The following is a 72089-nucleotide window of genomic DNA, read 5'->3' on the forward strand; positions in this document are numbered from 1 at the left end:
GACATAAATTTGGTATTTTAGTAAAACATATATCCATTTTGGCAAGAATCACCACAATTCCATGTTTTCTTACAAAGCAAAAACCTAATGTTCATGGGACCTAAGAAGAGTAGATGCCTACAAGTATATGAAGGTGTGTTACATAATTTTGGTTGGAAATATGCAAAAGGATTGCCTTTTAAATGCCAAACAATGCAACTAAAGGCAGGAAAAATTGTCAAATCCCTCAAAATTGATTTTAAAAAGAAACCACCTCCAAAGTAAGGAGAGGTTACTACTGGAGTATCAATAGGCATTTTGTCATAGTCTTAGGCAGCTTCTCCTTTCTTTCTCATTGACACACAAAGTCATGGTGTGTCTAACAATCGATGATGGTACCATAGCTTCAATAAGGCACAATACTTTGCCTGGGTCAGTGAGAAGGGGACCTTCTCATCAATGCACACCCAGCTGTATGCGAAAGGCTATTTGTGAAGGCAGTTTATCAAGTCTCTTTAGTTCTTCCTGGAGGTGTGCTCAGGCCAACCTTCAAGCCGAGCTCCTGCCAGAAAGCAAGAATCCCTGAGTGGGCTTACCTGCCTCTTTTACCCAGGTATGTCTGCTAAAACTCAAGCAGAACTGTAAGATTATAAAAACTATCTTTAGCAAGCCATAACATCTGAATCTAACATCTTGGCCTGGGTACTATTGCATGTTATACCACCAGTGCCATTGCCCATTGTTACATAATAAGGACCACTACCAAGCACAGTCACTTTGCAATTGTGCAGTGGTGACCAATCTGTGGACATAAGCAGTTGGCTATTTACAATGTCACAATGCCAGAAAGCTGGTGAGCACAACACGTCTGGCCAGGGCCTCCTACACTATGTCAAGCTGTTATCTTGAACCTAACACATGTGAAATAAATACCCTATTTAAATAAAATTATTTGAATCTACTTCTTGACTTACATAGTCAAGATCTCCAATTCAACTCTCACATTCAGGATGCCTATATATATATAGGAACCTTATAATTCCAAAATACTGGAATTTTTGGTAACCCAGGACTATCTCATAGCTGAGAAGAGGGATTTATTTTCTGCCATCTCTGCTTCTTCCCCTCACTACATCACAGTTAAAGGATCCAGAGGCCGGCTCTTCAAAAGAGGAAAAAGCGTTAGAGTCGGGGGTGGGAATGACCAAGCAGGCATTCATTTTCCTTCAGTGCCACCATTCCAGCTCATTCAGCTTTTTCACCAATCCCTAAAACTGCTTCTGTCCTGGATTCTGAGAATGGGCTCTGGGAATTGACTGGTTTCTTAAAGTGTGGGGCTCAGGGTCCAAGACTCTCTTCAGGCTCAGCAAACAGATCCATCCATCTCCCCTGCCCCAGAGAGACACTTTCGGCACTCTCATTGCTTTGTGGAGGGGACAGTGGTGTCACAAGATGATATAGCATGAGAAATAAAATACCTACATCCCCAGTGGCTCCCAAAGCCACTATGCTCCATCCTCTCCCAGGGCTACAGGTCAACCTCCCCTGAAGCATGTCCTGCCACCAAAGCCATACCCCTCAAGTGGTACCACCCCATATGTTTGTATTTCTAATGTTACCAAAAAAATGCCAGGATCAACTGAAACATTTTTGCAGTGGTGTGATTTACTCTGGTGCAGTGGATGTGGGACTGGGTTTTCTCCCATACCAACAGAGGAATATAGGCTATCCTATCTCCAATGTCCTTTCCAATGGAAACAGGTTCCCATCTGCATATTATTCTCCAACTGAGCTTCCCTATGTCCAAATGTCACAGTCTTGGCAAGCCAGCTGTTTTCAGATTCAAGGGAAAGCTCATGGCCATTAAACTAGCCACACATAGAAAGATCAGATGATAAGTGCCCAGGTCTCCCCAGTCCAAATCCCCAGGGAAATTCCCTCTAAATGACAATGTAGCTGGCATGGAGTAGCCACTCTGGCACCTTCTCTGTCCTTTGCTATACTCGGGCTCAGCCACTAGCTCTGTCCTCGAGCCGTCTTCACCGTTACATGCAAACTATGGTGGCCCCTTCTCTCTGTTCACGTTTCATCAGAAGTCACTGCACACCCTTTGAAGAAGCATGAAGCTAACGGAGCAGACCTAGAAACTTGAGTATGTGCCACAGGAGCAAATGTAGCTACCCCCTCAGTGGAACCTGAGTCAGACAGCTCTGCACACCTGCCCAACATAGGGAGGAAAGAAACCGCACCAACATGTAGGAATGCCATTGGGCCTGCTGGGCTTGTGCCTGTCCACACCCACTCCATTTGCCATCCAGGGGCATCTCCTGTGTCACTAGCACGTCTCTCCTCGGCCTCCCCATGGATCGTGTCTCTTCCACTCCTGCACACTGTAGTAAGGGTTTCCTGGGCCCCTCTGCCCTGTGTGAATGGAGCACAGCATCACCCAAACCCCTGAGCAGCCCTACCTCTCCCTTCCACTGCCCTCATATGTAGACCTGGTGAGACGAAAACCCTAGAACAAAGGCAGGATGCAGAAAACAGAAGGTGTCTTGGTTCCCACCCTGGTGCACCTGCTCCAGGGTCCCTCACACCTGCCCTCCACACCTTTACCCCCACCGTGTCTGCCCCACAGTAGACTCGTCAATGAAGCCCCTGCCAAGTCGTCAGGAGCTGCCCAACCCCAGAGCAGGTGCCCAGCCCTGAAATGAATAAGGAGGCTGGTACAGAAATGCTGTGGTTGGGAGTGTCTGAGGGGTGTTCTCAATACAAGATAAAGCAGACTAATATGAACCGTGCTCTGCGAACTGGTGTTTATTCTATCCAAACTTACTCTTGTTTCCCTCCTTCTCAGCAGGGTTCCCCAGACCTTCATGAGATCTTGCTGTGGCCCAGCTACCTGCCAGGTAGAGCACGTCTCAGGGTTCTGAGCCCCCCAGCAACTGAAGCAAACACAGCCAAGGCCTGTCACCAAGCCACCTCTGTCTAGCAACAACCATCCCCCTTCCTCCCCCCAATTCTATAGAAGACCTGTTTTCTTGGTATGAGAAAACAATCTTTTCTGGGATTTTTAAAAAAATATATTTAATTCTATGTGAGCAATTCTAGAGTTCCAAACAAATGCAGTACATGTACTAGAGAGTATTTTAAAGAACAAGCAAGTATGTATTGTAAATCAGTTTCTCAGTTTCAAAGCATTTCAGTTCTTCTGATGATATCTAATGGCTGGATGCTTCTGCAGTGCATGGACATTGCTATAGTACACTTCCTCGAGGAAATCTTCATGTCTTTGGGTTTCAGACACAGGACCAGTCTATGAGGAGACAGTTACAAACTCTTCAGTATTGTGTTTGGTTTGCGGAAAGAGAAAGATTATACAATAGTTCCTTCCCCCTTACCCACAGTTTCAGTTAGCAATAGTCAACAGTGGTCTAAAAATACTAAGATATTTTAAAAGATAGAGACAGACCACATTCACGTAACTTTTGTTATAACATATTGTTATATTTGTTCTAATTTATTATTGTTGTTCATCTCTTAATTGCACCTAATTTATAAATTAAGCTTCATCATAGGTAAATGTATATGTATAGCAAAAATCATAGTATATATAGGGTTTGGTACTACCTGTGACTTTAGACATCCATGGGGGTCTTGGAACGTATCCCCCAGGATAAGGGAGGAGCACTGTACTTATAGTCATGTTTCTTTGCCATGAAAAATAATGGGCTCTGCTTTGCTATGCTTTATCTTTTATATATTGCTGCTTGTACCTAGAAAACATCATCTCTGATGGAGTGGCTGGCACTCACTGGGGATGTACTGTGTACCACGAAGTGCTATGAAACTACAGAGAAGGAAGGAGAGACAATCCGGATGGAGTTGGGGGATGGGTGTGCAAACCACTGGCAAGAGTGAAAAGCAGCATGGAATCAGTGCCGTTACAGAGATTCCAGCAAGGAGCACCCTGAAATGGGCCATTAAGTCAATCTTTTTGAATATATACACAGACTACAAACTACGTGGAGAAGGCAGCATTTGTGCTGAATTTTAAAAGATTCGTGGATCTTTTATCAACGCAAAGCGTGTCAAGGGTTCTTCAGTTGGAGAGAATACTGTAAACAAAGTCATAGAGGTGTGAAAACCCATGACTTATTTATAAAACACTGAGTAATCAGTTAGTTGTAGCACGGTTCCTCAACCTTTAGTATTTATTAAGAATCTCACAGGGGCAGGGGTGGCTTGCTTAAAATGCAGATTATCTGGCATGATCACCAGGTGTTCTGATTCCGCCAGTCTGGGATAGAATGAATTCTGTAAGCATCATAGATGATTCTGAGGCAAGTGGTCCAAGACCACACTAGGAGAAACCCTGCAATGGGGCACGGGCCACCTGGAAGGAAACTATGGCAGACGAGGCAGAAAGATAGCATGGGGCCAGGTCTTGGAGACTGCTTCAGGGGCTCTGCAAAGTCCAAACTATCTTCACAGTAAAACTAATAAGTTGTTTGTCTTTTCATCTTTTATTTTCTCATGAATGTACAGAGTTGTTTTCTAGAGGCTACATCACAAATGATATCACAACAGATTGAATGGAGAAGCAAATAGAAGAATCCAGCTGTTTTCTACGAAGCTAGACATTAAGAAAATTTACAGAAATGCAAAACAGTTCCACTGTCCTTATTACACTTCTTTGGTTTGGAAAATATAGGGTTTTTTTTTTATTTATAAAAGTTTATTTATATTAATATGTTATATAATATTATTTATATTAATATGTAATGGCTTATTATTTTTAAATGAATAGTTTTAAAATTCTTAGATTTAATTTTTAATACAATAAATAATGTGGATATAACTCTATTTAAAAAAAAAAATCTTGGAGTTCTCAATAATTTGTAGGAAAGTAAAGGGGTCCTGAAACTGGAAAGTTGGAGAACTACTCCTCTAGAAAAACATCTATATTTTAAATGAATTTCTAGGATGTTCTAATGCACAAATTTGAGAACTTTGTGTCTGTATCTCTCTTACTAATAGGATATACCTCTTATGGTTTCTACATTTCTAAAAGAAAACCAAGAAGACAAAATTTGTCTCAATTTTCCAGTTCCTGCACCTGTTTCCTCTATACCTTTAAGCAAATGAGAAGAAAAGGAAAAGAATATGACCACACTGACCCTATAGCGACTGTAATTTGTATCCTTTTCCAAGCAGGGGTGTCCTGGAGCCAACCCAATTCAATCTTGCTTACTCTTCCAATCAATAGCTCCATGTTCAAATAAAATATAAAACTATTAAGTTACTGTTAGTCAATAATATCTAGTTACTATTTCTATAGTAAATCCCCAAGCATATGGATTCTTCTAAAAAGTGTACTTTTAAAAGAGTCTGGAACATTTTAAACCTTTCAAGCAGAATGAAACCATTTAAAAACATAGATATGACTCCCTATTGCTGATAGAATAAAGACCAACCCCCTTAGCATGGCATCCAAGACTCTACATAACTTGGCCCCATCCTATCTTTCTGCCTCTTTCTGCCTCTGGGGATCTCTAGAACATACTTTGATTCTAGATTCCATTGTTCTGAAATGGGATATGGGCACCTGAGGCACAGCCAGGCTTGAGAACCAGTAGATGATACACATTTGAAGTCCTGAAATGCCAAGAGTTGTAAAAATCCAGAATAACTAGGAAGGTGTCCAGGAACTCTAAATCTGTTTAGGACCAGAAGACAGAACCAAAATTCAGTTAAACAGCAATTATGAGTAGTTAAGGATGAACGAGGGAAATGCCAGAAAGTACCTAAAAATTGCTTTTTCTAAATTTTGCTCTAGAATAGTTCACAACACTGACTATGCATCCAAAAGACCATTTTTAAAACAATGAGAAACCTTGTTTTAAATTATAACTATTCAGGCCCTATTTCAAAGGTTCTGAGTTCCACTGGGCAGGGGGTTGCTGAACAAAGATATTTTTAAACAGCTTCACAAATGATTCTGATGTACTACCAGGATTAGGAACCTCTGCTATAGATCATATATTTATGTTTTATACATAATAAAAATATATTCCAATTGTATTAAAGTGACATTAATTTTTATTTGTACACAGTAGTGAAATGAATGAAAACCTCTTAGAATTTTGATCTATGCTGAAAGATGTCTGGCTTTTAAAAATCATGTGCCCATAATCTAAGTATTACAGGCATAGTACCTACAGGGAAAAATATGGGCTTGTTCATACACACTATTTTTTAAAGCCTAACTATAAATTAAAGGCATGGAAAATGCTACTGCTATTCATAAAACAAATAATGGATTCCCTGTTTCCATAATAAACATTTAAGGGAGTTTGTTCCTAATGGAAACTCATTGTTGCTGTAAAGATCTTGGGGAAGAAAAAAGTACCTTCATATATAATCTACATTGGGGATGCAAATTGTAGAGAAACACACACCAAAGGATTTGCATTTAATCAAATCTAGAGCAGGTCATTTCAGAAGCGTCACTACCGTGTACAGAAGGCTCTCCCACAGGACCAGGCTGAGCTTTCTAGGAGACCAGGGTCCCTTACCAGGGAGTGGACGCCATTTGCCAGAAATCCCACACTGCATTTAAGAAGGAAATTCAACAGAACCAGCCAGGATGGAAAGTGGTAAGTCAATGCCGATTGTTACAATAAAGAAAAAAACTTTAATAATCCTAATGTTTATTTATGACATTACAAAGTCACAACAGAAAACAAAGTTAAAAAAAGAAATATCACTAACTCTAGCTAGAACATATAAAAATATAAAAACACACACCAGAGAACTCTTGGTAATATTTTCATACTTCTAGTTACATTTAATTACTAATTATTAGATTTTGTTTTGCTTCATAGAGTAGGCATTTATTCTGAAAGATCGACTAAATTGAACATCATTTTCATAAAATGAGGACTCAAATATCAGAGCATTCTTTTCCAGTATAGTGAAATTTGATGTTAAATGTAACAACTTTCGGTAAGTCCTCAATTATAAAGTACGGAAGAAGAATGCAATTTGTATAGAACTTGAAGTATCTTTTATTCCTGCACCTTACTTTAGGATCTTAAGGCTAACAATGAAGATATTCCAATTGTATATGAAGAACTTGAGCTGTTATTTCGTGTACTCAAACTATGTAGAGCTCTTTCCCACTTTGTTCATCCCAATGATACAAATGTCATGTTAGTGTCAATACAGAATAAAACCAACCTGTTCGGGAACAAATTTAAATTTGAAAACATTAGCATTTTAAATGTTAATAAATGATGACAGAAGGAATATTTCAAAAATGGCTTGTAAAGTACCATGAAAGAAAAATTTAATTTTTAAAAATGCCACAGCTCCTCAAAGTCTGATCTCAAATCTAACAAGGCAGTGAGAGCCAGAAGAGCACCTATCTTCTGCGATATGCAATTGGTTATTGGTAGCAGTGCCATTTGGAGTTTTTTAAGATACATTTAATTGTGTATATTTCATGTTTACAACATGATGTTATGGAATACATACACTATACACTATAGTAAAATGGTTACTGTAGTGAAGCAGATTAACCTATTTATCATCTCACATAGTTACTTTTTTGTGACAAGAGCAGCTAAAATCTACTTATTTAACAAAAATCCCTAATACAAAGCAATTTTATTACCTGTAGTCCTCATGTTTACCGTATATCTCTCAATTTGTTTATCCTACATATCTGCTACTTTGGACCTAACTCTCATTTCCACCTCCACCCCACCCCCACCTATGGTAACCACTTTTTTATTCTTTAGCTATATATATTTGGTTTGTTTGGTTTTTTTAAAAGAATCCACGTATCAGTTAGATCATGCAATATTTTTCTTTCTGTGTCTGGCTTATTTCACTTAGCATAATGTCCTCCAGGTCCATCCAAGTTGTGGCGAATGCCAGGGTCTCCTTCTTTTTAAGACTGAATTATATTCACACACACACACACACACACACACACACACACACACACGCACAAGGGGTGTCCAGAAAGTATACAGCCATTGTTGATATAATGAGAATGGTTATCCATGGATGGATACTTTCTGGACAATCCTCGTCTATATGTATATAGACACATACATACCACATTTTCTTTATCCATTCATCTGTTGACAACTGGTTGCTTAGGTTGTTTCCATACCTTGGTTATTGTGAATAATGCTGCAATGAACACGGAAGTGCAGATGTCTTTACAAGGTAGTGATTACAACTTTGGATGTTGGGTCCAGCTATGAGGCTTAAAGGTGGGAAGAAATGGTAGATTGGGAGGGGATTGTGGGTATCTACAGTGTGGACAAACCAAACTTCAACACAATCCTAATATGTGAACTGATTTGATCTTGCATCTTTAAAAGTTTTAGTCTTTGTTTCAAATTTAAGATTTTATAAATAGTATTATCATTTTCTGCTCAATAACTAATATTTTGAACATTTCAAGATTAGTCGATGAACTTGGAGACTGTATGTTGTCTTTCCTTTGTATTCTCCTGGAGATTGCCCACCATAAAACTAATAAGATATCATCTCCCCAGATCAGAAGTAGAACCATTAACGCTGAGCTTCTAGTGGGTGTAGGGCTAATACCATTTGTTCCTGGGTGGTCATCTGCCTTCTTCTCTGTGAGGGGACTGTGATCCTCAGCGAGACAGGCTGAGCTGGAATAGGGGGATGAGGAGAGAGAACCACAGCACCAGGGCTAGCACTGGCGCCAGACCGTGGCCCAACACACTGTTACTAGACTGTCTGGAGCCTGATTCTTGGCCCTTCCCTGGCAGGCAGAGAATGGAATGCCGTCCACCAACGACTCATCATTCGGAATTTTTATTCTGCTTGAGTGACAGTGTGCCGACACTCCAGTGGTAGGGGGGACTATGATTCAGAGAGACGTCATCTACTATCTTAATCGTGCCATCGTGCAGTCACATAACTCAGAACGTAATTTTGTCTTTTCTAAAGTTATGGGATAGTTTTGGGTTTTACTTTTCTTGTTTTCTTTTCTTTTTTGTTTTGTTTTGAACTCTCTCCTTATTCCCTAAAGTCGCAAGCACCTGCTTAGAAACTCTAAAGAATTTAAAAGCAAGAAAAAGTATTTGAGAGAATGTCATCAAAAATAGTAAAATAAGAAGGTGCTTAGAGTGCTGTAAGAGTATTTGATATTTAAAAACAGTTTAGCCACTTATGTGCACATAAGGAAGTAAAACTTAAGGGAAATCAAGTAGGTAGAAGGGGGGTAGAGGAGGTGGGTAGTCATACCTAAGGGATACAATGCACACTAACTGGGTGAAGGGCACACTTATAATTTTGCCTCAAACTATACAAAAGCAAATTATGTAACCAAAACATGTGTATCCCTGAAAATTCTGAAATTAAAAAAAAAGAAAAGAAAATCAGATTGTAATTGATGAGATATCATTGAAATTCTACACCATTGGGAGAATATCTTCTGTCCCCCAGCTGGTGATCAGCCCATGCCCTGAAGCACAAGGATTGATAGCCCCATAATTTTGTCACTCCTGGGGTGACTGCAGATGTTCTCATTTGTGTAAAGGGCTTGATTATCCTCTGAAACTTACTATTCACCCAAATGATGCTCATTAGCAATGAGTTGAGCAAATTTAAAATGCAGTAGCAGCTTTTCTACTTTTTAAAAAAAGATAAAAATGTTTCTCACCGAAAAATATATATATATAATAAAAAATAAGAACAGTTTAGGAATCACCTGTGTTTTAAATATAAAATCAATTTCCAATATAAGAGTTTGATTTGATGGAGAAAATTTTTAATTTTGAAAAACAATTTTAAAGCGACAGCACCATTAAATTTACCATGGACCAAGTTCTTCATCAAAGTGAAGGAGAATACAGAGGTGATGTGACTGAGATAATTTGTTGCCTATAGATAATCACAATCCTACAGTGCAAAAAAAAAAAAAAAATTCCAAATACTAAAGGATAAATTGATGCCTATTGATAAACCTTCTTGTGCTTTCTCTGGGAAGCACATGTCTTTGTTTTCTCAACAACTGATCTGAATGCAAGTTTGTATCTACAGTATTTGAATAAAAACTCTTAAGCTCTCCTGGGTTTTGCAGGTGTAGATTCTTCAAATAGACATAATGCACAGAGAAAAAAAATGGTTTGGAGTAGGAATACTGGTAACATTATTAAACCCTAAATATCACTCCTCTCCCAAAAAAAAGAGGGTAGGGTAAGTTAAGCAGCATTCAGACTTCTCAAAAACATGAAGGATATACCAGGTGATACTTTAAGGAATTTGCAGCAGATTTCATTACTTTGTCAAAATTCATTTTAATTCCCCTTTTATGCTATTGCAAAATGTCAATATTCGTGTGTACCCTGCTTGAGAGTGTGGCTCATAACACTACTCTGGTTTCTTACCAGCCAGGCTCCCAGGAAGCCCCAGAGAAAGCGTTTCACCCTCACCTCTTAGGAAACTGCTCTTTCCCACTTTCTAAAGATCTTCACCTTCCCAAACCCTGTGGTCTTTCTCACCTTCATTTTCCTCAACTTCTCTAAAGCACTTTATTTACTCCACAAGTAGTATCTATTGAGCACCTACTAGGTGCCAGATACTTGACACCACTGATTATTCCTTTTTCTCTACACTCCCTCTTTTCTTTCATTCTCTGATGCTACTGTTCTGGTACATTCCTACATTTCTGGCCTCACCTCCCTTCATCCCTCCCACCTGAGGCCCTTCCCTGGCCCCTTCCTTCCCCTGCATCAGAACTGTCGCATTTCCCAAAGCTAAGCGCTTGGATTTTATTCTTCTCTTGCTACAAAGTCTTCCTTGGAGAACATTATTTTCATAGCTTTAATTACCATAATTTTAAAGATGTTTCCTGGATGTACAGTTCTTACCCAGGTCCAGGTTGTCATCCTGTCTATAAGATATTTTTATTTTTATTTTTATTTTATTATGGTACCACAACCTCTAGGTCACATATTCAAAACCAATTCTTCTTTCCCCATCAAAACCAATTCTTTTCCCTGCCTTCTTGATTTCTCTTACTAATCATGGTATTTTTTTTTTTGGTGTGTGTATATGCATGTGTGGATTTTCCTTTGAAAAACCTCTTAAATCTGCCCTTTTCTTGTCATTTTCACTATTTCTAGCTAGCCTCTATTTACCATTTCCCACCCTTTCTGCTTCTTCATCCTCAGCCCATTCTGGGATCTACCTTCAATTGAATTTTCCCCCAAAATATGATAAAAGTCATAATACTCTTCTGTTCAAAAAATTGAGTTGTTTCCAACATCTACAATGTAAAGTATAAATTTTTACAGCAAGATTTTTAAGACCTTCAAGACTTCCATTATTCTCAACCACAAAAAAATAAATGCTTTCAACAAATATTTACTGAAAGCCTACTATGTGCCAAGCATTGGCACTTGGGATGTAGCAGTGAGTCAAAACATATAAAGACCTCAGCACTTACAGAGTGTACATTCTAGCAGGGAGCAAACAGACAGACAATAAACAATAGACCTACTCAATCAGAAAATTATACAGGGCATTATAAAGTGACAATTGCTACATAGAAAAAGCAGAACAGAGTAAGGGGATCAGGAATGTTTTATAGGAAGGATGCAATTCAAAATATGTTCTCATTGAGAAGAAAATATTTGAACCAAAACTTGAAGGAGACAAAGCTATTTAGCTGCGTGGATAATTGAAGTGACACAGAAACGTGACTCCCAATGCTGGGAGCCACTTGACATCCAAGTGGGTCCTTGGCCTTGCATAAGAAAGAATTCAGGAGCAAGCCAACAGTTTAAAGTGAAGGCCAGTATTATTTAGAAAGTACAGAAAATCTATTCCACAGAGTATAAGCTAGTTCTCCCCACAGAGGAGAACCGGCCCCATAGTTCCTTTAGCCCCTGTATTTAAGCAATGGCTTAACCATAGGCTAAACAAGGGGAGGAATATTCATATTATTTCTTGGAAAGGAGTGATGTTTTCCTAGAACTAGGGAGACACCCTCCTTTTGACTAAATATGGTCAAACAGGAAGTGTCATGGCATCAGGTGCATGATGGGAGTGGGAGGTTTCCTTAGACACTTTTACGGTATTGAAGTGTATAAAGAAGCTGTAAGGTCAAGAGGGGGTCAATATCTCCAAGATCTTGGTTCTTACAGGATGGAATTTGTCCTGCCTCCATCTTGTTTTGATCAGGGTAGTCTGACACTTCGTTTTGAGACTTCCTGACTCTGCTAAACAATGTTTGCTAAATTAAGCAATGCCTGTAGCAATCCCCAAAGGCAGTGCCCAAAGCAGTGCCTGCCAGTTCCCTGTCCCGGGGGAAGAATATTCTGGATAGTAGAGATAGTCAATGCAAAAATTCTAAGGCAGAAGTGCATCTCAGAAACTGAGTGCAGTGAGGAAGGGGGTGAGTCTCAGGGCATGAGAACAGACCTATCAGGGAACAGGTCATGTAGAGCCATCGTAAGGACTGGCTCTTACTCTGAGTTAAATGGTGAATGATTATAGGGTTTAGAGCAGAGCAATGGCACAATTGAACTTTCTTTTTTAAAGGATTACTATGGCTTCTGAGATATTAAACTGGGGTAGGAGTGAAGAGTGGAAGCCATTAGACCAGTTAGAAGGCTTCCTTCTAATCAATGAGAGAGGGGACAATGGATTGAACCTGGATATTAGCAGTGGAGGTGAAGCAAAGTCAGCAGACCTGGGATCTATTTTGTAGGCTGCACCATCAGGAATGCTTATAGGATGGGTTGTGAGGGGTGAGACAGAGAGGAGTCTACAGCTTTGGGACTGAGTTGCTATCGACTGAGATAAGGAAGGTTTCAGGTAAAGCAAATATGGAAAGGAAGAATGGAGTTCAGATTTGGACATGTGAAGTTGAGATGTCTACTGCACATCCACGTGTAGGTGGATATCAAAGTCTAAAGTCCAGGTCTGCACTGAGGACATCCATTTGAAATTTATCCACAGAGAGATGGCATTTAAACCTAGTAACTCCAATGACATGGGTTCCTTACCCCTTGTACACATGCATTGCTCCTTCCTGCCTCTTGGTGTTTGCTCATGCCTGCTGTCTGCAAGGGCGTTCTCCCTCCTCCTAACCTACCCACATGCTTCTGAGTCCAGCCTAACTCCCCTCCCTTCCCACAAAACGTTCATCAACAACCCAAAGTGTACTCTTCCCCCTCCCCTACTCTTTTCACACGAGAATGTCTTATTTCTCTCACTAAACCAGGATCTCTTTGAGGACATCTGCTGTATGTTCTAAACTTATTTTGCATCCCCTGTAGCATATAGCCCCATGCTTTGCACTAAGTCAGTGCCAACTAGTACATAAGACTGCTTGTTTTATGACAAAACTTCAGAAGTTTTGATCTGGGTATTTGCCATCTCATGAACTTTATTCTCTATTAATCACCATGTGGTTATTTGTTAAACTTATTTAGAATAGGTATATTTCCCCTAGGCTTCTTGGCATACACATAAAGCATAAATTGCTAATTCAGATTACAATCATCAATTAAAAAGCCCTTCAAAAAGAAGTGAAGCCAAGACTGTCTGCAAACACAAAAAGGATCCAGCCTGGACCTCTTCAACTACCACCTCCTCCTGCTTCACAGAGCTGTCCCAGTCCATATCCACCATCAATCAGTCAGATGTTCCCCCTTGCCCAGTTAGGACTGCAAAGATTAGAGTTGTCAGCCCTCTTCCAAAGGAACCTTATACAGGCAGGCCTTACTCACACGTGTGTCAGCGGTTCTCAAACTTCAGAGAACATCAGAATCACTTGGAGGGCTGCCACTCCCCACCCCCACCCAGGGTTTCTGATTCAGTACCTTTGGGGCAGAGCCTGAGAATATGCATTCCTAGCAAGTTCCTAGCCAATGCTGATCCTGCTGGGCCACAGATCACACTTGGAGAATCCTGGTGTATATTCTTACTTTTGCTTGACTATCTGCCTGGTCCTGATGTTTAGTGTCTGAGTTACTCTCCCACTCCAGGCTGCTCGATGTGCACTAGAGCTACCTACATCACTGGCCATGTCACCTCGACCCCACACCCATCCCCACCTTTCTTTGTTCCAGTCTCAAACTTTGAGAGTCAATTTGTACCTCTGACCCCAATTTCTTTCTTCCTCTTCAAGACCTCCTTCCACCATTCTCTCCCTCTTTCTAAACCTTCTGTCCTTCACTGTGTCCTGTTCAAACATCCTCAACTCCTTCCCACTCATGAATACATAGATATAAAAACATAAGCAAACCTCTCCTTGAAACTAAATTCTCTCCAGCTATCATCTAATCTCTTGTTTCCCTTTCTCATTCAAAAATCAAGAAGATGTAGTCTCACTTCCCTGTCTGCACCTCCTCCCTTGACATTATTATCTGGCTTCTAGCCACCCCGCCTCACTTCCAAATTGCTCTTGCTAAGGTCAACACCAACCACCGAATTGAAAGCCATGAATGCTCTCCTGTCCTTATCTTCCTGGACTGTTCAGCTGCATCTGATACTTTTTCTTGCTTTCTTGAAATCTCTTTTCCTGAATTTTATGATGCCTTATTCCCCTGGTTTTTCTTGGTTCCTCTCCAACCAGTCTTCCCATGTCGTCTACGTAGGGTTCTCCACTCCTTGTCTGACAACGCTTTAACTGTAAATGTTCCCCAGGCTCTGTCTGTAATCACTTGGCCCCAAGATTCCTAATCAGTGTGTCAGAACTCGGTATGATAGGCATTCCAAAGATGTTGACCCTCCCAGCCCTTGGCAGTTGCCTGGCCTGTGTATCCCATTGTGCCAGACATATTTAATGTTTTCTGTGTACCGTCATGTAACTCTGTCTTCCAAAGCACTCCCAAGGGGAGTTCATCCTCTGTCCTGGTTTCGTTGTCATCAACGTTGTGATGGCACTAAAAGGTACGGGCCCAGAGCAATGCATGGTGGAAACTTGGGAGTCACCCTCAACTCTTCCCTCTCCTTTACTTCCCACATCTAAGTCATTTCCAAATCTGTCTGATCCTTGTCTGCCCTCCAACCAGTACCACTATGCAGACCCCATTACTTCACTCCTGATTCAGCTTTGTGATTCTCAAATCCACCCTCCACACAGCTGCCAGAAAAGTCTGTCTCTAATGCAAATCTAACAACACCACTCCCTTGCTTAACAGGCTGTGATGGCTCATTGCCGACAGGATGAAGTCCAAACTCCTTCCTATGCCAGAAGCATCAGGATTGACCCCTACTCATTTCCCAGCCTCACATCCTACCCCTTCCTCCTTCTGTTCCTGACACCAGGCCTTTGCCCATGCTGTCCGCCACACCTGCAATGTTCCCGCCCATTTTGCCATTGCCACACACCCCCTACCTCTTCCTTTAAGGCCCGGCTCAGATATTGCCTGATTCCCTCCCCTGCCCCTCAAGAAAATGGCCTGTTCTGGGTTCCTGTGGATAACCTAGGAATATTTCTGTTATTGTACGTAGCATATTTGCATTATAATTATTTTGCAGTATTTCTCTCCCCACTAGATAGCATATTCTTTTACATTCCCAGCTCTGACACATAGAAAATACTCAATAAATAATGGATGAATAAATGTCGCAAAAATAAAATGCATCACACACAATTCTAGAAGCAACACTTAGATTCCTTTGGGATAGACATAAGGTCAGTAAGCTTTAAATTTGAGGTTGATTTGAGAGAAGCACTTCAAACCTCTTTAATTAAAAGATAAATAGACAAAATCCAGTCAAAATTAGACCCAAAGGACCAAATAACTTTGTTTTGCTGAAAGCAGATCGTATGTGGCTTTACTTGAATTAAATAATATGTTGTCTTGGAACCGAGACATTTTTCCTTCTTTATTTTGTATAGGTGTTTTGTATGAAACTTGCTAGTTTTCAAAGCTTTGTCATATAGATATCTTATTTTTTTCCCCTATAAACCTCTAAATACAGCTAAGAAGAAATGGTTGCATCATTTTATACATGAAGTAAATGGAGCTGAGGGATTGTGACTTTCCCAAGTCAATGACTAATGTATGGCTATATAGGCACTGACACTTAGGCCAGCAAACTCTTTTATTAAATGCACCTGCCTCTGGTTGTAGCTTTAATGTCTTCCTTTCTTTTCTCCTTTCATCCTTTTTGCAATGCAGTTTGATTGGTAAGTCAAATGTATCCTAGACTATCAAAAACATCAACCTGATTAGAAAATATTTTTAGTTACATGGTATATATGTGTGTGTGTGTGTATATATATATATATATATATATATATATATATATATATATTAGTATATTCTTCTATACACAGTGATGCCAAATATTGTACCAGCTGAATATTCTGGTAAGCCAGCAATGCCTCAATTAAAATGGATTGAAGCCATCCAGTCTACTACCGAACAACAAATTCAGAGTTAAGAAACATCTTAAAATCCCTCCAGTTGAACCACTAATTCAGTGCTTAAATACTTTCTAGAATAGTCCAAACAAAAGCTTTCCCTATCATTGCTTCACCATCATCAGCACAAGGAATACACTGTTTCTAGAAGCAATGTTGCCAATTTTAGAACCTCGGAGAAATGTTGTTCTCTATAGTCTGTTATCTCTCTGTAATTTCCACATGGTGAAACCAGCAAATTTTTCTGTTTGTTAGTGTTACAAACTGACCTAAGTCTGGATCCCAGGTCTCTTGGTTATTAGCAGCCATGAGATCTTGGCAAATAACTAAGCCCTGGACCTCAGTTTCCTCATTGGTGAAATGGATCAAATGAAACAATACAGGTAAATTGCCAAGAATGACAATATCTTCAGTAAGTGCATGTAGTAAGTGCTCAGTAAATATTTGTTAAATAAATGAATGTCCCTTCCTTTATCCTTGACCTTGTCTCAAAGCAGCAACCCCTCACATTGAATCTCTGTCTTTGCAGGGGAAAAAAAGACACACTTAACTGGTGCAATAAACAGATAACAAATGACTTTCTTGTTAGGAACATAATCCTCTTAAAATAGTCCCATTAACCTGCAAATGGTACACATGTCATGGGGCAGGAATAGTGTCACTCCATAACCTGAATCAGTCCAATTTAACCTTGCCCTCATGGAGTAAGATGCAAGTTACATCCAATCCTTTATCTTGCGATTAAAGCATACATCGTAAATCTTACTGGAGTAAATCTTGACAAGTGAGAGTACAAACACTAGGGCACTTTGAAGAGCTGTTGTGTAGAAGATGGAGTGTTTCCTTCACTTAAGCAGAGCTTGGATGAGTCTCTATCAAGGGCCAGGACAGACAAGGCTCTATTGAAGCCACTCCATTAAAGCCACTTCAAATTCAAGAGTTCTACCATTCTAACAAGGAGAAAACAGCACCGCCATTATTGCCCCTTGAGTATGTCCCTCAGGAAGTTAACCTAATGACTCCATCCACAACATCTGTTGTGACTATTCCATTTGCTTCAGTCCCAGGGGACTACAGCAAACGCGTGTACCAAGGCGTGAGAGTGAAGCACACAGTCAAAGATCTACTGGCCGAAAAACGATCCAGGCAGACAAGTAACTCAAGATTTAATGTAAGTCCCAATTTAACACATTTCTGAAATTCTTGGGGAGTCAAGCTCTCTGTTCAGGTTAGTTATCTCTCCCTTCATCCACACCACAATCCCCCACTCCTGGGTCTAATATTCTCGAGAGCAAAGTCCTCCTTTAACTGGCACGTGCTATCAAATTTTTCATTTATCTTTTCATTATTTTTCATTTTTCCCCATGATGGACAATCTTCCTCTGCAGAGCACACCCACCTGATATCTCTTGTCTCTCAGTGGTGCCAACATTTCACACTATAACCTAAACTCCCCCTTTGTTCTCATCCTAATCTGTGTTACACCAGTTTTCATGTCCTCTTTGAAAGAGTTTTTATATCCCTATTCATCTGCTATTGATTATGTGTGCCCTTGGAAATGGGATTCGCATTCCCTCATAACTGTATGTCACTTAAATCGCAATCGATAAATTCTGGCTGTCCTCCCAACAGAGGATCCTGGTGGAGCGGAGGAGCATGGGTGGAGAGGGAGGACTGGCTCTGCCAGGAGCCAGCCGTGTGGCCCTGGGAAAGTCACTTTACTTCTCTGGGCTCAACATGAAATGAGGCATTCAAAGTGACCTCCAGGGTCCCTTCCAGCTGTAAAAATCTCAGACTATTACTAAACTCATGGCATGTCTGATCACTGCCAGCAAGTGTTCCAAGAGCCCTGTGATTGCATTGGCTAGCTACTACAGATGATGTGTCTTTTCATTTCTCCCAGCCATGAATTAACAAGGGCTCAGTTGGTGAGAATAATGCTGACCTTCATCTACAGGTTACTCTAAACCCAATAGATAGAACTTAGGGAAAAAAAACCTCTCTGTAACATGCAAAATCAAAATTTAAATATCCTAGTAGGAGATATTTTGAGTCTATAACCTTTATCTGCCATCCGTGTCTTCATAAATAGCTCCACTCTGTGCCTAAAATGTTTAAGTGGTTGCACACAGATCTCAAAAAATAATTCGAGAATGGCAATAGTATTTGGCTATCAGGATCAGTATATAACCCACTATTCTATTAAGCAAAATATAATGACATGAATGTCAGGCATCTGTTGGCATTTTCTGGGTGCAGGGCATGAGAGCAGATGACCAGGGATAAAGGAGCCAGTCACGTGCAGTACTAGCGCAGGGGCTGATACACAACAGTTACTGGTTCTACTCCAGTATTATCTGCTGAGAACATTGGCACCACATTCAACGCTGCTCCAAAATCAAACTCCTGGGACATGTTCCAAGTGAACCAACTCCAGATTCACTTTCCTCCCATCCAAGAACACCTTTTGTTGCACATTTTATGTTCTCCTTTCTTTGAAACCACCTCCTCTCTTCTAGTTCAACAAATGGAGCTAAGCTGATTCAGAGAGATCTGAATAATTGGCTCCTTCTCTGCTCCTAAGTCAGTGTTTCTCACAGTGCCTGCTCTGAATCATCTGGGGTGTGTGTTAAAAATATCAACACAAACCTAGTCGAGAGAGAGAGAGAGAGAGAGAGAGAGAGAGAGAGAGAGAGAAAGCAGAGTCTGTTTGCAATGAGCCACAGCTTCAAGTGGAAGTGATGTGGATTGCTTGGCCACAGCCACAAGTACAACCACAGATGAGAGAGCATCTGAATTTTGAAACTTGATGAAAGTTCCAGGCAAACTGTCAATTGGAAAAACAAGAGTCACACATAAGGATAATTTATACCCATAGTCAAGGAGCAGACATTGTATCTGCCTAGCGTGAACAGGGCTATAACTCACACCTTGGTGTCATCATCAGTGCCTATATTCAAATGACAAGTCACTATCCCAGAGTTATATAACTCTGGGACATAAGGGAAAGTTACATAAAAGGCACATATCCAAAGGGTGGACATATATTTTTTCTTTAAATTTTACCTAATATGAATTCTTGCTCAAGATCTGTGCCTACCAAGCCACAGATTCTGTTTTTTCTCCTTATTTTTTCATGCTTTTACTTTTTAAAAGATAAAACAATATAAATATGATTAATAATAATCCATATGATTTGATTTCATTTTAAAATGAAGATCCCCGGGCCTTTCTCAAGTCTGACATAAAGTTATTGGGTTGGAGCTAGAAAATGGTCGTTTTGTTGTTTTTTTTTTTTAGAAGCTCCCTTAGTGATTCCTTTGCATGTTACTGTTTGAGAACTTTGCCATGGAGCAAAGAGCAAGTGTCCAAGCCTCACACGCCGCAGCCAAGGTTCTTATCTCTCCCAGATAAGAACTTGCTGAGTTATTACTATTGGCCCGGTGACACTGTGTTATATAGAGAAAGTAGATACAAGAAACATGCAATGCATACTGTGTGCCATTAAACACCAAATAACCCGGTAGAAAGGAAAAACGCTTACACATTGAAAAACACAAGACCATGTAACCAAGCCCTAGACTAAGTGCTAAGAACAAAAGACCAGGTAGCATAGCCATGTGATATGAAGACTCATAATATTTATGTAAGGACAATTTAAAGTGCACTGCCTTGTGTATTATTTCGTTAGATAGACACACTAATCCTATAAAATCCATTTCACAGTTTCCCACTTTATAGATGAATAAGTTGAGAACAATAAAAGTTAATTGTTTCTAAGTTGCACAGTTAGCAAGTAGTAGGTCTCCCAAACTCCTAATTCCATATTCCATATTTAAAGGGAAAAGTCAATGTGGACTAAAGGCAGAATAATCACTGAGACATGCAAACAGGGAAAATTTTTAAAAAGAAAATCTAACGTGTAGAAAGAATTTCTAGGACAAGAAAGGGACAAACCAGTTCTAACCATGGTGTTTATTCTTAGGCATCAGTGCATAAGTGGTATGAACTCACCCTTAACTTTGTGTTCCTATCACATCACCCAACATCTCAATGCTAGTGTCTTACTTGAATACTCGGTTCAATGACCTTTTAAATTCAGGTAATTAAATGCATAAAGTCCCAAAATTTGGGCCTTATGCATGTCCATGAGTTGATTTTACTGTCCACGTGCTCATATTTCATCCTCTCAGACACTCTAAAATATCTTTAATCACAAGAAGGATATCATCTTCGTTAATCTTCTGCTCTCAAGGACCTGTTTCTGTCCCTGTTGCAAATGCAACCCAATAAGCAGGAATCACAGAGCATCGTGTCACTGGTGGACACTGTGGGGCTCTAATTCCTTGCCTAATGGGGAGACTACCTCCTCTTTTTCATACCAGTGCACTATGAGACAATGGGTCTAGTATCTCAGGTAAGTTTGGATAGGGAAGCCATCCATTAGACATGTTCGAACTGTGTAGCTGACAGCATGAGCAATGACCAGTCAGAGACCCTACCATGTGGTTTTACCAGAAGTATATTGTACTACACCAAAAATAATGGACCACCCTCCCCAGAGATTCCACTTCAAGTCCCTGGCACCTGTGAATGCTGCCTTAAGTGGAAAATACGTAATTAAATGAAGGATCTTGAGAGGAGGGGCTTACCCTGCATTGCCTGGGTGGACACTCAGTGCACCGTATCCTTGTAAGAGAGAGAAACTCACACACACAAAGGGGTAGACACTCTCAGAGGCGGAAATCGTGCCACCACTTACACAGAGGTTGCAGTGACGAGGCCACAAGTCAAAGAACACGAGCAGCCACCAAAAGCTGGAAGAGGCAAAACAGATTCTTCCCTATCATCCCATAGAAGGCACAACCTTGCTGGCACCTTGACTTTGGACTTTGGGCCTCCAGAACTATAAGAAAATAAACCTGGACTGTTTTAAACCACCCTGTTTGTGATAATTTATTACAGCAGTCCTAGAAAAATGATACATATATATTATGAAAACTCTGTCCCCCTGGGTAAGCATACTTTGGGAAGTATCTATTTGACGCTCAAATCTCTGCCCTTTCATTCGTGACAAGACTCTGATGAATTTACACAAGACGATGTTGATCCATCTTTACCGCAATTTCCCTCGCAAACATCCGTTTTTGATAGCATGAAATGTCTTTCACATCTTTGCAGCAGGAATAAAAAGAAAATCCCTTGCATCAAAAGATATTTTCACCAAAGAATGGAAATTAAAACCACTTCTACACATTTTAGCCATCATTCTGTGGTTTCACAACTATTATTATGTATCTCTATTTTTAAACAATGGCTTTTCTTTTTTCCTTCTCAAATTTTTCTGTGGCATTCTTTACTACACTATTAGATCTTCTACTATAAAATATAAATATGAATCATTTACCAACCTCTAGTACCAAAAAATATATAATTAAACTTCTGATTACTGCTTTTTTTTCAATCGTACTCTTTCAGTTGAGTTCCATAAAAGCAAATCATTGAATTTTTTTAAATAACATCACAAAATTTAATAAACTTTCTATTATCTATTTTTTTAAAAAGCCATAAATCTAATAGCCACAATGTTTAAGTTTTGTTTTAAAATTCAGTGAATAATTTACAGGCTATTGAGATTTTTGAGCAAGTTTTTCGTAAGCTGTCATATATATTCATTTAAAATCGTTGAATATATAACAGCTGACATGGAGGAGAATTGTAAAGTTTGCTGAGTAGGAAATAGAAATCAGTTTGGAATGGAAACTGTGGGAGAACGGGGAGTGCTGTGCTGTACAGAGAAGAATCATGATGGGCCTAGATATCAGGGCCTGATGTTCAATTTATTTTTTTGATTTGTGGACAGAGTAACAGCCCTCTCGCTCTGCCCAGTCATCAAAGTGCTGAATCAAGAACAATAAGAAAATTGATATGAAAGTTCCTTTAAGTTACTCCTACATAAAAATGAGGAAAAATAAGTGAAGATGTCTGGTTCTGTTTTTGGAAGATCTGCACTGAAGAACATGTTGAGGAGAAATATCCCAAATGGGAGATCTATTCGGATTACGTCGGCCTTGATTTACACATACTGTACAGATACAGACGGAAATTTCACTCTCGCCACGTGGCGTGGTTTGCTTTTCAAATCATAAGTACTTACAGTTATTTTCTTCTTTTTTACGTTTTGCCAAATTTGTACCTTTACATTAGCTGCTAAAAATCTCTACATCAAGGACACGTACGCTAAGGCCATATTGTCAGCTGGATTTCTTGGTTAATAATCTTTCCTAATTATTTTTGGAAGGAAAATATAAGCAACGGAAAGAAGTATGATGATAGCAGATATTTGGTGGGAAAATTTGGAGCAACAGAAGGGGAATGGGTGCCATTTGGTATCTTTATGGCATGGAGTAATTGAAATGTTTGTTGAGAGGTTGGCAACGTCTAACCGTAGAACAGATGTACAATGTCTACCTTGGGTCCTGGTACCTGTCTGTCCTTCCTTGGGGACTGCTGGTTGGACGTTGGTTTGGTTACACATCCAGCTGCTGCTTCACCGCTCTAGTCACGTGCACAGTTCAGTTGCCCCTGAGTGGGAATGTCGTGACGTCCAGATCTGCAATTTGCATTTGGATTTCTTAGGAAATACCAGGGGGGAAAGTACACAATTAGAAGCTATAAAATTATATCACCTCGAAGTTTCTTCGACTTCCCTGGAACTTTGGAAAATACATCTAAGACATCTCTCCCTACAGCAAGAGAAGCTGCTCCTTGCTTAATATGTCTGAACCCCTCCTTCTGGCTATGGGTGCTCTCGGACATGCCCTTCTGCTCTCTCTGCCTCAGTGTCTTTGCTGATAAAAGCAGAGAGTTAGGCCATGTCTCTAATAAGATTCCTCTCATCTCAGCATTCATTTTTTAGGATAAATTTTATTGTACAGTATATACTTGAGGTTTACAACATGATGCTATGGGATACATATATATGTGTGTGTGTATATGTATAGGTAGATAGTATTAATATACAGATATGCTATCTATATATCTATAGATAGTAAAACAGTTACTATAGCAAAGCAAATTAACATGGCCATCATCTCACATAGCTACATTTTTGTGACAGGAGCAGCTAAAATCTACTTATTTAACAAAAAATCCTAACACAGTTCCATTTGATTAACTTTAGTCCTCATGTTGTACATTAAATCTAGTTCATCCTACATATCTGCTACTTTGTATCCTTTGAGCTACGCCTCAGTATTCATTTTTAAGACTCAAACTTTAAAAAGTTTATCCCATTCCTTTATCGTCTTCATTTTCGTTATTCATATTTCAAATGTTTCCATCTCACTGTTTAGGATTTAAAGTAGATCTGAATCTCGAGAATGAGCTCATACCCATGTTGAAGCATTTTGGCGCTAATGTTTTAGATCATTCTGTCGTCTATCTGGGAACCTACAGCACTTAAATTTTATGAAGTTCATCTTCTAAGACACAGGAAGCATAAAATGGTGAAGAGTTTGGGCTCTGGATCCAGACGACCCGAATTCAAATCCCATCACTGTGTGAGGACAGTAAAATTACCGAACTTTGCTGTTTAAAGGCAGATAATATCTGCCTTGCAAGGTTATCATAAGGGTTATATTTAATATTTACCAAGGGCTTGGCATACGGTAGGTGCTCAATCAATGCTACCGCTATTAAATACCCACTGCATGCAAGAAACGATGGAGGTTAGAATTCAAAGCAATGTAAGAAAGTCATTGCATTGAAGAAATGTATAGTTCAGTTGTGGGGGAAGGAATTATTTGCTATTAAAAATAAAAAGATGGCTTTGCTCCAACTGCCAAAAGAGTGATTGCAACCATCTGTGAACATTACTGAGGTTCAGAGGAGGGTGAGCAAAGCATGGGGAGGGTGGGTGGAAGAAGATTTCTTGGAGGAGCATGCACCTTGGGCCAGCTTTGAAGGAAGATGACTCAGGTGCGCAGGAAGCAGGTGTAGAGTTCAAGCAGAACACACAAGAGGGCACAGACATGAGGGAAGGAGGCATTCTGTCTGTGATGTGCACTGCGGAAACCAATTTTGTCTGCGGGGTGGAGAAGCAAAAAAGAAGGTTGGGTGGCCAGCCTGGTGCATAACCCTTGAAAATTCAGTTCTGGTCTTGCCTGTTAAGATCTCCCAGACACTCCCTTCTGCTCCCAGAGCTTCCTGCATATTTTTCTGTTAAATTACTTATTACATTGCACTATACCTGCTTTTTTTTCTTAAATCTCTCCCCCTAGTTGGCTATGGTCTTGCTAATTCTGGTTGTTCCTTCTGGACCCTCCAGCCCAGGAAGAATGGCAGTGAGGTAGAATGGTCAAGAGCCTGCATCTCAGAGTCAGACAGACCAAGGCTCTGACTCTAGGGTGTGAAAATGTTCTCATGTCTCTGGGCCTTAGTTTCCTCCTATGTAATGGGGGGGGAAGTGATACCCACTATAGAAGGTGTCATGAGAGTAAAATTAGGATAGTGTCCTTAAAGCGCATGACATGTTGCAAGTGCTCAGCTAATGGCAGATTTTATGGTTTTTAGAGTATCTGGCACATGGTGGCACTTGACAAATGTCACAGCAAACATGTGCTGCACTAGATTATGGGGCGCTCTGGATAGCAGCCTTGAGTTAGATACTCTCAATTACTACAAAAGCTAATATAATACAAATAAGTCAAACCATTAAAAAGGCCATTGTGGGTTTGAAAACTCCATTCACTATGAATAAATGAAACAACGAAACAGTAGAAACAAGGGTTAGCTGCCTTAATTTTACACTTACTCAGCAATGCCACCCCTTTGCATTCTGCAGGTCAGGGTCGCCAGAGTTGAATCTCCAACCTGGTGGAGTTTGTTAAGATCATTCCAGTCACTCCCATGCTGCAGTCCTAAGTGTCCAAAAACTTAACCAGTCTCGGACAACAAACCAAGAATTACATTTATTCATCATGACTACCATTTCATGAAAAACCCTGCTTCCAATGACAGGACAAAGAAATAAAAGTCCTAATATTTGGATCAGGCTTTGCTACCAATGCTCTGCCCTACAAGTGATAGGACTTTCTTAAGCCCACATTTCCTCAATGTAAAAGGATCTTCTGTGTGGTGCCGATGGGAGGGGTTCAGTGTTCAGCGTTCTCAGTGTGTCCCCCCGCTGGGTGCAGCTGTTTCTCTTCTTGACTCGGTAGATTTTCCCAGACCTCAGAAGATATCCCACCCACTGGCACCCCTCCCCCAACCTGCAAGGCCAGGATGAACCCCCTCTTTATTCTGAGAAAGATAAATCTTCTTTTCTCTAGGTCAGCTAGAGTTTTGCAAATTGAGTCTGCCAGGAAAACATGGAACAGAAAAATCACAGAAACCACAAGGACAATGATGTCACCTACAAATGATCTGACACTAGGGTTAATATTATATCTGGATGGGCACAGCAGTACAGCAGAGGCGACCTAAAAGTCCATCACTTCGGCTCTCTCTTGGATAAACAAGAATTGATAATAATAATAGCTATCCTTTAATGCTGGGCTCTGAAATAAGGACTTTAGAAATATTTTCATTTGTCTACTTTAAAATATATTTTATTTATCAACACAAGCACAACAGCTTTAACAGGGTGTTACTCATATCTATTTTTTTCAGATTAGGAAAATAAGAATCAGGTAGGAAGCAGTAGAGCTTAGATCTGGACCCAGGTGTGTGGGACTCCAAAGTCTTTATTTAACCTGGCATACTGCCTTCTTAAGTTTATGTTTCCAGTTCAAGGAAGGCTGAGTTTGGAGTGACCACTTTGCTTTAGGTCCTGCTGCTCAGTCCGCACGTCACCCTGCAGATCTCATACATGATGTTGGAGCCCAGTTACGACCTTTATTCTTTGTGGGCCACGTAAGTGTGTCTCCCCACCCATCCCTGCAGTGTAGATTGTTCAAAGGATGCCACCCCCAGCCCAAACCAAAACCAGGACCTTCCTTCTCTATGGTACTCAGACATCTTAGAAGAAACTAGACCCAAGAAGCTTTTCATTTCCTTCTAGAACTTATCCCTTAGTTTTGTCCCAGAACCTGCTTCTAGAATATAGTCCCACCTTGTCATTCCCCACCACCCTCTGATCTCCTGGAACTCTCCAGGGCACCTGGGCCTCCCTGTATAAAAGGAAAACATTTCCAGAACCAGAGTCAAAACATGCCACCCTGACCTTACAGACGCCTCTTTTCCACTCTCCTAGAGATCTCTTGGGTCTACCTCACACAATCCATTTCTCTCCGACTTTTTCTTCTTGCTTTCAGCTGACTGCCCTGCTCTGTCTTTTGCTGAAGTGGGATTTCTTTTCTGAATATCGCCAAGCTGATCTGAGAGGCTGGCTTTCCATAGCTCACTCCTGGGAATGGATGCAGAATGCCACTCCTCCCACTTGAGAAGGAAGAGACCATATCAACTCCCTTCTGAGGGCTGGAAGAGATTCCTGAGCCGGGTGAAACATAGATCTTATGGCTCAATTAGCCTGCTATCTCTGGTGACCCACTCCTTCAGTGCTCTCTTAACCCCCATGAGGTCTGGAATTCTCTCACCGTTGTACACACTCAAGTACCTTACACATATTCATAATGAATAGAATAGCCACTAAGGAAAGGGATAGAGATTTCCTTATGGCCTTACTTTCTTATAAAAGTATGGGAAAAGATGGGCAAAGGGAGACCATACTAAGCCCAGTTTTAGTCCTCTAGGCTAAGGACAAATGGAACTCTTTACTCATGTAGGAATCCAATTTTAATCAACATATGCACCGCAAAACTTGCTGAAACTTGACAATTTGTATATTGTGCTACTTCTCTTTGGCATTCTGATGGAGGTGCTGATCAACAATGAGAAAGTCAAAAGAATGTAAATAAATCCACAAACTGATAGCCATACCTTAAAATTAGGGCACTGGCTGTACATAAATTCAAGGAACAAATCACGGCTGCTGTAGCCATCAGCACATTGTCACATCTAAGAACATAACACACGTAGGGTGTATTGAATCCACGGTTGGAAGAAGAGTGAGCTTTGGAATGAGGCATCCCAAGCTCTGTGGACACATGAGTGCAAAAAAGTTGTCACCATTGCTAGTACAGGAAATACTCGTGGCCTTCTCTGATTTCTTACAATTTGCCCTAGAAATTATTTTTCATCTCTTCAACTCTCATAAACTGAACCCATCCTGCAATGTCTTCTGGCTTTGTAAGATTGCCATACGTGCCTGGCCACAACAGCAAATGGGCATCAGATGGCCTAGTGTGTGTCTTCATGCTTGCTATTGCTTTATTTTCCTTATCTTTTCTTATTGTTTTAGAAGTACCTGTTGTTCTCTTCGTGTTTGGCTATGAAAGCTGTTTATAAAACTGCAGCTTTTCTTTAATAAATGCATCTCATTTGTCCTCACTATGCTTTTATGAATTGCCAGCAGATGTAACTGCTGCAAGGTTTGATAAAGGGAATCAGTGTCTATCCTGGGACCATCTCATCTGCCCATCACCTTTGGCTTAGTCTCAGTGCTTTGCATGTTGCTCGTTGACATTGCCAGCTAACCCCCTTCATGGCCTAGGAAGAATTAAAAGAGAAGAAAACATTTTCTGAGCCTTGTAAAGTCAAAATGCCAATGTTTGAATACAGAGGTACATACTATATGCTTGGCATCCATTTGAATGCATGTTTTATTTTCTAAGGCTTCTAAATGGCCCATTGTCTGACTTTAATTAGCCCACTGTCCTGCCCTGTTTAGAGAACTGAACCACATTTCTAGGGCTTTCCATATTCCCCACCCAACCACCTGCTCCCTCACAATCACAGAAATTTAAAAAATAATAATAAAGGCGAACCTTTTGCAAGCAACTTATTTTTTCAGCTGTTCTATTGGTTTTGTAGTTTTTTTTTAAAAAAGTCATGAAATTTAAAATAATTCCTGGTGGCGAATTCTTTCACACAGCTTGCAAAAATAATCAAGTCTTGCAGCGAAACAGCTATAGCAAGTCCATCTGGCAGGACTGGAGTTCTGCAGATTCTGTTCTGGCCAAAGTGCAGCCCAGCCACTGCTGTTGTTCTAACTTAGCTACATAAATACAAATAGCTTTCCAAAGGCACGCCAAGATCCAGGAGTAGAAAATGTGTTTCATTTTGCAACTCAGGCAACAGAAATCACTTTCTCACCGAGACAGCCTGGACATAATTTTGTGCCAAGCAGGAGAGTTTTAACAGTAAAAATTTAAGAAACTGTCAAAAAGTTGGAATTCTGTAACCGTGTGAGCTTTCCAAAGGTCATAAAATAGTTTATATCCCAGAAATTTAAGACACTTGGAATCACAGTTCTGAAAAGATTTGAAGATTTATAATAAAGATATGAAACCTAAAGTCTATTCATCTTTATTAACTAGTTGCTTTAATTACAAAAGGAATATATTATAAAATATCAAACCAACAAAAGAGTGTGAAGTGAAAAGTAGAATTCTACTAAAGTCTTCCCTGCTCACATTCACCTTGTTCTACATCTGGGAGCTACCCCATTGAATTTTATGTAAATTCCCTCAGAAAATTTGCTGTGACATTTTATTAGAGAGAAATTAAGTTGTCACACCAACAAGTTAATGAATATTGAAATCTGTTAGATAATCGCATGTACTATTACAAAGATGCATAAATTAATATTTTCATGGTAAATCCCCTTCCCTGAGAGAGAATTTAAACATGGCTTTTAGTCTTCATTTTCCCTCTGTACACTTGAAGGCCTTAGCAAATCACGTAATCCTTTTAGGTCAATAACAGAGCCCTTACTGTCGCCCAAAGCTGGTGATAGTGAAGACAAGATGCACAAAATCAGAGGAGCTCCTTCTTTGTAAGCTAAGTCCCTTATAACCTAGGTTTTGTAGACACAAGGTAAATGTTTTTGAGGATATATGTTTCAATATTACCTCCTCAACTAAACATTCTTATTGGCCCTAGGATTGGACCTACACAATGTACCAGTAAATGCAATCATTTAAGAATGTAGGATTTTTCTTTATAAATAGGGCAGTGGGAGGGAGACATGCCCCCCTCTCACACCGGCATCAGCAGGAAGACTGGTGACAATGAAGGAAAGAGGGAGAAAGCCTGGAGAATGGCACAGCTCCCAAGACAGGTGGCCACGGTCCCCACACTTATGGGAGAGTCACAGCCCTTGTTGACGCAACTCTAAAAGGATGTCCAATGGAAGTGGACAAAAATGTCGCCTGCTGGCCTCCTGAAATTCTGGCCCTACTAAGGGCCCATCAAACCCTCATCACTGGGTCTCTACTCAACTACAACACCCCGTACACTCACTCCGCCAACCCTTTCAGAGCCAATGTTTTAGCACCAGATTCAATTTCCTAGAAGACCACTTTCACCTTGTCCACACTGCAAAGAAACTTCTGAAGGGCCATTGTCTGCTACCAGACCAAGTCTTAAGTTTGTTAGTGTGGCTCAGAAAGCCCTTTCTAACCTGGTTCCGGCTTTTCTTCTTCTTTCCTGTCTTCATACTTCCTGCTTGCATTTCCATGTCTGTGACGTGCTGTTCCACAAAGTCAAGCCTTTGCTTTTCTCCCTGAAGACAATGTCTCCTGAACTATCTGCTTACTGACTTCCTTTTATCCTTCAAAACCAGACTCAGATATTACTCATGTTATGATGTGTTCAATCACATTCCCCCAAGACAGTAAGTCACCCCCACCCTTGGTCCTTGCCCCACCCCTCTGCCTACCCAGAAATCATGGTTAGAATCCAGGCTATGTCACTTACTAGCTTTGTGACCACGGACAAGTCCTTCAGAGTATCAGTTTTCCAATCTATAGACTATAGATAATAACCTATAACAATCTATCTCATTGATAATGGCGGGATAATGAAAAATGCATATAAATCACTTAACACACTACAGAGTACATAAAGCACACAAATATTAGTTGTCGCTAAAAATGATCACACACACAGTAACATATGTAAAGTGCCTGGCACAGAGTCTGGCAGGAAGTGGGTATCAGGCAACGTTCGTCCTCTCAACCTCAATTCTTATTTTTATAATTGCACTAATTACATATATATTTATGCACCTGTTTTCCCTATGGAACTGTGTGCTAAGAATAGAATCCATGTCTTATTCCTCTTTGTATTTCTGGAAATTACCATAGCCCTCATGCCTAGTAGGCATACAATGCATTTTAATATAATCAGTGAAGTGAAAATTCTGCTCCCAACAAATCAACTTGCTTATTATTCCTTAAAAAAGAGCTGTGTTTTCCCACCCCTGTTTTTGGTTCCAAAAACTCCTCACCCCTAAGAGCTTCCTTTCTCTTCTCTGCATCCTCTTAGCCCTCCATTCAAATCCTGTGCACATTGATTTCCCCTTTTCTGACTTCCAGACTTAGTAGAGCATAGACCATGCATCTGGAAACCGGGTGCACACTGCTCCATATCATGAGCTACTTTTTCCTGGGTATGTCTGTATCAGTTACTCATTGCTGTGTCAGAAACTACCCAAGCATTAGTAGTTTCAATTACATGGATGTATTATTTCTGGCAGTTTTGTGTGTTGGCTGGAAGTTCCTCTGCTGGTTTCCCCAAGGTTCACTCATGCACTTGCATTTAGCTGGAGTCTTAGCCAGGCTGGAAGGTGCAGAATGACCTCCCTCGTCTGTCTGGGAGTTCATGCCGCCACCTGTTAGCAGGGCACCTGGGTTCCCTTTGGCAGTCACTCCTCATCCTCCAGGACTAGCTTCCTTATGGGGAGGCCGAAGGGCAACATTTCAAGCAGGTGAAGGTGAAAGCTGCAAATTCCCTTGAGGCTTAAACACTTCCACCACACTCTATTGGTCAAATTAAGTCCTAAATTCATCCTAAATTCAAGGAGTGGAAAGACAGACTCTATTTCATGATGGGAGGAGCTGCAAAGAAATTGTGGCCATATTGAATCTACCACAAATGTCTTGTCTTCCTAAGTAGATCCTAATCTAAGCCCTTTGATTTCATGTTTTCTAACACCTGCAAAATCCAGCACTGTGCCTTGCACATCAGAGGTGCTCAATAAATCTCTGCAGTTTGAGATACTAGTGCATATAACTTGCTTGTTATGTCCTTGAAATATCAAGGGAAACTAAATTTGAGAGTCACAGAGTCTTGGGTTTACATCCTAGCTCTATAATTTACTAAATGAGTGATTTAGGGCTAACTTAACTTCTCTAACTTCTCTTAACTTCTCGAATGCTCAGTGTCCTCTTTTGTAAAACTGAGATGATGATATCTAGCTTATACTAAGATAACATTAACATTATATAAAGTACCTGGTGCATACCAGATGCTTATAACTATAGTTCCTAATCATTATGAGTTATTTTTCTTATTTATGATTAAATATATAACTCAGACAAGTGGTCCATAAATCAAAACCTCTTTCGAACTTTGTAAAAGTAATAAGATTTATGAGAACATGTTTGGCATAGTTTAGTCAATGCATAAGATGTCATGCCAATCAAATTGCCCCTGGTTCTGCTCTATGCTTTTCACATTAACTAAGGCATGTAATACCCTATGCCCATTTTTTCCTGGGGGAAGAAGGTGTTCCAACCTAACACAAGTACTCATTTAAGGGCTAACTGTGTTAACATTTGCATTAACTTCACATTCATTCCAAAGTTTGAGAAAAACTATATGGCCTACGGTGGATCTAAATTCATATATTAAAATGTGGTGTTAGAATGTTCCATATAATATCATCAGCTCCACCTGCCTCTCAACCATAGATATGATAACAATGAAAAATTAAATGTATAAAATACCATGAATTCCTTGAAGAGAGATACTGCCTAATCATAAGTGGCTACCATTCTTATTACTTAAGCATTAGTAACAATATGTTTAAGCTTAAAAAGGTATTTTCTAAACTATATATTTAAATTAAAAAATGAAATTATACAGCAGTGTGGAAAATGTCATGTTAGAGACCTCTTTCTTAGTATATTTCAATATATTTCTCCAACTGGGTTGGCACCTAGAAATATTATTATGGGGTCATAAAATGACTATAAATGTACTCAAGGGAAACTCCTAATCTTATCACTTTACTACCTTGGTGACCTATTAGTTCAAATTAACTCATTTTCATGGAGGGAGTTTGGGGGCAGCTGTGGGGCTGCTGTGTTAGCTGCAGGAAGTTGCAGACTGGCAAATTTCATTCAAATATAAACCTCTAAATTTGGCTACCTGGCATTGCAGGATCCTGTTGTTTGCAGTATGCAAAATAAAAATTATATACCATCTCTCTTGGTCAAAAGTTAAGAGCTCTTCAATATCAATTTCAATATTATTTCTGGTGGATGTGTAGGATGGAGAGGCAACTGTGTGACTATAATATAGTGAACAAGGAAAAATGAAATGTGAGTTTTCGCTTCGCATGGGAAATGACAGCAAGTGTGCATGCTGAAGGCTCCTGGTTTAGGCTGTTGTCTCCCGACCTATGAAATCTGGGAATGAGACAAGGAAGCAAGTGACAGCTCTGAAATCTATCCAGTGAAATCCTTCCCAGTCCCATGTAGGCCCTTTAGAATTCCTTTATGTTCTGTGAGATGAACTGAAGAGGTGCATTATCATTGACTTTTGTATTTATCCTTCAAAATGTTCCCCAAGCCACCTCACAGGGGGGCACCACTAATTATTGCCACAAACTGGTTAATTTGATGGAAATATTTTATATTATGATTGTGACTGTAAGGGCAAGTGTTTGTCAAAATGTGTCAAAACTCATCAAATTGTACTCTTAAAATGTGTGAGTTTGATTATATGTAAATTATATCTTAAAAAGGCTGACTCCCAAAATAGAATACCACTTGAAGGATTAAAGAGATATATATATCAGACAGGGAAGTATCCAATCCCAGCTAACCCTTTTTGTGAGCATTTATATAATTATATGATCCCTCTGGATGTCCCTAAGTCTCCTTTACACTAATTTTTTTTAAAAAAACTATGAGTTTTTTCTATATTTAATTTTTGAGTTATTAGAACACTGACTTGAAAGGAAGTCTGGTGAGATGATCAAGAAACAGTTTCTGAAATCAGAAAGTTTGATCTCCATCCACCACCTCCACCACCACAACCAACTCCTTCCTAGAAGGGAACGTAGGCTATTTTCTCTATGTTTTGGTTTCTAGTAAAATGAGAATAATATTATTCATTTTCTGGGGTGGTTGTGAGCCTTCAGTGAGATGAAACATATCACGCATTTGGCCATAGCAACACCCAACAGTGTGTTTTTGAATTTATTACACGTAAGTGAAGTGCTTATGAATTATTTCTATTACAATTTAAATCTCTGCTGGGAATCATGGGAAAAGCTTTTGTGCTATGTTAAAAACCAGGAAGGTATCTAAGTCTAGGTTTAATATTTAGAGATTCAATTCTGTTTCAGGCAGACTAGATGGGGGTAAGGAGATCTCTCCCACAACCAAACCAGATCCTACCTAAGACAAATTTTAATGCATTGTTGAGCTAGCATGAAATAAGAGACATCTCCAAAGCTAAGGGTAGGAGGCAGCGGGTGGCACAGGAAGTTATGGAAAATTAAGACATTGCATGATAATAAGATGATCATGACCAAAAGACAGGTTCCCCGAAGACAAATGCCCAAGTTGGATTTACATGTAAAGACTGGTCCTTGACTTGTTGCCAAGGTTGGGAAACTGAAACTGGGACTCCAGGCTTTATCTGGGGATCCTGGAAGGCAGCTTATTCCCAAAAAATATAAACATAAATCCTCTGAAGGAAAGTAACCTCAATTTAGTACCACAGATTTTCACAGATTAAAGTCAAAAAGATATCAGTTTCAATCAAAGCTCACCAAAGCGTAAGAAAACAAACCACCGTGCGTGAGTCAGCATAAACTATAAATAACAAATTTAAATTCCCAGGCCTTTCATATATTAAAATTACCTTATGCAAACTATGTAATAAATTAACAAATAATGAGCACTCAATAAGAGATTCTCAAAAATAGCCAAGTATATTTGAAAAATCAGATGGAATTTATAGAAATAAAAAATATAAAATCATGATATAAAAAACTCAATGTGTGAGGAAATGAATTACAGTTGAAGAAAAAATTAATGAACTGGATACAAATCTGAAGTAATTTATGCCAATCTATACAAAAATATGTTTAACCACTTCGGTACTGTGCTTACCGGCTGCGAAACCTTGCCCACAGCCGGCACTCATAGTCTGCACGATAGTTTGTGCTGTGCATTGACTACGAATCCGTTTTGCTCTTGTGTGATGAGGAAAGCGTTAAAGCACTGAAAGCTTGTTTTACGTTGCAGGCAGCTTTACTCGTAATGTAAATCAGAATAGGTAACATATACATATATGTTTTCATTACGTTATTTTTAAATGTTCACAATTTTATTTTGATAAATGAAAAATTAGAAAAGTCATATCATGACTGTTGGCTAAAGTCGACGCTCGGCTGTGCACCTCCATATCATGGCTGTCGGCTAAAATTGACACTTGGCTGTGCGCGTTCATCTGTGGCTGTCCACTATAGTCTATGCTCGTACCGAAGTGGTTAATAGAATGATCGAGATAGAGAAAATAAGGAGAGCTTAAGAGATATTGAGGATAAAAGTAAAAGCCCTAACATATATCTAAACAGAGTCCCGTAAGGAGAGAATGAATAATAGACACAATATTTGAAGAGATAATGGTTGGATTTTTTTCAGAATTTATGAAAGTCATGAATCCCCAGACACATGAAGCAAACCCTATACCAAGCAGAATAAATACAAAGAAATCTACCTCTAGATAAAATGAGGTGAGCTTAAAAAACCTTAAAGACAAAGGGATTATATTAAAGGCAGTCAGAAAGAAAGAAAAGATTATCACAAAGAATAACTGTACGATTAATTTAATAGCAGACTTCTCAACAGCAATCATGGAAGCCAAAAGACAATGGAATGATATCTCTAAAGTGCTGAGAAAATAATGATTATAAAGTTCAAATGGTAAACTCAGCAATATTATCTTTCAAGTACAAAATCAAAAGAAATAATATTTTCAAATAAATAAAAAACTGAAACAGTTCACCGCCTACACTTCAGAAATGTTCTAAAAAATTATTTTAGAAGAAGGAAATGAATCTAGAAAGATGTCTAGAAAAAGCACAAGCAAAGAAAATGGTGGACATGTAAGTAAATTTAACACAGATTTACTTAATAAAATGATGATGATGTCTAATTTGTGGTGGTTTAATAACTAGAAACAAGCTAAAATAAAAGGAAATAATATATGCATGTAAATTAGGAGAGGAATGGTATGAGTTAATGTTCTTGTCTATCAGTTGGAGGCTTAAGATATTGTTTGTAGGTTTTGTTAAATATGCATGGTAAAATTTTAAGGGTAACCATAAAAAATGGAAATAGATGTATAATTTTCACAGCAGGTGGAGGAAAAATTCATATAAGAGATAAGAACAGGCCAGGCGTGGTGGCTCATGCCAGTAATCCTAGCACTCTGGGAGGCCAAGGCGGGCGGATCACACAAGGTCAGGAGTTCAAAACCAGCCTGAGCAAGATCGAGACTCTGTCTCTACTAAAAAATAGAAAGAAATTAATTGGCCAACTAAAAATATATAGAAAAAATTGGCCGGGCATGGTGGTACATGCCTGTAGCCCCAGCTACTCAGGAGGCTGAGGCAGAAGGATTGCTTGAGCCCAGGAGTTAGAGGTTGCTGTGAGCTAGGCTGATACCACAGCACTTTAGCCTGGGCAACAGAGTGGGATTCTGTTTCAAAAAAAAAAAAAAAAAGATAAGAACAGAAGAGACTTCTTTTCATCACATAATAAATAAAATCAATTAGACTTGTAATTGTGAAATCTCTATAGAGTCTTCCAGAATTAAAACTGGGTTGGGCAGGGGATGATGGTGGCAGGAAGGAGGAGGAGGAGTCTAAAATGATAGGGATCTTTAGTGGAAGAAGGGAAAGAGTAGAAAACTTTTATAGGAGAGATACAAAAGGTGAAGGAGCTGTGTCAGCCGCTGGTATGTGGATTTTCTCCATGCCTGGGCCAGACGCAGGAGGCAGAGACGTTCCAGCTGATGAATAAATGGCTCGCTGAGGCTGAGGGGCCAATAGGGTGTTGGTACTGATGTTCATCATATTGAGCATGTGTTCTGTGTCTCACGGAAGCCTTTATCCTGGCCCCAGCCTTGGCCAGAGCAGCTAAAGAGAAGCAGGCAAGGAGAGAAGGACAATGGGACATCTCCCCAGGCAGCACCCAGGACAGCTACCACCCTGCCACACCCCACCTAGACTTGAAAGGAGGCTGAGGCAGAAGCCAGAAGGCATGCGTGTTGGCACAGGCCTTTGAGTAAAGACTCAGACAGAGCTGGAAATTGGAGAGTAATTATAACGTGGGCCCCAGAAACACGGGAAAATATGCCCAAACACAAGTGCATCTGCGGTTTAACCACTGCCTCCTTTCCTACCCATGCAAATGTTAGAGAACCCACTTCTGGGCACTGCACACTCAACAGTTCCCTTCAGCCACTTAAAAGTTTTAGCTTGTTAAACAGGAGAACACATAAATCAGGACGTGTTTAGAGGGATATACCATAGATTTGAAGGGACCTAAAAATGTATAATAGTAATAATAGCTAACACATACGCACTGCTTACTCTATAGCAGGCACTATTCCAAGTGCTTGTCACATATGATTTAATCTTCCTGTGGCAAAGATCCCACAGCCAATAAGAAGCAAAGCTGGGATTCAAACAAAGACGCACTGGTTCCAAAGTCTTCACTGTTTAATGCTATGCTGCTTCTGAATGGTTGGAGGATATTTTGCCTGGAGAAGATTGAATTTGAGGTTGGTGTTATCGACTAAATATTTGTATTGTCCTAAAATTCAAATGTTAAAAGTCCTAATCCCCAATGTCATGGCATTTGGAAGCGAGGCCTTTGGTAGATAATTAGGTCAGAGGGTGGCACCCTCACGAATGGGATCAGTGTCCTTATAGGAAGAGACACAAGAGAGATGATCTCTCTCCACTACATGAAGACGGCCTTCTGCAAACCAGAAAGAGGGCCAGCACCAAAAACCAAACCAGGATCCCAGACTTCCAGTCTCCTGAACTGTGAGAAATAAATTTTTATTGTTTAAGCACCCAAGCTATGGTGTGTATTATAGCAGCCTGGGTTAAGACAGTTGGGAAATGATCGATTGTCTTCAAATATTTGAAGAGCTTTATATGGAAGAAAGGTAACACTTATTCTTTAAGGACCAAAGAGGTTAGAACCAGGAAAGTTATTTTTTAAGCCCACTTTGTAATAGAGTTCCTCAAAGAAGAAAGAGGCTTCCACAGAGGGTGCTGCGTTCTCTGTCACTGGAGATTAGATGCACCGGGTGTTAGCAACACGGACAGAATTTCAGCATGGAGTGCATGGTTGAGCCTACAGGCATACCACCCTTAATGTGCCAGATCTCATCTGATCTCGGAAGCTAAGCAGGGTCCAACCTGGTTAGTACTTGGATGGGGATGTGTGGTTCAATGAGGCTCTCTAGAAAAATCTCTTCTAACTCTTGAGTTTATAGGACCACACGGGTCAGGGCTAAAACTCAGTTCCAAAGAACCGGATGTTGAGGATTCTTAACTTCCATAATAGCTGCACTCTCCACTTACTTTGCTCCAGCCAGAATTTGCATGTGTATATTTTAAGACTCCACACACCTGGACACCCTCCTTCAGAAGTCAGCTTAGGCATCACTTCCTCCAGGATGTGTTCCCCACCTCGTGCCTAATCCCCAGCTTGGGTGCCCTCATCAGCCCATCTTTCCTCGACCACTCTACTTCTCCCACTAGAGTGAATTGTCTGTTTTGTCATTGTCACCCGGTATCAGTTTCCTAGGGCTGCAGCAACAAGTTACCACAAATAGGATGGCTTAAAGGAACAGAAATGTATTGCCTCGTGGTTCTCAAGGCTAGAAGTCTAAAATCAAGGTGTCAGCAGGGTCATCCTCCCTCTTGAGCATCAGGGAGGAAATCCTTCCTTACCTCTTCCCAGCCCCTGGTGGTGGCTGGCAAGCGTTCCTTGGCCTGAGGTTGTATCACTCAGTTTTCTGCCTTTGTCTTCACGTGACCTTCTTCCCTCTGTGTTTGTGACTTGGTGAGTCTCTCTCCCTTTCTTATAAGGATGTCAGTCATATGGGATTTAGGATCCACCTTAATTTAGTATGACCTCATCTTAATGTAAGTAATTACATCTTCAGAAATCCTATTTCCAAGAACGTTTACATTCAAAGGTACCAGGGGTTAAGACTTCAATATATCTTTTGGGGAGACATAATTAACCTACCACATCTCCCAACCCCTCATGTTCACTAGATTGTGGTTTCTTTCTAGACTCTATCTTCATCCCACATATTTTTATTGTGTCTATTATGAACTATGCTCTGTTCTGGGCACTGAGAACAAGTTACAGTCTAGGTCCCTATGCTTAGTGGAGCTTCTATTCTACATGAAGGCAGACAATAAAAATTGGCCATTCAGTGTTGAAGCCAAATGCTAAGCATATATATATATATATATATATATATATATATACATATATATATATATGTACACACATACACATAAACAACTGTCCCCCCCATATCTATGGTTTTACTTTCCCAGGTTTCAGTTAGTCATGGTTAACCAAGGTCAGGACATACTACATGGAAAACTCCAGAAATAAACAATATCTAAGATTTAAATGGCACTTCTTTCTGAGTAGCATGATGAAATCTTATTCCATCCCACTCCATGCTGCCCAGGATGTGAATCATCTCTTTGTCTAGGATATCCACACTGTCTACACCACCCACTCATATAGTAGCTGTCCTGGTTATCAGATCAACTGTCACAGTATCCCAGCGCTTCTGTTCAAGTCACCCTTACTTTACTTCATAATGGCCCTAAAGTGCAAGAGCATGATGCTGGCAATTAGGATATGCCAAAGAGGAACTGTAAAGTGTTACCTTTAAGTGAAAAAGTAAAAGTTCTTGACTTAATAAGGAAAGAAAAAAATCATAACCTGAGGTTGCTAATATCTACAGTAAGAACAAATCTTATATCCATTAAACTGTGAAGAAGGAAAAAAAAATCCATGCTGGTTTTGCTGTCACACTTCAAATTACAAAAGTTACAACCACAGTGCATGATAAGTACTTTGTTAACATGGAAAAGGCGTTAAATTTGTGGGCGGATGACATGGGCAGAAACGTGTTTCTATTGACAGCAATTGAGTTTGGTACAATATGTGGTTTCAGGCATCCACTGGGGGTCTGGGAATGTATCCCCCATGAATAAGGGAGAACAGTTGTATGTGCATAGATAGTGTCACTTAATATATATTTGATGAAGGAGGATTAACTGTAACAGTAAAAGCCAAAGGATAAATGATTCCATTTCATCTAGCCAGTGCTTTCTGTCATATTTACTGGAATCTCCGGACACAATCTCTGGGTCCCTTGTAAAACTTTGTTCTCTGATACTTCAGTTCTTACCCTCAGTTGACCTCCCCCTGCAACCCAACTCCCCAAATAATATTTCTAATTATCATAAAATAAAGTTTACAAAATGTATTCCTAATTTTTTTTTATTAAATTCAAACTTGCAACTAAAGAAAAACACATTTGCATTCTGTTTGCCTTTCAGGGCAGCGTCAGCTCCTCCCAGTCTGCATTTGTCCAGCTGCCAGGTGAGCACTTCAATTCTGTGAGCAATTATTCCCTTTCGAGTTTAAATCAAACATTTGGGCCTCCATTTCTTTTATAACTGCCTCACGGCACTTTCAAAACCTTGCTCCTTTAAAATAGTTATTTTTACAAATACAAGATCAGTGAAGACAGACCTCAATCATTGTCATTCCTGAATTTAGAATTTTTTCTGTCTTGATGGGAGCGTTTTGATCTCTTGCCTAGCAGAAGCTTTTTAGGCAAAAGTAACAGCCATGAGGCCTTGATACAGTTTTTAAATGTCTGAAGTTCTGACACCACGATCTGATAGAGGATGCACCTGCTTCAAAACAGGAAGAGAAAGTGACCTGAGGGTGGATGGGGAAAACAAGCATTCACTGGGGGCTGTCTATACGGCAGGTACAGAGTTCAGTGTTTTGGGTTCATTTCAATACACGATGGCTCAAATGGAAAGAGGACATTCTTAATAATAGTACTGGACACACACACACACACTCCCTTCCAGATCTCAAATCAGAAGTGGCACAGTCGTTTTCAATAATTTTATTGCTTTCAGAGCTGGATAAGGGAAAAGAATGAGAGCAGTAGAGGATCTCATACATGAACGTCTCCATGTTGTATTTCCCAACCATATTTATGCTCATTGGAATTTGATTTCATCTTCTGCTGTCTTCTACAGAAGAAAATCTCTGCAGCTTCTCTTTCCATCTAGAATTCTTCTTCTTTTTAAGGAGAAAAAAAAAATGTATGCTTATGAGAGCAGAGATTTTATCTACATGGTTGTCTTTGTTTGGAAATTGGAAATACAGACATGAGAGGCTGGAAGCCTTATTTACATATTCTCAGTCTTAACCATTCCCATGGGTATAACTTCGTGGTTTGAAACAGAACCTTATTTATTGATATTAATGTTCACTTGCACAGATTTTTTTTTTCCCAGGGAAATATACCTATATTGAAAACCCTAACTGCTGCCTTCAAATGCATGAGCAGATGAGACGTTTGGAGTTATAGAATTTAAGATGAAAGTGGAGTGAGAAGAATCATGCTATAAGTTTTGATGGGGAATTTTGATTTCTTCTTTGAAGGAATAAATTTACATATCATTGTTAAACACAGTATTATATTACTGGGTTTACAGAAAATATATAAGACATGAGCTTATATATTTATATACAGAAAATATATAAGACATGAGCTACATGCCACCATGGAGCTTGCAGGTCTACTGAAGACAGCTGTGATCAGGTGAAAGAGCAATGAGCGTAATATAAAGTGCCACGTCCTGCAGGACAGACCAGAGTTCTGTGTATACAGAGGCAGAAAATCATAAGCGGCCCACTGTGGTTGGGGGAAGGGAAGGACGACAAGCACTTGCATCTACTCCCCAGCTCAGCCCTTTTGTGACCGCGAGGCGTTAGTCTTAGCTAATCAGACCACACCGACCAGCAGCTGGAATAATTAAACCCTCAGTGATACAGATCTTGAGTCTATGCCCAAAATACATTCTACGTATTTCCTGTTACAACAGAGCTATGGGGTCAGAAAGTGTTTAACAAACACATCTCTTCTCTTCTAGAACCCTTTCGCTGGCCTCCCCTTTAATGAGAGTCTTGGCAGTTTCAGCTTTCCCCCTAGTTCCCACCAAAAGAAACCTTGTGTACCAGACACTGGTCTTCCTAAACTGGCAGGCAGGCCCCCAGGTGAGCAGGGCGAAGGATTCCGTTAGGCCACACGAGGGCAGCAAATAACAGGAAACTCATCAGAGCCTGCCACTGCGGTCCTCTAAAATTGGCCTCTGTGCCGCCTATCGTCCCAATGCAAGCCATTTATTTATTCCAGCAAGGCACGAGACACGGTGTTAAAAGTCGGTACACAAAGAATTAGGAGACAGAGCACAACCTGTCTCTGATCTGAGGCAGGTTTCTATGTATCACTGTATCTAGAGACGCTGTATCTCAGATGACAAGCCCAGAAGCAGCCTCCTGTTAACAGTCCTGTGTATGTAGGGATGGAGCTCTGAAGGGGAGAGAAAGATGCTTCGTCCATTAAAATGTGAATGCCAAGGGATTCTTTTCTTTATCTCTTTAAGCCCAGCCCCTTCCTAGCGCAGTGGAAGATACAGCACATAGGTGAGTGAGTGAACAGTTGTACTGCCTAAAATGAACTCATCCCTAAGGGCAGAGTGAGCTTTAGACACACCGGTTATTTGGGCTGGACCAGTTGAAAGAGCTAATGCAGGAATATCTCACGCTTTTCAAGACATCCGTCTCTGGTCCATGTTAGCGTTGGCGGCAGGCACGCATTAGCACCGTTTCCCAGGCAGAGAGACTCAGCCGCAACGGCTGCCTCGACTTCCCCAGGAGGACTGCGTTACCCATTGTGCTTTTCATTTGGCGACAGGTTCCCCGGTCACGTCCGGTTACTACGGTGTCAGAAGATCTTTCCTATCAGACTCAGACTTCCACAACAGCAAACAGTTTTCCGGCGACGTCTACTCCTCCGGCGTGGCGAAGCCCTTTCCCTGCGAGCCCCCGGCAGGGCAGGGCCACGCGGGCCTGCTGGAGCCCTACTTCCCGGAGCCCTACGGGGACTACCGCGCCCCGGCGCTGCCGCCCAGCGCGGGCTCGCTGTTCAGCGCCTCGCCCCTGCCGCCGCTGCTGCCGCCGCCCTTCCCCGGCGACCCCGCGCACTTGGTGTTTGTGAGTACACAGGCGACTCGGTCTGGCCCAGCCCCTGCACCTGGCAACCAGGTGGAAGCCAGGTCTGGCTCACCGTGGAGACCCCTGAGGCCGCTTTGCAGCTGCCTGACGTTGCCAGGACAGGCTGGCTCTGCCCGGGTACCCTCGGAGGGGCATACCTGTTAACCACCCCAGGAATAGCGTCTATCCAGGGCTTGCAACCGGGAGGACCAGGAGGCAGGATTTATGCCCATTTTGTTAATGCTCTACTGGATTTGCCCGATGTTCTCCCACCTGATTAGTGCAAAGCATCAGCATCTTTGCGGAGTTGCATCTTAGACGTGGTTGGGTTGCCATCTCCCAAGGCAGGTGCATGGGGCCTCTCTTTCTTTCCAAGTCCCCTGCCTCCCCTTCCCCACAATATTTCTACCCTATAGAACCTTGTTCTCGCTCAATCCTTCCAAAGAAGTGAGTTCATAAAAGATCTGAAGAATACTAATACTCTTCTTACAGAAAACTGTAAAGCCTTCCACCACAAAGGAATGAATCTCTAAAGACAGGATTTGAGGCAAAAGGGAAGGGGTGGGAATTAACATTATTAAGCACCTACTGTATGCCAGGAACTTGTATGTGTCTTTGTTCATTTGATACTTGCAAAAACTCGGGATATATTTGTGAAAGCCCCATTTTACAGATGACAGAGTGAGGAGCTTAGAGTCAGAAAGGTAATTAGTGTCACAGACATGAATGAACCCAGAACTTTCCAGTTTCAAGCCTGTGAGACTCCTACCTCTTTGCTCACCGAGGGCAGGATGGGCTTCCCAGCCCACTCAAGAAAACCCACCATGGAGTTGGAGGCTTACTTGCTCCAGGAGCGGGCCGGGCACTGACCTTCCCCACTGTATAAAGGGTATCCTGGGACTGGAGTAATGGGAGACTCAAAAAGAATGCAAGACACAGTGCATTGTGAACAGCAAAATGCTGTGTAGATGTGCATTTTATAATTCTCACATTTCACTCATTTAATGTTGCTTTCTGGGAAAAGAAATCTCTCTCTCTCTCTCTCTCCATATATATATATATATATATATATATATATATACATATATACATATATATACATATATATGCATATATATATATATATATATATATATATATATATATATATATGAAATCTACTCTAATTGTAGAGTAGGAAGGAACTAAAACCTTTCTCTGCTGGTGCCGGATAGCTAGAGTTCAGTATCATCAGAATGTCACTTAATGAATAACCCCAGTGACCTTTCCATTCTCCTCAGAGGGACTCGTGGGAGCAGACGGTGCCTGACAGCCTCAGCCAGCCGGACCCCATGCCGGCCGACGCCCTGCAGACCTTGCCACCCAGCTCGAGTTGCCTCTCCCAGCTAGAGTCCGGGAGCGCCACCCAACACAGGGGCTCCAGCTGGGGGGCCTCCCTGGCGGGGGCTCAGCCCTACTCGCTGCATGCGCTGGAGGATCTGCACCACACTCCGGGGTACCCCACTCCGCCTCCTTACCCCTTCACCCCTTTCATGACGGTGTCAAGCGACCTACCACCCAAGGCGGTGCCGCTCTCCCTAGATGAGGAGGCAGACACCTCTTCCCTTCATGACGCTTCACCTTGGACGAAAGACGACGGGAGCCTTGCCTGGGGGTCATACGATTGCCGCAGAGCTTACTGATGGGGTGCGCCAAAGGACTTCTGTGCTTTTCTTTAAGTTGGGTTCTGTATTCCACAGATTGTTTTAGGTGTGCCAGCTCATTCAGAACTGGATTTTCAGGATAAGCCATAATGCCACCTTTTGTTCATGGACGACAGCATTTATTTGTAATCCTCCCCACCATAACCCCACTGAAATAAAACACAATGTTAATTAAGTATCTCATGGACCGTATTCTAATAAGACAGCCTTACAGTGTGGTCTTTTTGGAACGTTAGTAACCCATTCCAATTTTGAATCTTCTGTTATCTTTGAAGTACCATTTTTGGCACCGATATTTTTCCTTAAATTGCATTAAAAAGTTATGCAGATGATAAACCATACTGATTTTCCTGTCCAGTTTTTCTTAGTTATGAACTATGTGGATTCTTTAGTGAAAATGAATGGATAGGTTATAATACAGATATGAACACATAAAACAAAACGTATTTTATACCATGTGACTTTAAAGAGTGAAGTGTTATATACATTTCCCTCATTACAACGACTTATAAAAGCCCAGTTTAAAAAAATCCAACATCTATAAATAATTTATTGTCCATAAAATAGGATGAGATCTGGAGACTATGGCTTCATAAATACGTAGCTTTGACTCTGCCCTGAAGCCCAGGGTGTCCCCAAATTAGTCCGCTACAACAGAGGCCAAAAATTGAGCCATGATAGTCTTAATTAAACAAGAAATTATCTCTCTGATAGACTAAACCTATGGTTATTAAAGTGAATGAGTAAAATGGACGTTCTGTAATCAAATAAGAATTCACACATTTTAAAGAAAATACAGAAAGTATAACTAAGCTGTTGGGAAGAAATAACAAACCACAGAACACCAAGAAACAAAAGTGTTTTGGAGAGGGACATATCGCCAGGTGTGAGCCAGTGGCATCACACACAGCATCTCGTGACTATTGGAAGAAAGGCCTTGTTGGTGGCTTCTTGGTCCGATATGTACAGCTCTTGCTATGTGTAAGAAACTGACATCTGAAGCATTAATCTGTTCTTATGTAAGTTTGACCCATGTAGGTTCCCTCGCCAATTAGCATAATTGCCACCAATCCCTGTGCCTATCTATAGGCCAAGTCTATCATAAATGCATTGCACACCCTTAGACTTTACACATGCTTGCGTGAAGGCCCGCAGTTTATACTTACACCCTTCCTCCTAGCTTCCTACCGCCTTCCTTTTACTCCCTTCTCACATGTTCCTGGCCCCTCCTGACCCAACGCCTTTCCCCTCCATCTGCTGGAGGCTGAGGCCCTCATTGTCCACCTGGTTGCCCAAAGCCCCTTATGCAGTCTCCATCACGTCATCTGTCACACTTCCTATACTCTACCTCAGCTGGGTAGAAGTCTAGAAATTCACATGAGGGGACTAATTCACACTTAGAAGTGAGTAATTGATATTCCTTCTTCTCTAGTCCTTCAAGGGTATCTTTGGTTAAGCAAACACAGTCCTAATTAGTGGGGTGCCAGCAAGCATGCTTGGTAGTGAGCCCTCCTTTACTCACCCCTCAGCTCCTTCCTGGGGGAGTAGATCAAGAATGAGCGTGTGTGGCCCTCAGCAGCTGGATGGCACTGCCCGGGCACCCTGCCCTACTCCTTCCCTGGGCAGCCTGATCTTTACTTTGCTCTTTTTAGTATTCAGTATTCAGTGAAAGCTGGCAATGTCCCCTGTGGAAGAGAGGAGATGTTCTTTCTTAAGTCCAGTGTGACTTGGGACCTCAGTCCTGGGTTCCAGTATCATTGGCAGAGCCGTCTGTCACACTCATACCTGGACAGCAGGCCCCTGCATCAATCAGAAAGAAGAGATTAGATCCCCTTGGTAGATTTACAGCTCTTCACAAGGGGCTCAGAGTCATTTTGCTATAAAATGGTATAAACTTGGTAATGATAGGTAATGATTATAGCCCTCTACAAATGCTAACCATTTGTTGCTAAGTAGCAACAGTGCAGTGGTTGTGAAAATCATAACTATGTAGCCGCATAACTTTAGCTTTTGTTTGATTATAACACTGAAATATTAGGCATGCTCATATCTCTTCTATGGCTATTATATTGCCTACTCACATATTATGCTTATCTATCTCCTAACACCTGCAGATGTCTTGGCCCTCACATAAGGAGAACTCAGCAACCAGACCAGGGAACACAGGGAAATATAGTGAGTGCAATGATGTCTACGTTCTTCCTAAAGCATCCAATTTCTTTCACAGTGTTTGACTACACTGATTTATTCAAAAAAGAGACATCCACAGGCCCATACTGCACATAGTATCTATTTCTGTTATCTAGTCTAGAGGAGGTTGGGGGAGGAGGGGAGGTGCAAATAATTTCAAGTGGTGAATGACTTTTAAGAATTTTATTTAGCTTGACAATGTGTTTCTTCATGACATACATTTTAATTGGATTTTATTTTATTGTCTGGGAATACTTTGTTAAAAGGTTAAATCAAGCTACAAAAATATGGCAGGGAAATTAATTCTATTTCCCTCTCCCATTTCCCCTTCAAGTACTCCCTGTTTTCTACCACATGTGGGGACTAACCACACCTTATCACAAGAATGCACTACACTGACACACCAAAAGAACGCACATTTTTCTCTCCCTCCCCTGCCTTCAACTTACTATTCCCTGACTCACAGCTTTTCTGAGAAAGCCAGAGAAAATTGCAGAGCTTGGGTTCAAAACTCCAGCTCTTTCAGGTCCTTCCAGGACACAGGATATATTTAAGATTTAAAGTAAGCAGAGATGGTGATGTCGAGTTTAAGCTACTAAAGAAAGCTGACTACATGATAATGTCAAAAAGAAGTTCAAAGCAAAATTTGCCCATGCAAAAGCTGCACTATAGACAATTGTCCTGTGAATCACTGTAAACAGACATAGAACGTACTTGAAAAGTGTTTGCTTCTCTTACAATGTTATACAAAACCCAAAGAATGAGAGAAGAAAATCACATCTTTACCTCATTTATTTAATAAATGCTTTTAAAGGATCATTACCACTTGCTACAGCTCAGTTAATAATATAATATCGTGGTACTATTGTGGTAGGAAAAAAAGACTGAAGTACTCTAAAGAAATTCCACAAAGGGAAAAGGATTACTAACCCTAATAGCAAAATATATATTTATATACATATGTGTATATGTACATATACCCACATATACATATATATGTGTTATAGTATCTTTGTGATCCATTTTTCAAAATGTAAATCTAAATAATACAGTCATTAGGAATACAACATCAGTTAAAGCAACAAAACGACAATTGATGTAGAAGGTTTAAGTTAGATTATGTTACAGTTATTCTACCAACCACACACCAAAATTATACTCTTCACTTTAGGTTCTATCATTGGGTTCTGTCTAAAGTATCCTCTCTATTCAAAACAATATTATACTGTTCATCTTACACACCATATTCAGTAACCATTGATTCTAGAGAGGGTAAGTGCAAAATCATACACTCTACAGACAAAGGGTGATGCTCTAACTACAGAGACTCAAGAGGAGGGTTCATGAATGTCTCCCCTCTCTGTCTCCAGCACCCAGCTCAGGGCCCAGCACATTGTAAGTACTCAGTAAATCTTTGTTATACAGAACTAAAGCTATACCATAAAGATGAACAACTACTTAGCCCCTGATTCTGTGGATGACAGCTCTCTGAAACCAGTGTTTCAGAAAATTCTCACCATGTTTAGTATTTAACATTAGCCATAATGTCTGCATATTCAGGCAGGTGAATGTTGAGCTTTAGTGGTAATATTTTTAAGATGATTTGGTATGCTTTAATGTCTTTAAAAAGTAAAAGTACTGACCCATAGAAAAATGTTGATATCTTCATTTAGTATCTACATGGACTATAATATATTGCTAAGAAGTCTTATAAATAAAAGTTATTCAGTGTTTGATATTATTTCCAGTGTGATTAAAACACATATGATAAATAAATAAGGAACTAGAGTCCTTAAAGATCAAGCCAAATAAATAATAGAGGCTTCTACAGTTACTTGCAAATGATGATACCTTGTTACATTTGACCTTTGATGCAGAAATATCCTCTAATCAGAACCTCTGATAAATTAGACATGTGGGTTTGCAATATGCAAAGTCATTGTCAGTACATTATAAGAAAAAAGGAACAATAAAAAATGTTACAAGTTCCAAGAGGAAAACAATGTGGACCAAATAAATATCTAGGAATTAAATCTTTTGCATTAGGAAAATTGATAGATGTCCCTGCTAAACTTCTCCCTAACCCAATATCTTGAGTGGAATAATCCAAATGTTTTAATGCTTAATAAATTAACTTAGTCATAAATGCAATAGCGCTCAACTGTATTATTTCTTAACCTTGGTGATATATTCATAGGTTTTCATCCGAATTTTCTTCATATGTTTTTGTATGTCTTAAATATTATATAATAAAAATGTTTTACATAATAAAAGATCAAAACTTTTCAAGCAGTGTATGATGGTGTTTTTCTTATTTAAATGGTGAATTATCAAATGCTTGCTTCCCATGGAAACCTCTCATGGAAATATTAAAACTTTGAACATGTCTTATGGGAAGAGACTGACTTAGCACAATTCATGAGGTAACCTTCATATAATAGTCTTCCTGGTCATTTCATATGGACCAAATGTTCACTCTAGGGCCCCAAAAGTACTTGTTTCCTCCCTGTATTCAAGTTTTTGGAACTTGATATTTCCCACAAGGTTTGGTAACAGTGTCCCAAAGTCAAGGTGACAAAAGAACTTTGCATTAATAAAGAAAATTTAGAGCTGTAGTCAAATTTGGAGGGAATAAACTACCCTTCTTCCTTATACTGAAAGTGTTTTAATGTGCATGTGTCTAAGTTTAATAAAATCTCCTACTTAGGGGGGAAAATATAATGCTCTGCAGTGTCGTTTGCATATAAAACACTGCCAAAAGTTTTCAGTTAAAATATTCAGTTTAAAACTTCAGAAAGAAATCTACTCTATTCCTATCATTCCGGGTACCGACTGGCTTTAAGAAGGGCAATGACAAACTAAAAGGTTTCCGAGCTCAGTGGCAGGGAAAACCAGAGATCTGAAAAACTGCTGTGTGAAGAAACGAGAGAAACTGTGAGTGGGGAGGCTCACAGAGAGAAGGGTTAGGGTGACGGTGGGGTGGGCATGATACCTCCTCCAGGCTCAGCACTGGACCTGGTCAGAGTAGATAACCAGCACATGATTTATTGAATGAATATATGAATGAATGAACTAAACAAACCCATAACAGAAAAACAGCAGTATGGAAGTAGGAGAACAGAGCAGTTGATAGCAGAAACCAAGGTGTATTTATCTTTGTGTTCCTGGTGCTTGATACCGAGCCTGGTATGCAGTTGGTGTCCAATCAATACCTAATTGGATTATGGCTCAATCACTGACCATTATATTTAAAGCTGTCCAAGAGTATAACAGGCTGCCTTACAAATAGTGAACTCCATTTCCTCTACACAGATTCTACAATGGGCCAGGATCTCAGCCAAGCAATGGAGCCCGAGGCTGGAAAACCACCAGTAGAGATGCTGGGAAAAGACCCTAAGTCTCTCTCAGCATTTCAAAGATCCCTCCTCACACCAAAACATCAAGACCCTATGTTATATTGTCAAGCAAGTGAGCCCGTTAAAGCCTGTTGAAATCCCCCAACGTTTGTTTCAGTCTTTTACTAAAACCCCAAAGAGATTATCAGGATTTCCGGGTAGACAGCAGAGAGGTGGTGATGCCCCCAAGAAGAGGGAAGAGTTCCCAGTCTGAGAACCATGAACTGTAGTCAACATAATTAACAGCTCAGCCTCACTTCTAGCCAGGATCTTTCTTCTTCAGGGCTCTAGTGATTCCAGCCTTTACACGATACTCTTAGTCTCTTTACACATGCTACTGGTAAAACATCACCCCAAAATACTTAAACTCGCACAACACTGAAACATGCTTGCATGTCTTACAGACAGTAGTTTTCCAATGCTACTCATTAGTGGGTCATTAAATTAACTTAATGGCTCCCAACCAACATCCATTTTGCATAAATAAAATGAAATTGAAAAGATGGAATAGAATAGAAAACATCAGAGTGCCTCACATACACAGGTGTACATTGTTGCATAATGTTTGTCTTATAAATATATTGTTACACATATACAAGAACATGTAAAATAAATTTCTTATTGTAGATTGAAGTCCAAAAAGTTTGAAAGCTTCCATTATAAAAGATCAGGAAGACAATATCGATAGTTAAGAGCAAGGGCTTTAGAGTTAGACTCCAAAGTTTGAATCCCAATTCTGCTATTTATGTGCCCAGTAATCCCAGCACACCACTTATCCTCTGAGCCTGTTTCCTCATCTGTGAAATGGGAATGCTATCCAATACAGCACCTGACAGGCAATAAATAATAAAGGACAATTTAAACAGTCTTTTTAGTCTTTTGGAATACCCAATTTTATGGGCACCTCGGGTCTCAGAGTGGACATCATTGCTCCCTGCCTCACTGTACATGCAAATCCGTAAGGAAGAGTCCCAGGATCTGTTTAGAAAGGATTCTCCCTTCCCTCCACAAGCACGGCATTTGGCTCTTAAATACCTGTGCTGGGGTTTTGTCATAAAAACAACAGGAAACAAAACTCCCTAATGTTGGGCTAAACACCGAGGCTTCTCTCTCAAAACAGGGCCCAGGCCTAGGGAAATTTAGTGTTCCGAAGTTGCTAGCCAGCAACAGCACTGGGGTGTCCATCCCAGCAACAGGGGCCAACACAGAAGCCCCCAAGACTGCTGCCATGGTTCAGGCACAGGCTGCTGGAGAAAGGGACAAAGAGATGGCTGCTGTCCCTACAGACCGCATGACTTCCAAGGAGGAGCTCTCCTCTCACCCCCGCCTTGCCTGCCTCCTCCACAGGGTAGACAACCACCAGCATCAACTTCAGCGATGCTGCCAGGGAAACTGAATGGCCTCCTGCCATCCCCACGTGAAAGGAGAGGTCAGGAAGGAGAAGAAAGTATGAGACAGCACCCCAGAAGAGGGGGAAATGGAGACACGCAGGGAGCCAGGGAGAGAAACAGCAATGCAGATAAGAAAGGGATGAAAGCAGTGACAGAAAGAGAGACAGAGAAAATGAAACATGGAAAAAAAAAATACACAAAAAGGCCCAAAGGACAACAAGGAAGGTTTTAAAAAGCAAACCAAAAAATAAGACTAAAACAAAACAAGGAGGGCAGAAAAGAAGTAATGTTAGAAGCTATCAGGACAAGAGAACATCCCGATTGCAGGCTAATTTGTTCACTGTTCCTGTACAAGCAGCTGTGCCCAGGTACAGCGGAGAAGGGGACAGGAGGTGGGGAACAGGAGCTATCTCAACTCCCACTGTCTTCCCCTCCAGTGCCGATCCTCAGACCTGTCTTCTATCAGGGAAACCCCAGGACACAGGCTCAGGGGCCTTTGGAGAAAGAGGCTCCAGCAGCTGATAGACTCTCACCGGACTAGGGAGAAACACACCCCATCCTTCCCTCCACTGCCAGGTCACCTCAGGTGTCCTCAGACCTGATCCTCTCCTGCAAACATGTGGCTTCAGCTGCCAAGCAATTCCTACCCATCAGTCTTGTCATTCTCAGGGGTGCCCTTTCCCTGTGCTCTGTATGTCCCACCCTGCATCCGACACATTTGAGAGCATTCAGATCTTTTTCTGGAGGCCTCTGAGGCCAAACTGCACTTTTTGCATTTCAGAGAAGTCAGGGAACAAAGAGCAGAGGGCTGTAACCATCACTTTGTCTGGTGTCCTGGGAATATCTTGGTTATTTGCAAAGGGAGCCCCACTCCCCTTCTCGGTCTTCCCGTGCAGGGTCTACAAGAGGATTTGGCCTAGCACAGTGTCCCTTTCTGGACCACTCCTGTCTCCTCCATCCTCCAAATCGCAAGGAAGAGCGATTGGAGAAGGTGACCCAGTGCAGTTCCAAGGCATCGGTAAGGGGCTCAGGCCTGGACCAACGGGGCTGCCTGACCTCAAATACCTTCTACTTCTCACCCCAGAGTGAGAAAGTCTGAACCCAAATCCACATCCTTTCAGCTAAAATGACAGGAGCCACCTTGTCACTGTTTCCTAACATGTGCTCCTACAGCCAAAAGGCAGGGTGGCACTAGAGGGAGAAAAGGTAAGAAAAGGGAACTTCACAGTGCAGCGATAAAACACAGTATCAGAAAATCTCCAGAGGGCCAGGCTCATAGATATCCCAGCTCCATGGGTAGGAGCAAAGAAAAGGTCTTCACCTGCAGGCACTCTGCGCGAAACCCCTGTGCGTGGGGCCCAGGAAGACAGTGGGATGAAAAGGGGAGGGAAACCCGCACTGGGCCAGGCAGGGCCAGAAGGAGACAGGCACTGAGCTAAGGCCTCTACTGGGCCTCTGGCCTGCAGCCTGGGCCCAGAGTGACTGCTTGCTGTGCCACACCCACTGGCTGCCATGTTCACTCCCCAAAACCTGAGATTTCCCCTTAAAATGGAGACTGGGAATGTGGGGATCAGTGTGGCCAGCTAGCCTGGCTCAGGGGGTCCTGGGGGGGCAGCCTACACCCCTCGTGGCTCCCAAGCTGCCCTTGAGGCTGAAACACAGAGCATCTTTGAGGCCACCTGCTCTGCCTGTGGGAAGGAGGACAAAATGCTCAAAATACAGTAAAAGCAAGGGCCAGGACCCACAGGAGTCTCACTCCCTGTTTCTCTGGACTCTCTGTGGGGTGCTTGTGTGCAGGATTTCTGCAGAAGATAGTCCATTTTGTTAAGCCTTTGAATATTCAAATTGAAAGTATCGCGCAATCATTGATTGTCAAATCATGGGTTTCTAGAGGTTTTAAATACTTGGCATGAGGGGGAAAAAACTCAAACCTATACCCGAAGGTATAAAACATTAATTCTGTTTGTCTCCTGCTCCAGGGACCTGGGTGCAGCCGGATGCTTTGTGAAACTTTAAAAATGTTGCATCTCTGCTTCTCTCCTGGCACAGGAGCCCTGCCAGGCGCTGAGTCCCTGCAGCTGCAGCATCCAGCCACCGACCCGGCTCCTGCTGACCACGATGTCGGGTAACTCGGCTGCTTCTCCAGGGGTCGGGTCACGGGAGCCAGGGGCATTTCAATCCGGGTGTATTTCCACCGCTTTTCCTGCACAGAACAGAGAGGCACAAAGTCAGGGCATGCGAGGAGAGGCCGGGGACCCGGAGAGGGCGCAGGGCACGCGGTGGCCGCTCCCACTCCGCACCTGCTCGCGAGGGCAGAGGCCCAGTGGCCGAGCTGGCCGCTGCGAACGTCCGCGTACCCCAGGCCCCTGCCCGCCCTCCCACTTCTCCCTTTGTGTCCTGGCACTTCGCGGCGCGGACCGTGCGCGACCAGAAGCGGCGGCGGGGGGAGCTAGAGGCTCACTATGAGCCGGGGACGAGAGCAGAGAGCGCCGGCCGCACGGAGCTGAGCAGCGGCGGCGGCGCCCGAGTGGACCCCCGAGGCGCGCCCGCTGCCCGCGGAGCCCCGAAGTGGGGGCTCCGGGGACGTCCCGAGCGCGGAGAGGGCGCGGCGCCGGCGCCTGCGGGCGGGGCACGGGATTCCCCGGGTCCAGGAGAGAAACAGCGCAACCCCCGTTGCAGGGGAGACCCTAGCTCTCGGGAGCTAGCCTGGGGGGTCCCTGCTGTCCAGCTGCGGTCCCCGCAGTGACCAGGCGAGGCGCTGGCACTGTCACAGGCGCTCAAGCTAAACGCGCGGCCGCCCCCAGCCTCCGCGCCCGGCTCCTCCCCGCGCGATTCCCGGGAGCTCCCTGCAGGGTCGAGGTCAGGGCCGGAGCCCTACTGGGCTCCAGCGGCCACCCCCACCTCGGACGCTCACTAACAGCGGGCCCGACCTACTCACTGCGGCTCTTCGGAGCCCGGGGCCGACGCTGCCCGCGCTCCCGGCGCGCAGGGGTCCCTCCCGCGGACCCCTCCGGCGCGCGCCCGCGGCCCCCACGAGCCAGGGCAGTGCGGCCCGGCCCCGCCAGCCCCCGGCGGCCCCTTCCTAAGGGCCGCGTCCCGGCGGAGCGCGCGGTAGTCGGGAGCCGGGACGGCTTTCCCCGGAGCTCGCGCCGCCCCGCCGAGAAACGCCTGCACCAGAAAGGAAGGGGGTGGGGAGAGAGGGGAAGAAGGGGAGAGCGGGAGCGGGGGCAAAGGAGGGAGGAGGGAAAGATGGAGCGCGGGAAAGGCGGAGAAAAAGGGCGAGGGAGAGATGGCAGAAGGAAAGACAGAGGGAGGGATTCCTCGGGCCTGGCCCCTTTGCTAGGGTCAGTCTGACAGGTCCCTCACCGGCCCAGGACAGAGCTGGCCAAACCCCGCCGCTCGCCCCAGGCTGGCTTCCAGACCAAGGACATGTAGAGGTCGGAGCCTCCACAGAAGCCACGCCTGGCGTGGTGGACGAGGAAGGGACTCGGACTTCCACGGCAGTGGGAACACCACGGTGGGGTGGGCTAGGTCATCTGCTCTAGACTGCAGAGAGCTCCCCTGCTCCAGCCCCTTGTAGCTCCAGGTCCAAAATACCCTCTCCCAGACTAGCAGGCTGGGCCCAGAACCCCAGGTGCCCCCAACTTGGTTAGCCTGGGTGGTGAGCTCCCCTGCACTGGACTCCACATTCCTGAGCAGAAACACCCGTGTGCTGTTGGTGTAGGACCAGGGCCCGCCAGGGGAGGATGGTGCCACCTATTTCCATAGCTTCTGTTCCCACTGGGGCCATGAAACCTGCTCCGCCTCTCTTCATCCTTTCATGTTTGAGACACTGGGGTTTTTACCGTCTTTTAGAATTCTACTTGTGTTCTCCAAACCTAGAAACTTGGTTTCAGGTGACACAGCCTATAAAGGGGCCCCCAAGTCCTTAGCCTGACACCCCAACCTCGGACTTGACCTCTGACTCAGTTGCCTTTCCCCAGAAAAACCGAAGGTATATCAAGGTGTCCGCGTGAAGATCACGGTGAAGGAGCTGCTGCAGCAGAGAAGGGCACACCAGGCAGCCTCAGGGGGAACCGTAAGCATGAACCCTTCAGTCACTCCCCAGCCCCGGTCAGCCCTCATCGGCCCTGAGTCTGTGAAAGTGTACAGGCCACCCGAGGGCCCGCCCACTCCCATCCCCAAACCTGGCTTTCCTCGACTGTCCTTATAGCTGCTGTGCCCAGCGTCATCTCAGGTCACCAGGGGAAGCCACAGAGAACAGCTGGGTCACGTTGTGGGGCTCAGGATTTGGGGGAGCCCATCCCCCATGATCAAAGTTGAGTATGAAAGGTTTGTTGGTCCTCTGCAGGGAGCGGAGTAGCCAGCAGGTAAGTGGGTGGTTATTGTGTTAGGAAGACAGTGTATGTACAACCCTCACCCACCCATAGAAAATCTCCCCCAGAAATTCACCTCCTCATTCTTCTGGAGCTCAGCCTCTGAGATCACTTATGTATATAGATCGCCAGTCACTGAAATTCCCCGGCAGAAAAAGGCTATGTCTTTGCAGAGGAGACAGCTTGGAATATAGAACCACTTTCTTAATATGTAACAAAGCTTTAAGTAGCTTGAGGTTATTACAGAATTGAACTGGGCAGGTATAAGGGTTCCCTGATATTTTATACACCTTCCTAAAGCAGATGAGACTGCCAAGGGCACTCAGGAGGTGGCAGCAGCAGAACCACCAAATAAACCAGGTAGGGTTGTCCCCCATGAGAGGGCAGCTCATCCCTGAAAGCCCCCCGGATGGTACAATAGCTTAGGGTTGATTTGGGTATGAATGTAGGATCTGACAGCTGGGGCTTGTATTGCCTATATGTTAGGCTAGGTCCTTCTCCCCATATCCACCCCACAGTGATTTCTGTGCCTGGTGCTGTTTGCATGCCCTGTACAACTTCATGAAATTGGAGGAGGCAAAAGATGTAAGGGTGGTGAACACAAGTTCCAGAACCAGATGGACTGGGTTCACATCTCAGCTCCTCCCTGGTGTGTATCCTCAAGCAAATTATTCAATCTCTTGCGCATTTCCTTATCTTTAAATTGAGGACAATAGGATTTCGTGATGGTTAATTGAGCTATTGCATATAAAGTTCTTAGAAGAATGCTTTCCACATAGCGCATGCTCAATAAATGTCAGCTGTCGTTATTTATTATTTGGGAAAAGCAATTAAAATAAAATTCCAGCCAAGGACTGAGAGCCAGCTATTTAGTAATATTCATTCACACCCTCATCCTTTGCTCAGAGTTTAGAGTTCAGGTGTGAGCTTGCTGTGATTTGGCGTATACCGCTGGAGAAGTTAGTACCTCCATATGCAGAGTTGCAGGTAACACAGTAAAACTTCCTTATATTTGTAGAAGGTTTTACAGTGGTTCTTCTTTTCAAGCACTTTTGCACACTTGTCATTTCATTTAGTTCTTACTACCAGCAAAGGTAAGTAGATCAGGAATCTGTATATCTCTATTAAAGGTAAAATTCAAAGTCTTGTAGTTGCTAATGGTAAAGCTAAAAGTAGGAGCAGGGTCTTCTTATTCTTACTAAAAAGCCCTTGCCCCTTATTGGCTACCTAAATTCATCTTTGTACAGATCCGACCATACTAAACAGGAATCTGGTACTTCAACCCCTTTAGCTGGGAGATAATTATATAATTAATAAAACCAGGTACAAGGGAATGAGAAAATGCTTCTGGAGAAAAAAAAATCTTTAAGACGTTCATACCAAATCATAATATTTCATTAAGGAACTTTGGTCCTTGGTGGACTTCTGCTTCAGCTGCACCTGGAGAAGTTGCATTTGGACATGGCAATTCTATTGCTGTTGGGCCCTGACAGATTGGTTTGGCCACTGTTTCCCTGTTAGCTAACTATAGGAGCTAAAGCAAGGATAGAAGATTTCACTTGTGTATCTAACTGGTTTCTGTTCCCTGGAGCAGTGTGACTTATCTAAATTTTTCTGAATTCCCTACTAAGAAATTAAGCAGGACTTCTGAACCAATGCCTTGTAGTTACAGGCTGAGGAGCCTGCTCTTGTTGTGCTTCCTGGAAGATTGTATCGGCCAATGCCCTTCCAGGCACATAGGAGCAACACCCATATCATTTAATTCCAGGAACAAGATGTAAAGTCCCTCACTAGAAGCCATCAGAAGGCCCTGGGATTCTAGGAAAGCTGTGACAGTATACTCAGTAGGCAAGGGTGGCAGATACCAGGGTATAATTTATGCCTGCTCCTTAGTATAGACCTTTCTCGGTTAAAAGAGATGATCTACAATTTGTTCAGTGGTTGAAAGATGCCTCTGAGAAACTTTAAGCCAAAGATAGAGTTAATTATATCAAATATTACAAAGCAGGAAGAAATTCTTAATTTGTTATAAAGTCAGAGTAGTATCCACAATTTGAAATTTGAAGAAGGCAATCATGAGTGGAAGTTATAGACTGAGACAAATATCCAGGTTTCAAGCAGTGCCAGAATAAACTGTGTGCATGCAAGATTTGAAAATTTGATTTAAGAAAACTTATTTTCAGCCAGATCAATTTGCAAGCACACAGAAACACACACACACAGACACACACACACACACACACACACACACATTTCTTTTGCCTTTAGGGTAACTTGAGTTAGTACTTATCAAAAGATATAATTTACCTTTTTTTAAAACCATTAATTTTTTTTAAATAGCCTTGATGTGTTTTTATAAATCGTAGATTGTGGATTTTTGTGCTGTTTGAAATCTAAGAGAGAGGTGCCCTTCTTTGTATTCTTGGAGCAAAGTAGAAAGTGAACCCATGACTAGAAAGATAATATCAAGTAGGATATTGTAAACACACCTCAGGGAGATAACATGGGAGGCAGAAAAACAGGCCAGTCGGGGGAGGAATGGGGTTAATGAGAACACTCTACAATGAAGCAGATTTTTTAAAACCTACTCCTTCCAAGTCCTTGAGCACAAGCTGCAGCCAAATATTTGCATAAAGAGCTGGTAAAGGATTCCAGCTTCCTGGTTCATGACATTACAGCATGGATCATTTTCAAAATTTACACCGCCTCCTGTTTCAGCAGTGGCTGGTTGTACAGCTCTCCCAGTGGCTCAGTGTGGGGAGTGAGTACCCCCTGTCACCCAAGAGAGGTGTGGTGAGCTCGGCTTCCCAGCACAGAATCACAGAGCAACGCTGGTCCCTTTAAACTTTAAAGCCACCACCTGAAATTAAAGTTTAAGAAAAAGTTCTAAATTATTCAGTTACTATCATTATAAGTTCTAGTGGAAAACGCGGGTCGCTTTACTTTAAACAGTTACAAGGAGCAATCTTATAAACCATAAGTATTTAAAGACAGCAGTGAAAAAAGGCAACTTTCATAGAAAACAGTAAAAAGCATACAAAGAATTGAAATATTTCCTGACCATTAATTAGAATGTAGGTAGGCTACAACTCACCAACTACAGCTTTAAGAAAGTATTTTCTATTTTACTATTTCATATATAGTAAGAAGATGTGAATATTTTTAGCTACTCAGGATTAACGAAGTTAGGAATTGTGTTCTTTGGGGGGAAACAAATTTCTAAGGCTTAGTAGCCAGATGGTATGTGAAAATTTTGAGAACACAATTGACTAAGTGATAGTTGGAATTAAATAAAATGTTAGTCCTTAATAATTTTAAATTAAATAGTTTAACAGAAAGGCTCTTCGGTGAGTTTTCTCAAAGTGTTATATATCTGTAACATAAAATTATTTACCTTAATTTTTATCAAAATTAATTACCTTTACAATTTAAGTGGAAGAATCTGATACTAGGGAGAAAAAAATTCCCAAGCAGGCAAATGTAAAAATTGAATCTAAATAAACTGTAACATTGGTTGTATTTAATGAAGGCAATTGTTTGAGAAGAAGGAATCCGGCTTACCTTATAGCAGAAAGAAACACAGTTGCCCATCAGAATGTCTTAGCTCTCCCTTCATAGATCTTTCATTTCACTTCGCTTCATGGTGATATTCTTCATTTGACAGCTGTCCGGAGGCAGCAGTACCCACCTTTCAGACCCAGTTGCACCATCTTCTGCAGGTCAGTACAGCCAGCATTACAGTTCCCTCAAAAACTCTTTCAAAAGTCCATCTCGCAAGGCTTCCAGTGCTTGATTCAGGGGTTAAGATAGGCACCACCATTTAATTGGAATCCAACCAATCAGAAGGTGAAAAAAGCATAGTCACTCCAGATGCAAGCCCAGCAAGGAAACAAGTGCAAGTTTTTGTCCTCATTTCTGAACTCTCTATTCTCTGTGGTTTGTTTTGTCCCAAGAGTTTGCTTTTCACATTTATTCCAGCTCCCCATCTCCAAGTAACTAAACTTAACTAAAAAAATCAGGATTGTTCACAGAATCTTATCTTTTCTTAGTGTACTAGGAGACGGAATACAAGAACATCCTGAGGCACTAGAATAATGCCTTTGCTCTCTGCTCCTTTAGCTTCTAGCCGACAGGGGCTTCCCTCCCCTTCCCTCTCTCTTCCCAGACAGCAGTTCAAACAAGTGTAAGTTTTCTCAGCCCAATACGAATAACTCTATTACATAAACACTCCTACCTATGCTACTCAACAGCTCAGAGTTTAAGGAGGCTGTACATAAGGAAACCTTTGCTTATGGTAGCTCTCCACTGAGTGTGTCACTTTAGCTTAACCATAAAGGAATTTGAGACTTCAAAAAAAACCCAGTGTCCTGTAGTATTAATACTTTCGACAGGTACACTCTAAACCTCTCTTCTTTGAGCATTTAAGAATAATTATCATGAATTGGGCCTATTAATACTAAAATGGAAAAAGAGTAATGTTTTCCAAATTATTATTTGGTATATTTAGCAACTTGCTTTAATTACATTATTACATTTACATGTCCACTAAGAAAACATTTTTGCTTTTTGCAATTCAGAACAAAGAGTGCTCATTAGTATCCTATGTTTCTGGTTTCCATGTTTATCATTTGCATTGCCATTTAGATCATTTTTCAAAACTGTCTCTCAAAATGTAAGTTACTGAGTAAGTGTGAAAAGTTTAGGAAAGCAATCACCTTAAATCAAAAGAATTATTTTCTATAGCATCAGAAGTTTTCTTGAAACCTCAAACAATTCTATCAGTTACTTCTGAGAGGTTTCCTTGAAGTGCTGGTAGGAGCTAGATGTTGATGTGTTTATAGTCCAGAGAAGTGGAAGCTTGAGCCATTATTTAACTGTGACACTTGGACACAGGTTGGATCACCATTCTTTTATTTTTGCCCTAGCCACATTTCTAGCCAATTTCCACATTATTAACCAGATGCATTCCCCAGGGACTAAGACAACTAAAAAATCTAAATTGCCTTCCTATTTACTTTTCTGGAACGTCTGAAGTCCCCTTTTCCCCTAGGCATAGTAATTATTCAGAAGATAGAACTCCAAATGCCTAAGTGCAATTTTTAAACAAAAATATGTCTTTTTTTCCTTTCCCCTCTAGGACTGTATTTTGAGCCTGAACCGATTTCTTCCACGCCCAATTATTTTCATCCCCGAGACTTTTCCAGTTGTGTTTCTTGTGAAGAAAACCCAGGCTGCCTTGACCAGATCTTTGATTCTTACCTTCAGTCAGAGACACACTCGGAGCTCAATGCCACGCAAAGTGCCCCACATGGCTATTTCCCAGATGGCTTCCAGGCTGCCCCTTTCTGCTTTAACGAGAGCCTGGTAATTTATCTCAGTTCTCTCTATAACCTGATTGTTGCAAAATATGGGGCTATAATGCTTTGTCGGTGAGTTTGCATCATCTCGTGAGAAATCATACAAACACTATTAATGAGGAAATCATATGAGAAAACAAGTAGAGAACCATTGAAAAGTCAACACGTGGAGGTAGCCACACATTGCAGGGCATAAACCTTTGAATACACACATAATTATTATTTCCCAAGCAGACCCCTCCCAAGTTAAGTTGGTGTATGGCAATAAAAAGAGGTTCCAGGCAATATTCATTGAATGTTTTTTAAACTGTGAAGTTAAGACACCTGCTAAGTGGAAGTCACTGGTTTAAATAGTGACCCTTGGAGTTTTGATGGATTTGGGAGTTCTTGAAAATGGAATTAAGGCTGTGTGTACACAATACCAAACTTCATTCCGATAGAGGGGTTTTTGTTTTGTTTTGTCGCTGAACTGGCTCTTACTAACTGGTTGTTTTGATCTGCTGTAGGCACAAGAACTCAGCTGGGTCTGAGATGGTTAGTCAAAATGAAGCCCTAATCTTTGAAATAATTTGGATTGTCTACTCTTGATGGATCTCAAATGTGCAAAAATGTGTTGTCCTTTAAACCGAAGTAAGGTTTCTATTAGTAGATCCTAGTTATTTTAGATGTTTTTAGAGACTCCCCATTTTTTTAAACCTTAAGATGTAAAATTGTTTTAAGAATCTTTTTTTTTGATTGTTGAAAGTCTGGATAGGCTTCAGACTAAATTTTAGAGGGGATAGAGAATTAACGCTGCAGAATATGCATGTTGTCACGGGTAAAATAGTAGGCCACAATGACCCAGTTCCCTTCCAGACTCCGAGTGAGGCTTTCTCAGTAACCACTGTAGACTTGCTTAAGAGAAACAGATAGTACCTTCCCCCCAAAAAACTTTAGCGGTAGGAAGGCTAGAGTACAGAGTACTCTTGGAGTACGGAGGCACTGGGTCCTTAAGGATCCAAGAGCTACCTTTGCATGTTCACCTGGTTCTCTGTGGTGAGCAAGCGTGTGGAGAAATTGCCAAGGTGCCACCTGCAGCTTATATTGTGGCACACAGCAGGATTTGCTGCTGCACAGGTGACTTGAAGCACAATGAGATTTTGTGGTTTAAGAACAAAGCATCCTCTAAAGTATGGTTATAACAAAGGAAGCCAGTGAAGCAAGGCAATTTATTGTTGGGAAAGAAATAGGTAAATATAGAATACGGTGTCATGAAATCATATAGTCAGCAAATAAAATTGCTTCTGCAGACTTGGGTTGGATGTTGTTTTGTTTTTACTCCTGATTTTCATAGTCTGTGCTGATAAATCCACACTGTTCACTTCTTTTGATCCTGTCTAAGTTATCAAGCTCTTTGTTCCTTGGTTTTTGTTTCTCTAGACCCCGGGATCACCTTCGGATTCCTCCACTCTCTCTGGCTCCTTAGACTACAGTTACTCACCAGCTCAGCTGCCTTCGTATGCTCCGGAGAATTACACCTCTCCCCCTCCTCTGGACACGAGAAACTGTGGCTACCCCTCAGAAGACTACTTCTCCCATCACTTGCCCTCGCACACCCAGTACAACTGCTTCTCCTCGGCCACCACCTCCGTCTGCTACTGCGCCTCCTGCGAGGCAGAGCACTTGGATGCCCTCCGAGCATCAGAGTACTTTCCCTACCCCGGCACAGACTGCCTGGAACTTGCCCCCTCAGCAGCCACCGCCAGCGATTTCTATAAGAGGGAAACAAACTGTGACATCTGCTATAGTTAATAGAAATACAGTCATTTGGAGCCTGGCATGGGTATATCTGTTTTTCTACCACATCTAGATGACACTTCAAAATATGCAACCCATTAACAAATACCACAAGCACCGTCTACATGTCACCATTTTCAACTTTCTGATGCTAACTTAGGCATAAATATGAAGTCCTCAAACCTGGTCACAGTGTCACTCCTACTTTGTATGCTCACAGTTAAAATTTTTATAGGGAACTTTCAATTGTTTTACTTTTCTGTGTAACGAACAAATTCTCTCTCTGTCTCTTTTTTTTTACCAATAAATAATTTTGTATTACAAAATATTGGGTTATTTTTTTAATTTCCAGTAACAGTTTCTAATGGATTTGAATATTATCAATTAATTCTGGAAGTCACCAATTCATCTTCAGTGGTCTAATCTGATTGATTCATGAATTTAAAATTATTTTGATTTGCAATGTGGTGGGATGCCTTAGTGCCCATGGGGTGCCTTAGCGCCCGTGGAGTGGAGGGTAGACAGCTGTGATGGTGAAAAGGAAAAATCTGCCTCAGCTCTAAATAAGGGTGTACATCTTGCAACAACATGAGAAGACGACATTCGTGAATGATTAGTTTCTCATATATAACACTAGTCAATTAAATGTTAATATGACCAAAAAAGCACATCTTACTTACAGCAACATTAACTTGCAGACAATTCTTTGTATTTTCTAAAGGATTGGTTTGTAAACTTTCTAAGCAAATACTTTATCTTCTCTCCCTTGAGAGCTGCCATACCATTGAGGCAAGCCAATTTAGAAAGTCATTGTTACTGTATATTTCTGAATTTCTGTTGTAGGTCCTTAAATATGTATCACTTGTGTTTACTAATTGATTTATACAACGGACCATGTTGTTCACAGCTGAACTTCAGAGTTTACTTCCTCTGATTAATCTGTTTGAAGAAGCCCAGCTGTCTTTCAAGGTAAAGAGTTACTTAATCTACCTATGCTAGGCTATACTGTCAAATCCTGTTTGCTGAGGGCATCAGGACACAGGACTGAATCCCTGAAGTCTGGGGGAGAGGGGTTGGATGTTCCATATCCCAAGTTTGAGCACAGTGGCAGCAGTATTGATACCATACCACTGGCCACTGTTACCATTTTCTGAGCCTATCCTGAATTGTCTAAGGGTTTCTTCCCACATTATCTCATTTAACCTTTACAACAACATTGATAGCAAAATGAGGAGTAAAGTCACCTTCTGATATTTCCCAGCCAGTAAGCACCAAAGCTTAGGTCTGAAGGATACCAAAGTCCTGCTCCTTACTCCCCAGTGGTGAAAAGTTTGAGCCACTATTTGTGAAAGACTGTTCGGGAACCTATGGAATCATTAATCCCCAGCTTCTTAATACTCACAACGGTGTGCTCCCATCACAACTAAGTCAGACCTCCCCAAAAGGGAAGGACTATCCACGGGACACAAAGATGCTAAGCACAAGGGCTGCCAGACTACAGGTTCTATACTCTGGAGACCCAAGGAAAGAAGCGCCCACCACAGTGGGCTTCGTCCTACCAGGAGATGGATATACTTTCAAAATTACACCATCTGACTGTCCCCTCCCTGGGGACTCAATTAAGGCTTGGGCAAATAGGGCAAGTTGCAACCTGCCTCGTGGGATAATTATGCCATGGAAATAGAACAATTGCTGCTTTTCGGAGATGCCAATAAAACTCATTTGTCATGGCTTGAAACTGAATTGAAACTGGCCTGTTGTCAACAACTATCTATTCACACAGACCAGATCCCCTTCACACTCTCCACCCCACCCCAGCAGCTGCTCCCAAGAGACAAAGAGCAAAGAATCCAAAGATGTCCAGTGATTGGCACCGACATATCCCCTTTCTGGATGCCATTGTTTTTCCTTTTTATTCCCCACTCTGATCCTCTGCCTCCTGAATCAATTCTCTTGCAGCTCTCATAGAGAGCATTTTCCTACCTGTTTATCTCTTATTCTCTCTTCACATGCCCCTAGTTTTTGCCTAAATCTAGAATAGAATAGGATTCACAAAGAAATGTCAGACAAGGGCAAATATAGCTACTGTGCATCACCATGTGTGACTCCAACTCAAAATGGTCTTTGAGAACTTTCCAGAAATTTGGGCCAACAGGTCACCTGGTGCATTTCTAAGTGTGATGAATGTTGCCCACCCAGTCTTAGCTGCTGCAGCTCACACAAGACAACTCAGAAACCTGTAGCAGCAGGTAAAACATCATCGGCAGCACTGGGACAATCTAAAATGTCTCTCATCAACATATACCTAGGATTTGGGGTAAAATGAAGGTGCCTTGGTCTTAGAAAGCATAATTCGGTGAGTCTGGGGTGGGGCCCAGGCATCGCATGTTTTAAATGTACCTCAGTTGATTCTGATAAAGATGGTTCTCTAACTACACTCGAAGAACACTGAAATGTTCAGTGTCTGAATTATTCACTTGAAGGAGCTAAAAGCACAATAATAATAGTTTGCGTGGTCTCAGCTCTCTCTGTGGGCCAGTTCTGTGGGCATTACCACATTTAATCCTCCAGAAACCACACAAGGTATATATTATCGTCCTCATTTTTGTAAATGATGAAACTGAAGCTTGGAGAGATTTAATAACTTCCCCGAGGTTATAAAATCAGGGTAAAAGTTCTCCAACTCAGATTATCTGATGTTTCAGTCTGAACTCCTAATACCTGAAAGAATAATCTTTTTTGGAATTTGATCTTTTGCCCTAACAGTCACATGTGTACCTATAGCTAGTTCCTCATACCACAAAGGCATTGAATAAAATCATAAATGAAAGCTTAAAAGAAGGAATAATTTTGCTATTCGGAACCATTTGAGAGATTAATAAAAGAGAACATTAATTAAGTGCTCACCATATGCAAGACTGACTACCTACCTTCAAAATGCAAAATCAATAGTTAAAGCGGAGATGTGATTTTAAAAATTTAAAGCTCTGAGAATTTCAGGTAAGATGGACATGGGCTGATTTTCAAATTATTGGGAAACTTAAATCAGGGGTCAACTCTTAAAAGCTGACAGAGATAAGATGAGACAAAGGGGAAGGCAGTAAACATCTGGAAACTATTACCTCAAGCAATGGCCAGAGCGTGACATTTGGGCAGCTGGCCTAAGCCTGCAGGTGAACATGCGGGAGCAAGGTATGGATAGATAAGGATAACTGAAGAGAGGGAGGAGGGAGGGGTTGGCTACCTGTTGATAGAAAAGGTTTTTAATAATCATTATTCGATCTAGAAAGATAAAGGCTAAAAAGAGTTAGGATTAATGCCAATGAAATTATGAATAAGTAGATTAAAGTAAACATGGAGTTACCATCATTTCCAAATCTTCAAAGCCTGTATAACTAACCTCCAGGGAAGCCGACAGTCTCGCTTCCCCTTACAGATGAGGCATGGAGATGCCCTGCCTAAAACTGTCATTTGGTCAGTGGGGTATCTCAGAGCCTCCAGGGCTCAATTTTAGTATGGTGGCCAGAGGTCACCAGTCAGGACCAGGTGTCTCTGTACTTTAAAGGCAGAGTACCTGGCCTCATCCCCTATACTCCTATAGGCCTCTGGGAAAGATGTAGGGGCTGGAAGATAAACAAATCTGAGACCATGCAGCTTTGCATGATAGTAAAGTACCAAACCTATTGAAGACATAAATCTGTGTTCATTAGGTCTTACTTTAGAAAACAGTTCCTCTTGCTTAATATGGATAGAGAACATACCATTGTTATTTGGGAAACGTGAAAGTGTGTTTCTGTGTGTGTTTCTGTATGTGTTTCTGTGTGTGTGTGTGTGTGTGTGTGTGTGTGTGTGTGTGTGTGTGATCCATTAGCTGCCACTTGGATAGTCAGGAGGAAAGAGGAGACCTTCCCCCCCACACACCTGTTGTGTAATTCTTGGTTGATTAACTCAGATTTTGAGGGGAGTTCTGCTGTGGGTTACTAAAGTCCTAGGATTGTCCTGAGGAGAAAAGGGGTGAATCCAAGGGAGAGAGCAGTTTATGGGGAGGCATCACTTTCTCTAAAGGAGGGTGGGGTAAAGAATTGCCTCGTGGTTGTGCAAGGAAGGAAGAGTTCTCTTTGGAGGGCAGAGAGCTAGACTAGGAACTGGGGTACATCCTCAAATGGGCTCCCTGGGAATCTGGGTCACCACTGAGCTGTGGGTGGAAGTGCAAGAAATAAAGTGAAGAAGTTTTAAAGAGAAGCGTGGCCTGCTCAGTTCACCCCTCTCTCCTGAGACCCATATGGAACTGGTGGCATCTTATTGCTGGGACTTTTGGTCCTGAGGTCTTAGGAAGGGGATCTGCAGCCAGCAAGGGGGGCCAGCGAGGGGATGGCCAGGATCCTGAGGAAGGGAGGTTGAGTGGAGAAGCAGCTGCTCCAGGATGCAGGGACAGCAGTGGTTCCCAGCCTTTTTGGCACCAGGGACCAGTTTCATGGAAGACAATTTTTCCACGGACTGGGGATCGGGGGTGGTGGTGGAGGGGATGGTTTCAGGATGATTCAAGTGCACTACATTTATTGTGCAGTCAAACCTCTCTGTTAATGATAATCTGTATTTGCAGCCACTTCCTAGCACTAGCATCGCCACCTCAGCTTCAGCTAAGATCATCAGGCATTAGATTCTCATAAGGAGCATGCAACCTAGATCCCTCGCATGCGCAGTTTACAGTAGGTTTGCGCTCCTATGAGAATCTGATACTGCAGCTGATGTGACAGGAAGCAGAGCTCAGGCAGTGATATGAGCTACGGGGAGCGGCTGTAAATACAGATGAAACTTTGCTCACTGCTGCTCCCCTCCTGCTGTGCAGCCCAGTTCCTAACAGGCCACCATTCTGTGGCCCGGGGCTTGGGGACCACAGAGCTAGAGGATGACGATGCTTGAAAGTGAAAGAGGCTCAAGCCTGGGTCACTCAAAGAAAGGGTAACTTCAGGACAAATTCAAGAAAGTTTTCCACACAGCGAGTAATAAAAGCTAAAAATGTCTTACTCCTATACGTTGAACATGTAAATAGTTCCAAGAAGGGTTTAGATAAGTTTGACTGATGCTATTTTAGGATTGGAAAGGGACCTAGAGATAACCTAGCTCAGTGGTTCTCAACCACAGCTGCACATTACAATCACCTGAGGAGGTTTTTAAAAACATTGATATCCAAGCCCCAAATCAATGGGGTGGAATTCGGGCATTAGGATTTTTTTTTTTTTTTTTAGAGACAAGGTCTTGCTCTGCCACCCACGCTGGGGCGCAGTGGCACTATCATAGCTCACTGTAACCTTAAACTTCTGAGCTCAAGCCATCCTCCCACCTCACCCTCCAAGTCTCTGGGATTATAGGTGTGAGCCACCACACCTGGTTTAAAATTGTTTTAACTCTTTATATGAAATTACAGGAAGTTGTAAAATAATACATACAGTTTTATGTGACTTTCACCCAACTTCTCCCAATGGTGACTGTCATCCTAAGTAACTGTAAGACAATATCAAAATCAGCAAGTTGACATTGGTACAATGTTATTAAATAGACTATAGATCTTATTCAATTTTCACTATTTTTTACATGTATGCATTTATGGGTTGTAGGGGTGTGTGTTTCTATGCAATAAGAATTACCACTTTGTTTAAAACTTCCCAGAAAATTCTAATTCACAATCAGGGTTGAGAACTAGTGGTCTAGTCCAGCCAATCCTCATTTCACAGGCAAGGAAATTGAGTCCAGAGTGGCAAAGTGACTTACCCAAGGACATGCCCATTTTTTGGCAGGGAAGGCAGTGGACTGTCTGAGACCAGTGTTCTTTGTGGCACATAAGTTACCTGTGTTCCTTTGTGGGTTACAAGCCAATAATGTGCTACTGATTTCGGGCGGGGGGAGGGGTAGGAGGTAGAAGGGATATGTGCCTAATTTTCGAGGTCCCTTTAAGGGACAAACACAAAACAGCTTTTGGCAGCCCTCCCAACCTCATAAGGTTATTGAAAGACATTTTTAAAAAAATTCATAAAAAGCAGAGGCCCTGGCCAACAGAGTGAACACCCCTTCTCCCTACCAAGTTCATTATTGTTATCAGAGAACTCTGGCCTGGAGAGATCGTGGGTCTGGCATCCTGTAGAGATTCTTTTATTCTTTGACTCTGTCTCCTTGTGGCTCCTTTTATTTGCTCCATGTTACAAAGGGACTTCCAGTAGCTTAGAAGAAGTAAGTGGTCAGGCTTGTTAGTATGACTTCCCGCCATGCTCTCCCAGGAACATTCCTCCCATCTCCCTGGCAGCATTCAGCCAGGTGAGAGAGCTCACTTACTGTCTGTGGGGCTGGGTGTCTTCATTTCATGTCCTTTCCTAAGGAAGCCACAGCAATGTCTCTTCCTTCTACAGTAGCCTGCTCCTCACACCATGAGCTGCTCCCTCTGTTAAACAAGGCACGTTTGGGGCAGCTTGAGGATGGCCTGCGTGTGGGCGGGATGGTTCCAGCCCAAGCCCTCCTCAGCCTGAGCATCTCACCTGTCTTAGCAAATCGTTTTGCACACCACCCTTTGCCTGCAATCAAAAACCCAGCAGTCTGGGCCTGGGAAAGCTGCAATGGATTGAGGGTGTCCAGATTGGGTGCAGCAGGTTAGAATTGGGAGCTCCTACCCCAGCTGGCTCCCCTCTGACTTGGCTCCTGGGACCTGCTGTCAGCTCACAAGGCAGCTTCCCTCTGTCCGTCCACCCACTACAGCCAGTCTGAGTTGCGTTTGAGGAGCAGGACTATTCATGAGCAGCTTGTCCCCACTGCCACTGGCTTATTAAGCAGCACCAGCCATAGACACCTAGAGAGTCTCTGGGTGGCTGGCTCCTTTAAACTTTCCTTCGGAGTATGTTAAACATTCCCTGGCAGCCCAGGTTAAAAAAAAAACTGAAGAGTCCTCTCTGTCCCCCTACACTTCCCAAGGGGGTAAAGGAAGGATCAAAGCTACAACAGGCTTAGCTGACTTTCTCTGAGACTTTGCATACTCTCCTGATGGAATGGCTGAAGAGGACCTGGGAGGGAGCAGCCATTTTGCCACCGCTGGTGCTGGCGGGTGGCCTCTCCCGGGCTGGGGAGCGGGAGCTCAATGCTTACCTGGAGGAGGCCGTCTGTGGAGGACATACGGAGCCTCCTGACCTGCTTAGCCATGTGGACCTGAGCCTTGGCAGTCCCTCCCACTCCCACTGCAGGAGAAGGGTGGGCCCATTCTGCAATTCTCCTTCCTGCAGCAGAAAGAGAGAGTGGGAATCCAACTCCCTGGACTCTGACTCCATTTTCACACAAAGCAGCACGGCCCAGACTTAAGAGCTCTGGAGCCAGACAGACCTGGGTTTGCTTCTTGGTTCCTCCACTTCTTAGCTCTGTGACATTGGGCATATGCCTCCACCTCTCTGGGCCTCAATTTAGTATAGGAAGCATGCAAATCAATGTACTAAAACCCACTCATGCAGAAAAGCTCTTCAAAGCCGGTTTCATCCCAGGAACAACTTGTGGAATGCTATTTTTCTTGCATTGATCAAAAAGAGATCATAGTTGGTGTCATCCCAGGGAGTCGGGTCACATTGCACAGCCCAGGCCACCTGAGAAGGAATGGGGACGGTGAGAGCACCATCAGTGACACAGAAATCTGAGAAGAGTCCTCTTCATTCCTTTGGAAAAGATTTCTCTGCCCATCTGGTTTTTATGCTATCCCCACACTTTGGGAAAAAAATATGTTTTTGCTGACTCATCTGATCACCTCTGCAGATGGGGCTGCCCCGTTATTTTGTGTCTGTTGTGTACTACTAGATCCTCTACTACTGTGGTCCCCAACCCCTGGGCCAACTAGTACCAGTGCATGGTCTGTTAGGGACCAGGCTGCAGAGCTCCACCACTGAATTGGAAAGCTCTGCAGAATAGGAAAGGAGCCAAGACGCTTTGAGCAGACATATCCTGGCCTCTACAAGGAAACTGCTCCAGTGTTACTGTTTCAAATGATGCCTTTGAGCTATTGTTTTAAATGCTCTAAAGAAAACTGGAAAGGCTTCTTTAAAGAACATTCTCAGAGAGAGCTTGGATTTGCTAGACTGTTCCACATTTAATAGACATTTATGGTACCGCTACTGTACACAAAACAGTGCGTCAAGCACTCTGCTGGTGGAAAGGTGATTAAGTCACGGTCCCTATTGACAAAAACCTCAATTCTCTTTTATAAAGTAAGTCGGAAGAGATGCAAGACTTGAAGTATGAAAAAATACAAATACAAGTAAAGTGCTACTGACTCTAAGTCGAAGCACTGAAAAGTGGTTGCTATTTTTGTTCTTCTTGCTAATTAGTGTGCACAGGTGGCTACATGCTTTTGTTGAGCTACGCTAAGGACCTCATCCTGTGGAGTGACTCAGAAAGTCTCTAAGTGTTAGATTGAAAACAAATGATGCTCAGTGGATAAGGTACTTTTGAAGTGTGCCCAGGTATTTGGTTTCAGATAAATGTCACTGTTTTTAAAAAAAAACTGTTTTTACTTGTTAACTGTGTTGAACTTGGAAAATTTACTTAATCTCTTCATGCCTTGCTTCCTTTTCTGTAAAATAAGAGAAAGAAGAGTACTTACCCCACCTCATTGGCTTGTTGTGAACATAAATGAGATAATATGTGGGGGTGAAAGAAGTGTTTTTAAATGATCAGTTCTGATGAATTGGTCATTGTTATGAGTTACATCATGAGTGGTTAAAATATTTTTTAAATAATAAAAAGTTATTTCCTACAGAACAAAAAGGAAGGGCTGAATTGTGAATCATTACCTCTGCTTTCAGTTATTTCTACTCCTGAGAAAAACCTCAACGACTCACAGCCACACCCCAAGACTGTGAAAACTTCCCACGTTCTCACATGCACACAGATCACCTAGGGGTCTTGTTCAAGCGGAGATTCTGATTCAGTGGGTCTGGGGCGGGGCCTGAGC

General features: G+C 41.9%; 2 protein-coding genes across 2 annotated transcripts; both read left to right on the forward strand.

Annotated features, from left to right (window-relative positions):
• The first annotated feature begins 6498 nt into the window (after positions 1-6498).
• Positions 6499-44957, forward strand: POU2AF2 (POU class 2 homeobox associating factor 2). The gene is made up of 5 exons (XM_012773778.3): positions 6499-6635; positions 17479-17588; positions 40182-40224; positions 42626-42924; positions 44205-44957. Exons 1-5 carry the CDS (start codon positions 6626-6628, stop codon positions 44604-44606), a joined length of 864 nt encoding a protein of 287 aa, XP_012629232.2. The 5' UTR covers positions 6499-6625; the 3' UTR covers positions 44607-44957.
• Positions 44958-50137: 5180 nt separating this feature from the next.
• POU2AF3 (POU class 2 homeobox associating factor 3) lies at positions 50138-63383 on the forward strand. Its single transcript, XM_076001414.1, is given in 9 exon segments — positions 50138-50188; positions 51333-51560; positions 53653-53728; positions 53815-53997; positions 54000-54177; positions 55573-55681; positions 59644-59698; positions 61117-61343; positions 62756-63383. Coding segments are annotated over 9 exon segments (1479 nt in total). The 3' UTR covers positions 63128-63383.
• The last annotated feature ends 8706 nt before the right edge of the window (positions 63384-72089 follow it).

The sequence above is a fragment of the Microcebus murinus genome, chromosome 4 (genome assembly GCF_040939455.1).
Source record: "Microcebus murinus isolate Inina chromosome 4, M.murinus_Inina_mat1.0, whole genome shotgun sequence".
Taxonomy (NCBI): domain Eukaryota; kingdom Metazoa; phylum Chordata; class Mammalia; order Primates; family Cheirogaleidae; genus Microcebus; species Microcebus murinus.

Coding starts and splice junctions, on each gene's coding strand:
- POU2AF2 (XM_012773778.3), top strand. Junction 40,225..42,625: donor TGCATTTGTCCAGCTGCCAG/GTGAGCACTTCA, acceptor ATTTGGCGACAG/GTTCCCCGGTCACGTCCGGT. Junction 42,925..44,204: donor ACCCCGCGCACTTGGTGTTT/GTGAGTACACAG, acceptor CATTCTCCTCAG/AGGGACTCGTGGGAGCAGAC.